Source organism: Protopterus annectens, chromosome 1.part1 (genome assembly GCF_019279795.1).
Source record: "Protopterus annectens isolate FY-2018-M chromosome 1.part1, PAN1.0, whole genome shotgun sequence".
In the NCBI taxonomy this organism is placed as follows: domain Eukaryota; kingdom Metazoa; phylum Chordata; order Ceratodontiformes; family Protopteridae; genus Protopterus; species Protopterus annectens.
In genome coordinates, this window is record NC_056726.1 from 1,929,535,298 (window position 1) to 1,929,607,386 (window position 72,089).

Below are 72,089 nucleotides of genomic sequence, written 5' to 3' on the forward strand. Positions count from 1 at the left end.
TGACTCCTTAGACAGGATGAATGACACACTAGATTGGGTAGTTTTTGTGATGGAATATCTGTTGGAGTAGGGAGTAGGAATGCCACACTTTCAGGTGTTATCACATGTGGTCATGCAAGATCCATCTCCCTTAGTGACATTACTTCCACTGTTGTGTCATTGATTCCAGTGTACACACCCAGTCATACACAGAAGGACACTGGGTCATGGTTCTGAACATAGTCTTAAGAAGAACTCATCCAGCAGACATTATTTCTATTTGGTAGTACCTCAACTTCTAGCCAGGACCATAGAAGCAGCAGTGAAACTCCTATCAGTGGTGGTTCTTGTGGCTGGAGGTGATGACACTGAACTGAATACTCTACCATGCATGGCTAACACCTGTCTGTAATGCCAGATTACAGTGCTAGCACAGTGCTTGATTGTGGTCATGCAGACACGCACACACATTCATTGAAAAAAAATAATAATTTGCCTATATTTAGTGCTATACATCTGTTTTTACTGGCCCTGAACACTGTATACTCTAATAGATACATGAGCTCCTTACTCACCCACACACTCACTTCTTTGGTGTCACCCTTCCCTCCTACCACCCCCCTCCCAACCTTTTGCAAATGATGATGATTGTGCCCTGCTCTTTGAACATGCCTTTGTTACTTAGGGTTGCATATATGTCTAATGCACAAAGTGGATAGCTAATGCTTCCTTACTCACAAGCTTTCATTTACCAATATATATTGCAGAGAACATTTTTAACTGGTTGTTTGTACTTATTTGTGAAAGATTGCTTATATAATTGTTGAACCTCATTGTATTTCAGTTATTTTTGCAAGTAAAGCAGTGGAAGCAATAGGTATTTTTGCTTCTTGGTATAGTTGTGCAAATGCTAACGGACCCGTTCCATGTTTTATAGATGGGTGGTCAATTGAAATGATGGATGCACAGTATTGGTTCTAAAATGTAACTGTATATTGCAAAAACCTGACATAGGAGATATTGCTGATGTATCTGTACACCTCAGACAAATGCTCTGCTTAGGGGCATATACATATTTTCATATGAGAGCAATCATTTATAAAATATTTTTTTCTTTAAAGTTTCCACACTTACTCATTTATTACTGCAGGTAACAACTGTGTCCTTCAGGGCTGCCCCTGTCTGATCCTCTCAAAAGACAGCCATTACATGGTTAAGTAAAGGTTGTGGAGCTTGACAGTCATCAATTTTCCTATTTGTATGTGCATGGGATCTTAGGCTTTGACCTAGGTAGTGATTGTGTGTGTGTTATCCTTTGCCTGTTAACAGGATCCAGGGCATACTGTGTATACCTCCATCTGCCAGCACCATCTGCAGCTGGTGGTTCTCCCTCAGACTCCTTACCTGTATCTGCTGCGAGTCTGGTCTGGTCAGTGTTCTTTGAAACTGTGATCCTGCCCTTTGCTGTCCTTGTTGAAGCTGTTTCTTGTGAATTATACCTTGTAATGTGGCACAGACTGCACATATTTTGGCACAGTTGCCTGGCTTATACTGCTGTGCACCTCCTGATGTATCTAGGCACCAGAACCTCAATTTAAGCAATTCAAGCACACATTCTACGATATTCCAAGTTTGACTGTAGGCCTCATTGCATCCTTGCTCAGAGGGGTTGTTTGGGTTTCTCATGGGTTTCATGATCTAGGGCTCATGTTCGTAACTTGCATCCCTTACTAGATGCCCTTGAGGAATGTCACCCCTAACAAACCTGATGTACAACTCATCCAGACTCTGCCACAACTTGCGAGAGAAAGGTTATTTTATTTTTGCTTTCTTGTATTTTGTGTTGGTATATTGCCTTCTTCTATTTTGTATATTGTGATTCATTTTCTTTACACTGTGTTTTACCTGTATTCTGCTCTTAATTGCATATTTAAATTAGGAAGGAGACCACAGCTGTGTCTCTTGCGAGTCATGCAGAAACTAGGTTTTCCCCCACACCCCCACCCTGGCTGGCACTGTTGTGTTTTTTTAAACTCAGCTGTGTTTCTAGCTACATGCCCCTTATGCTATTTTGACCACATATCTCCTTCTCTCTCCTCTTTCATTGGCTATTGCGAGTAAGCACAAAATGATCATTATCATTTTGTGAAATCACTCATCTTGAACTATTTAAATGTACTTGCTATCCCATTGTATTCCATTGAACCAAAACACAAAGTGCCTACTCCTTCCAATCTATCTTGCTCTTTAAAAATTACTGTCTCTCCACTTATATAGCTAAATCTTAAGTTACCCCCACATATCTAATTGCTTAGTACACTCTGTTGCTCTTAGGATATTAACTCAATTCAACATCTACTCCAAGGTCACCAACGATTGGAGAGTCCAAATTCTGCTTCTCAGTAGTCATTTTAAAATTAGTGCTTCTGTTTTGCTCCTGGTGAGAGAAGGAGTAGAGTGCATATATTCCTGACTCTTTTTTGGTTGGGTAGGAAGTGTCTGTGCTTAATCTTCCTGACTGGTCTGGTTGCTATTCAAGGCATCTACCAGGAAAAGGCTAGAAGCCTACAGACCCTTGCATCATCTGGGGCAAGACTATGGATCACCAAACAGGCTGTGACCTGTTTCTCATCTTGGGGTTGGTGCTACTGTACAAACAAAAGACTTGAACCAGAATAAAGCCAAAGTGCAGTTTTAGCGTATCAAAAACATAACTCTTTCGTCCTCAAACTTCTTCAGAATGCAAAAAAATAACTCACAGTTTTCTTAAATAGGTAATTATAACCAATTAAACATAAACCAAATCAATTATGTAAATCAATAATAAAACACTAACTTTAAAACAGTTATTTGTTTACATACAGCCTATGATTCTTTAAAAAAACACTTAATATTTACTACATCATCCAAACTTGTTTTTTTTATCAGAATTAAATTTTATTTGCCATAAAGCCACTCTCTGCTCTAAATAATTCCTAAAATCCCCACCCTTCAAATCTACAATGCCTTGTCCTACCACTGAAAAAAGAAACTTTTTATAACCTTGGTACTGTAAATAATGCATTTCTATTGTCTTTCTTTTTAATGCTGTATAAATACTCTCTTACTCTTTCATTCAAAGCCCTTGTTTTCATGCCTGCATAGAAGGCTGCGCAGCCAGTGCACACTCCTATGTAAACCACCCCTCTACTTTTACAGCAAACATTTCCTTGGACTCTAATGGTATAAGATAACTGACAAATAAATATATGGTCCTTCCAAAATAAATTTACTTATATTGCAGCATCCACACATATATATGCCACTAGGTTTATTAGTATAAAGGAAATCATACATATAACTAGTGCTATCTTTCTTAAACAAGGTTTTCGTGTTATAATTATTTTTATATACAAAATGGGGTTGGGGTTCTACGATCTTATATAATTTCTGATTACCCTCCAATATTTTCCAGTTATTCCTTCCTAGAAACTCTCTTCACCCTACAGAATGCTGATGTCTGTATGGTCATTTAGACATGGTTTAAAGCCACAGAGAGCACACCAGCAGTGCAAGGTTATAATACACCAGCTACTACACATACAGGGATAAAGGTGAAGGTACATACATGCATACATACACACATACATACAATGTATGTAGAGTGATGTCCTTTCTGGTGAGTTCAGACCACAAAATGGTCTGTTTGAAGTAAAAATAAAACCTGGAACTCCAGCTTACCCTGCAATGTTCAGGAACTCTAAATTCCTACTATTAAGTGTTGACCTGACAAAATTTCAAGCCTCCATAGACCCCGAGAACACTGCTGCCTATGATGAACTGTTCACACATACCTTATACAAGCATGTTAATAGCTGCATAGAGGTAAGTGTATCCACCAGAAAAAAATTTACAAAAGTAACTCCAAAAACAAGCCATATTGTGGAATCACAACATCAATAGGCTGTATAACAGAAGGAAGAAAATCATGGCAAAAAGTATGAGATGCAGCACCCAGCAGGATAAAAGCACTCTCATCAAACTAAACAAACAACTCAGAGAGCAAATAAAGTCTACCAAAGCAAATTTTGAGGAAATTTAGTCTTCCAGGCCAACGACAACCACAAGGCATTATTTAGCTATTGTCTGCAACCTCAAAGGCAATATACAATTGTGTGCAGAGCTCATTGTAAAAGGAACCACCTATGCTGAGCCAGAAGAAATAGCCAACCTAGTGGCCATCAAATTACACATTTTTCCACATTCTCTTGCCTCAGGAAATACCATCAAATATAACTCCCCCCTGCTATCACTAGGGAACATGTCCTTAATCCTCTCTCAGGACAAGAACACTGCATTAATGGGCCCAGAAATACTCCAGGATGCCTTCTAAATAGCATGAAACATGATCTGCCAGGCCTTCTTGAATTGCTATTTTGCTGTGGCCACCAAGCAAGCTATGTGCCTCATGGATGGAAAACAGCAATAGTCATCCCTCTGCACAAAGGTAAGCCATCTACAGATCCTGGAAACTACAGACCCATAAGTCTCACTAGTCTCATTGCAAAGCCAGGGAAAGAATTATCATGCAAATGATCGATAATGGCATAGAAACTATTCAGACACTGGACCTGACCCAACTTGGTTTCCTCAAGGGCAAATCATGCCTACTCAACCTAGTGGACATCTTTAAGAAAGTCACCAAAGCAAAAGGAGAAGGAAAAATGGTTCATACTGCCTACTCTGACCTGGCAAAGGCATTTCACACAATCTCTCACTCAGGCATTACTGATGAACTTAAGAGGTTAGGTACAAACCCTTATGTCATCTGGTGTATAGCCAGCTGGCTAACAAACAGGACCCAGAAGTTTGAATCGGGGAATCCACCTCTACAAAGAGGCCAGTCACAAGTGGATACCCTCAGGGATTGGTCCTGAGACAGCTCTTTTTGGCATTTAATTCTCTAAAATCAAGGCCGATGTCAATGGCCTCTACCTGACTAAATTTGCATGTGATTGCAAATTTGGAGCTATCAATGAATCACCCACTGACACAAATGTTCTTCAGGAAGGGCTGACAGAGACAAACTACTGGTGATAGAGACATGGACTACAACTTAATGCCAAGAAATGCATAATAGTATCCTATAGGAAGTCATCTTCCCCTGGTAACCATCATATTGACAACAGACCCTTATGAGTTGACCCAGTAGTCAGGGAATTGGGGACACACTTAGACAGTAATCTAGCTTTTGACCATCATGTATCTACAGTAGTGAGGAAATAATTCTATGTTGTGCAACTTATAAACAAAGGTATGGCATCTATGTCCAAGGAAGTCATTGTTCCACCTTAATCATCATTCATCAGACCTGTAATTTAGTACAATGCCCCCTTTGGCATGTACCTAATCAGGCATATCCAACAAGTGGAACATCCACAGAGGATTGCTTAGCAGTTTTCCTTGTCATAATGTGCATTTCATCAGCTCCTTACAATTTGTTTTCTGCAGACTGTTTTCTTTCATATATGTTATGACAAAGGGAGATACTGCCAGCACAGCCATCTGGAATTTTGTAAATAATTACATGTCATTTGTGAATATCAACACGATGTATATAAGATGCTTGTGTTACAAATGTATTGAACTGCATGTCATCATCATCATCATCATCATCTTTCAGCTGTTCCTGTTAGAGGTCACCACAGCAGATCATCTGTTTCCATTTATTCCTGTCCTCCGCATCTTGCTCTGTCACACCAATCACCTGCATGTCTTCTCTCACCACATCCATAAACCTTATCTTAGGCCTTCCTCTTTTCCTGTTACCTCGTAGCTTCATCCTTAGCATCCTTTTCCCAATATACTCAGCATCCCTCCTCAGCACATGTCCAAACCAACATAATCTTGCCTCTCTGGCTTTGTCTCCAAACCTTCCAACCTGTGGTGACCCTCTAATATACTTTATTTATTTATTTATTGCAGTTGGTTTACCTGGATAGTCCATTGGGCCATTGAAGAACCCGTTTTCAATGGAGTCCTGGGGAGAAAAGCTCCAAAAAGAAAAATAAATGTACATTACAGTAAATATATAGGCACATGCAATGAAGGAGCATGAGCTCCAAAAAGAAAAATGTACATTACAGTAAATATAAAGGTACATACTATAAAAGAACAAAACATAAATGTAATTAACATTTGACAGTGACCATCTTGGTACAGGCAATGAGGGAATAAAAGCAAAAAACATAAATGCATTTTAATGAACAGACATAGTAGATAATTAGAGTAGAGTGCTAGTACAGGGAAGGTAGAGTTGGTTATGTGGGGTGGGTACAAGAGCATTCCCATTGAGATGCTAGGTGAAAGAAAAGTGACTTCTTGAAGGCAGAGTGGTTGGAAGTAGTGCGGATGTTTGGTGGTAGGGAGTTCCAGAGGCGAGCAAGGCTGAAGGAAAGGAGGTTTTGCCTGGGGATGATTTGGTTTGTGAACCTCTAGTAGATTTTGATTATTAGACCTTAGAGCTCTATTTGGATGGTGCATTTTAAAGGCAGAGGAGAGGGAGGGACAGTTAGAGGGGTTTAGAAAAAGCTTGTGGGCTAGATTTAGTTGAGTATAAGCAAGATAGTTGGGAAGTTCTAACCATTTTAGTTTATGGAGGGAGAGACAGTGGTGAGTGGAAGACTTATGGGTGGTAGCAAATCTAGCAATTTTGTTATAACAAGAGGTGAGCTGTTTTTTTAAGGAGCACTGAAGATTAGTAAGTAGTGGGGCACCATATAGGAGGGAGGGAATGAGGAAGGAAGAAGTTAGGGTGATTTTAGTAGTAGGTGTGAGGTAGGCATTTTGTCTATATAGCATGCCAAGTTTTTGATGTGTTTTTTTGATGTTCTTTTGTAGGTGGGAATTAAATTTGAGTTGGTTGTCAATAAGGACCCCAAGAAGTTTGGTCTCTGACACTATTTCAAGGGGAGAGTTGTTTTGACTGGTAACTAAGAGTGAGTTTATGTTGGGGGGAGGGAGTTTGGAGGGAGTAAATAACATTAATTTGGTCTTGGTGGCATTGAGAGCTAGATGATTACATAGCATCCATTGCTCTGTGGCAGAGAAGGCATCTTGAGTGAGTTTTTGTAGGGTAGAGATAGAAGAGGCAGAGCAGATGATAGTAGAATCATCTGCATATTGGATAATGCTGGAGAAGGGGATAGATTTGTGGAAGTCATTGATAAAGATGTTAAAGAGAAGAGGGCCCAATATGGAGCCTTGTGGGACTCTGGTAGGGGTGTTTAGGAAGGAGGAAGTTGTTTTTTTCCATTTTACAGCTTGTTTTCTGTTGGAGAGATAGCTGGAGAACCAGTTCAGAGAGGAGGAGGATAGGTAGAGTTTTGAGAGTTTAGTTAGGAGCAGGTTGTGGGAGATAGTATCGAAGGCTTTGGAAAGATCGAGGAGTAAGGTGGAAACAATTTGTCCAGAGTCTCGGGCTTTATTTACTATTTCCAGGAAAGAGAGAATGGCAGTCATGGTGCTGTGATTAGGTCTGAAGCCATGCTGTGTGGGGTTTATAAGGTTGTTGTCTAGGAGATGAGGGAGGAGTTGGATTTGCACACATTTTTCAAGGATCTTTGAAATGCGGGAAAGGAAGGCTATGGGTCTGAAATTGGTTGTGGTATTATTGTTACCTCCTTTGTGTAATGGTATAATAAAGGCTTGTTTCCAAATTTGGGGAACAGTGCCTTCTAGTAGGGAGCGGTTAATCAGGATGCTAATTGGGTAGGCCAGACTTTCGGCAGCTATATTAAGAAAGTAAGAAGGGATATTATCAGGAGCATTGGTACATGGTTTCAATTTCTGGAGGAGTTTCTTAATAGTAGTAGTAGGGATGGGATTTAAAGTGAAGATAGTGCATTTGTGTGGTGTTGAATTTTGGGGTGGTATGGGTGAGGGTAGAATTTGTGTGGAAGAGGTATTAGTGGATTGGAAGTCGGGAGTTGATCGAGGGATTGTGGGGATGAGTGATGGGGTATTAGAAGATGGGGAGGAGGTGGAGAATGAAGAGGTTAGTTTTGAAATAGAGTCAATAAAGAAGGAATTAAATTGGGTGGCTAAGTCTAGTTCTGGAGCATTTGGATCTGGGGTGGGAGTATCTGGTTTGCTGGGGTGGAGGAGAGTGGAGATTCCTTTCCAGAATTTTTGAGGGTTGTTTTTGTTTTGGTTTTGGAGTGTAGAGAAATAGTTTTGTCGATCGAAAGAGATAAGTTTCTTAGCTTTATTGCGGAGCAGTTTATATTCGTTGAGGAGTGGGGTTGTCTTATGTTTTTGGTAGCGTGCCCATACTTTGTCTCTTTGTCTCATGAAGGATAGAGTAGTTTTAGATAGCCAGGGGGCTGATTTGGTTTTTATTCTCTTAGTCCGTAGGGGAGCTAGTGAGTCTAGTAATTTTAAGAATGTAGAGTTAAAGAATGAGACTACGTTGTCTAGAGGTAATGTTTTCAGACATGTCCAATTTACAGCATTTAGTGAGTTTGAAAAGGTTATTGGGTTGAAGTTTTTTTGGTTGCGGATAGTAATGATGTTGTGGGTCCGTTGAAGGATAGTTGGAAGTCGGTGGGTAAAGGTGGGTAAGTGGTCACCTAGTGGGTCGGGAAGGATGCCACTTTTGGTAAAGTAATGGGGATGGGAGACTAGGATCCAGTCCAGTATACTCCCATTAGAGGGGTTTTTGGCTGGGTGAGTTATTCCTTAGTAGTACTAATTCCTAATCCTGTGCACCCTTGTCACACCTAGTGCAAATCTTAACATCTTTAACTCTGCCACATCCAGCTCTGACTCCTAACTTTTTGTCAGTGCCACTGTCTCCAACCCATATAACATAGCTGGTCTCACTACCTTCTTGTAGACCTTCCCTTTCACTCTTACTGGTACTCGTCTGTCACAAATCACTCCTGATACTCTTCTCCACTCACTCCATCCTGCCTGTACTCTCTTCTTCACCTCTCTTCCACACTCAACATTACTCTGAACTATTGATCCCAAGTATTTAAACTCATCCACCTTTGCCACCTCTGCTCCTTGCATCCTCACAATTCCTCTATCCTCCCTCTCATTCTCACACATATATTCTGTCTTAGTCCTGCTGACCTTCATTCCTCTTCTCTCTAGAGCATATCTCCATCTCTCCAGGGTCTCCTTCACCTGTTCCCTACTCTCATTACAGATCACAATGTCATCTGCAAACATCATAGTCCATGGGGACTCCTGTCTGATCTCTTCTGTTAACCTGTCCATCACCATTGCAAATAAGAAAGGGCTCAAAGATGATCCTTGATGTAATCCCACCTCCACCTTAAATGTATCCATCACTCCCACCACAGACCTCACCACTGTCACGCTACCCTCGTACATATCCTGTACCACTCTTACATACTTCTCTGACACTCCCAACTTCCTCATACAATACCACAACTCCTCTCTAGGTACCTTGTGATATGCTTTCTTTAAGTCTATAAAAACCACAATGCAACTCCTTCTGACCTTCTCTGTACTTCTCCATCAACACTCTCAGAGCAAACATCGCATCTGTAGTGCTCTTTCCCAGAATGAAACCATACTGCTGATCACTAATCATCACGTCCCTTCTTAACCTAGTTTCCACTACTCTTTCTCATAACTTCATGCTGTGACTGTTCAGTTTAATCCCTCTGTAGTTACTACAGCTCTCCACATCACCCTTATTCTTAAAAATCAGTACCAAAACACTTTTTCTCCATTCCTCAGGCATCCTCTCACTTTCCAAAATTTTATTAAACAATCTGGTTAAAAACTCCACTGCCATTTCACCTAAATACCTCCATGCTTCCACAGGTATGTCATCTGGACCAACAGCCTATCCATTCTTCATTCTCTTCATAGCTATCCTTACTTCCTCCTTGCTAATCCATGCACTTCATGATTCACTATCCCAACATTATCCAACCTTCTCTCTCTTTCATTCTCTTCATTCATCAACCCCTCAAAGTACTCTTTCCATCTGCTCAACACACTCTCCTCGCATGTATGTGTCCCTCATTATCCTTTATCATCTTTACCTGCTGCACATCTTTCCTAGCTCGGTCCCTCTGTCTACCCAATCAGTACAGGTCCTTTTTTCCCTCCTTAATGTCCAACCTTTCATACAACTCTTCATATGCCTTATCCTTAGTCTTCGCCACCTCTCTCTTTGCCATGCACCTCATCTCCTTATACTCCTGTCTACTTTCTTCATCTGTCTGATAATCCCACTTCTTCTTTGCCAACCTCTTTCCCTGTATACTCTCCTGTACTTCCTCATTCCACCGCCATGTCTCCTTGTCATCCTTCCTCTGTCCAAATGTCATACCAAGCACCTTTCTAGCCATCTCCCTTACTAGCTCTGCTGTAGTTACCCAGCTATTTGGTAACTCTTCACTGCCACCCAGTGTCTGTCTTAACTCTTCCCTGAACTCCACCTCACAATTACCCTTTTTCAATTTCCACAATTTGATCCTTGGTGCTGCCCTCACACTCCTCCTCCTCTTCTTGATCACCAACGTCATCTAACAAACCACCATCCTATGCTGTCTAACTACACTTTCCCTGGTCACCACTTTACAGTCTCCAATCTCCTTCAAACTGGCCCTCCTACATAAGATATATTCTGTCATGTGTATATCAAACTTGGTTTGTATAGACACCTGTGTTTAAAAGATATTTTATAGTGCTTGTGCTTAAAATGCAACCACAGCATGCCCTACTGGAATAGAACAGACATCTACATGCACTATTGTAACTGTTTAAATGCATATATTTTAACAATGGAAACTGGAACACAGGTGGTTAACTTCAGTCCAGAAAAATTTCAGAATAATAGCTGAAATTAAATTACTTTATGGCTATGTAATAAAAGATGATACTTTTCAGTTTCAATGCAGCAAGGAGACACGGTGTCAAAAACAAAGGAACTTTCTGTATTGTCTTTAAAGTGAAATAATTACTAGTTTTGAAATGTGAAGTAATGCAATTGTTTTATGACTTCCCACATCTGCCAAAGATCTGAGGCCTATGTATTTTCACAGGTAGGTGCTAAATACTGCTAGCTTCCAGCAGTGGGAGTTTCACCTGGGATGATGACAAGAAATCATATCATTCTGTAAGCTGTCCCAGCTATAATATTTGAGATATTAATTTGAGAGGTCTCTGAGTGAGACACAGCATTCTTTATTCTGACTTGGATCTGAAAACAACAGAAGCCATTCACTACACATCTGCCTTGCTCTGTAAGTAAGTTTCTAGGGCATAGTAACTCTCCCGGATGTAGTCAGAAATATAGCAAAGCTTAGCATAGATATTTTTCTTTATTATTTGTGACTGTCCTGCAATGTTGTTTTAAATATTTCCTGTGATTGTGAGCTCTGATGTCACTGTGATTATACACTGAGTATTTCCTTTTTCTTTTATTTATTATTACATTTATTTAAACCTTTCACTGTAGCTGATCTGTCTAGAGATATTTAAGTTCTGAGAGTACTTGCATATTTATTTGGTGATACTGTATTGGCCACTCCTGATAGCCTTGCTCTTGGTCAAACTACCATATGTATTAATAGTGATATTACACAGTAATATTGGACATCCTTTGTTAAGAGCCATAAAGTAGCTGATAAGGAGATGGCTGGTGGCAGTGATAACTACTTTATAGTCTAGGCAAAATGGGGCATAGCTAGTAAACCTGTACCATCCTTTCCCAGGTGTGTGTATATAAATAAAACCTCAAATAGTGTGTGTGTCAACTACTTGGGCAGGGAAATGAAACAATGGTTGGACTGTGAGGGTGCTGAAGGTTTTGGCTTGGCCACTCAGCTGAGATCTCAACTGTATAGTCAGTGCCAGTGGAGAGTCTTATTGGGGATCTGGGGAAAGAGAGTGAAACCAGGCCCAGACTGACTGTGGTCTCTGTGTGCTCATAAGTGAAATTGCAATTGATGCAGAAAGCTACATCTAGAAATATTGTGTGTGTGTACCTTGTCATCCTCTCAGTGTACATCCCCACTGGTGCATGTGGTAAGGACTAAGGCTTCTTAAATACTGGTCCAGTGTTGGGTCATCACATATGTCATGCTTCATAAAATGTTTTCTGTCACAGTAAAGTAATGGATGATATCATTGCTGTATAATGACTAATGCAAATACTTATTTTTTTTTATTAAATATTTTTATTGAAGTAAGAAAATGATCATTTTAACAATAATATGAACATCATGGATACAATTTTCGAACATAAAAGAAGAATGAAAAAGACACACTACAATTATATACACTATTTACAGAGGCCCAAAATTGATAAAATTATAAAACAATAGCAAAAAGTTTGTATAATACAGATAAGATTATTCAGAACAAGTAGAGTCTTTACAAAAAAGATTCAATGAGAAAAGAAACTTTTATCCAAGGATTATTAACAAAATTTCTCGGCTTTATTCTCACTTCTTTTGTTTTGGTTTCTCTGGAAACCACTTCTTCAAGGACGTTTAAGGACAGTCAGAAAATTTATAGTTGGAGAGGTGGTTGACTTCCATTTTCTTATTATAGACTTTCTATCAATCACTAGTATTGTTCATAAGAGATAAGATATGGCATTACTCATTACAAAACCTTCATTTACATGAAAGAATATTATTGATTTAGTTAGAGAAAAATGATCTGTAAATAATGCTTAAAAAAAACTTCAATATTATCTCAAAATTGTTTCAAACAAGCACATTCATATATAGTGTGGATCCAATCTGCTTTACATGGGGGACAACATCTGCAACTAATAATGTTGTCAGTTTTATTACATTTTGCAAAATGCAAATACTTCTGTCGTTATTAAATCTAGGGTTGTGCTCAGGTTGAGTGGATGACTCTGTTTACCCAGTTAGTAAACAACCAAATGAATGAATGAATGAATAAATAAATAAATTAAGTAAAGTAATCAATGCTATACATATTAAAATGTTAATAATTCGAAGTAAAAATGCAATAATGAGTTGGTTTCCTCATGGTGTTCCAGTTCCTTCCACATTCCAAAGACTTGAAGTAGGTGAACACTCTTGTCATCCTGTGCCTTTCATCAGCTCCTTACAATTTGTTTTCTGCAGACTGTTTTCTTTCATATATGCCATGCTTCATAAAATGTTTTCTGTCACAATAAAGTAATGGATGTTATCACTGATGTATAATGAGTAATGCAAATACTTCTGTTGTGATTAAATCTAGGGTTGTACTCAGGCTGAGTGGAAGACTCAGTTAATAAACAACCAAATGAATGAATACATACATACATACATAAATAAATAAACTAAAGGAATCAATGCTATACATGCTAAAATGTTAATAATTCAAAGAAGAAAACCACTATAATGAGCTGGTTTCCTCTGGGTTTTCCAGTTTCCTCCCACAGTTCAAAGACATGCAGTAGGTGGATTGGACACGCTAAACTGGCCTTAGTTGTGAGTGTGTGTGTGTGTGTGTGTGTGTAAGTGTGTGGCATGGAAGAACAGCTGTGTCACAGCTAGTCACTTGGCAGTGTGAACCTTGGCTCTAGATAATTGTCACTGTTAAAGTGGCACTCTGACCCGAGGTGTAACAATGGGAAAAACGGGTTGTGGATGGATGTGTGATTTTAAATCAGTGAGTAGAAACCTCATCCACTTTTTTAGATAGTTATATATAATTGATGATTTCTTGACTAGGTTAGTCTTACTAGGTCAATTTCCCATTTTCAAAACAGAGCTGAGGAGGTATTCATTCTTACTAGGGGAAATTTGGCCAGGCACTGGGAAAAATCTCTTCTTTTTGATACTTGAGGGCACTGGAGGGTTGCAACTATCATAAAAGAAACATGATTGAAGAGGAAATACCTGAGATTAAGGAGCTAAAGTATTGTGGTAATACTAGTATGAGTTCTAGTCATTCAGATTTTTTACAGATAAAAATGACATCAGATGGTTATTCAGATGATACTATGCTTATTACCTTATTTGTTAATAAAGCTCTCAATGCAAATGCAGTACTCTCATGAAGTGATGCAGGTGAGACATATTAACAATTCTGTTGATGTGGATATTTTAGATCATATGTTTTCTGCACCACCCTTGCATATATCTATGCAGTTAGATGATGGAGGTATAACTCCAAGACATGAGGGTGTTGAACTGAGTGGATCAGAGGAAAGATGTGAAGATATGAACTCAGGTGAACATTAAAATACCTTCAAGAAAAGAAGTGGTGAAAGAAATTGCCTCCTATATAGTCAGCATAGTTTCTTAAATGAAAATGCAGCTGGATGTGAGGATAAAAGTAAAAAAAAATTATGAGAGTATTAATGGATATAACATTTTGGGTGAGCTTATTGCACCATTGGAATTGTAAGCCTCTAGATGTGTATTCCTTCCTCCATTTTGGGCAAGAGTGCATTTCTGAAGTTACATTCAACTTGTTTGGCATACTGTACACATGTCTGACTCTGTGTGAAAAAAGTAACATAAATAAATACATACAAAAACAATGCACCAAGAAAACAGAGCAATTTAGAACTGTTGGCTTTGAAGAATAACTTACATTGTTATTATTTTTTGTTTGTTTGTTTTGTTGTTTAGCTCCATGTGTCATTATATCAGAAAAGAGATGAACACTTTTTACTTGGAAATTTTTACATAGATCCTTTTATACACCTTTGATGATGAATAAAATAAATAATAAAGACAATCTATGTAAAAGGTGTAATGTAGAAATTAATGCTGATTGGGCACATATGTTTTATGACTGTATAAAATTGAAAGAATATTGGAAGTCAATCAATGATTTTTTGCAGGCTCTTTTTACAGATAATTTTATTATTTCTAAATCTCTTATATTATTCAACACTCCTGTACCTCACAGTGTTAAAAAAGTTAAGCTTCCATTGTTATGGTCTATTCTAGCAGTGGCTAGAAAAATAATAACCAGAAATTGGATTTCAGATACACCTCCTTCTTTTAATGAATTTAAAAATGTTATGACTGTAGTGTGCCATATGGAATTGATGACAATAAAATCAAGAACTACTAGAAAAACATCTTATTATGTTATATGGGATACCTTACAAAATTTGTTAAAAAAATCTTAACTTCAATAGCATGGTATTTTAGTTTAATTAATTGATTTGATTGTAGTGGATGTCTTTGTAAATACTTTGGTTGTTTTATTGAATGTTATAACCATTTCTATTTCAATTACTTGTATAAAATTGTTATGATATTTACTTGTATGTTAAAAATAATAAACTTGTTTTAAAAAAAGAAAAGAGATGAACAAAAGATATAAGCTAGAAATGTTGATCTTAAAACAGAAATAATAATAAGCTAGGACATATTATAATTGTCAGTATGGAAGGATGAAGGGAAAACTATATAATTTCAGAGACTGTTAAAAATGTTTATTTTGCAGGTCAGGCAGATATTTAGTTAAATGCTATAAATGGAATGCCTATAATGCAGGGAATGGGCACATTCAGCTAAACAGTATATGCTAAAATGTTGAAAATACCTGTCCAAAGGGTAATGCTACAAGGATGTGCATGATAATTAGCTTAATGTACATGATACAGATATAGCAGTCCAGGCATCTGAAAATAAACATATGGAGAAAGAATAGAAGGAGGAGGAGAAAGAAAATGAGGGCAACAAGGAAGGAGAAGAGCAAATAAGTAATGATGTAAGAAATGTAGAGATAACAGAAATGTGTACAGTGGGAGTAAAAAATAAATGTGAATTATACCTGATCCAAAGGAAGCACAGTAAGTGACAGAAAAGGAAAAAAGACCATGGAAATTAAAAAATGAATAGTTATAAGGGTAAAGAATAATGGGAAAATCCAAACTATTTATGTAAACAGTATTAAATGTGAAGAAATCTTAAAGTATTAAAATGGTGACAATCATTGTATCCTGGCATGACATGTTTATAATTGTGCAAGTCTTGACACATGTTAAGTAAGAACAGCTTGAATTGTTGATTATAAGTGTAAGATTATATGGTCAAATTGCATTGAAATGAGAGCAGTTGCCACCTACATTAACTAAAGTAAAGTTAAAACTGAAAAAATAGATTGTGTAATGCTGATAGATGTTTAATAATTTGTAGTCATAATAGGATCTTATTTAAGTGATGTAGGGAGTTGTATTAAAATTATAAAAACTAATTATGCTGTATTCACATATTAATGTTAAACAAATATGTCACTGTTGGAGAAGATATCAAATAAAAGAAAGAAGGGAACATAGTATAATATTAAAGTATGTGAGGAAATGATGGAATACCAGAATTTACAAACTAGATGTGAACTGGGTTTCCATTATTGCAGAGAACAGATTAAAACAGAAGTCAATTATATATTGTTGCCAGGGACAATGTTAGAATATGTAATATCACCCCATGTTATAAGTTGCTTTGTCATTATATTTCCATTTTGCAGTAGACAGAGGGCAGGATTCACGAAGGCTTGCACGGAGTGTAAGAGACGTGCAACACTCCATGCAAGCCTCGCGATCCAGGAACAGCCCTAAACTCCATGTAAGAGACCAGCTAAAATGTCTCTTACATGGACTGGGTGTGGACATGCTAAAAACCTCACTTGCAGCCGAAAGGTATGCAAATGAGGTATATTAGCGATCCACGAAGCAGAAACCAGTCTGTGTAAGAGACGTTTTAGCTGCAGAAATGTACTCAGTTGACAACTGAGTACATTTCTGCAAATTCCACAATGGAGCCATGTCAGCTCCAAAAAAAGGGTGCATATGTCTCAGGCAGCATGCCAATGGCCAAATATGTGGCCATTGGCAAGGTAACCCAATGCAAAAATATTAAAAATATATTTTTTTTTGTTTAAACCCAGCGCAGCCCTGCGCAAACGGGCTGCGCTGTATAAAACCATAAAAAAGAAGGTTATAAACCCACAAATGTGGGTTTCATGCAATACATGGAATGACAATGCAGGGAACAGCAGACCAAAAACAACATGGCCACCGTGTAATGGTTGCTAAGGGGGGAAGCTGAGTCTAAGACATGTAACTAAGCATTAGTAGGCAATCTCATGTAAATGAGGGTTAGGATACTGAATCTCACAGTCACATAGCAAATGAGCACAGTCTGAGTAGAGTAAGAGATACATAAGGGGGAGGAATAGAGTAGGAGATAGGTGACATCACAGGGGGGAATGGTAGAAAGAAATGCAGTTCATTGGAGGTCAGTGTAACATGACAGATGACAGACACAGATCATGGAAAGAGGTGTGCCACTAGATAAGTCAGGGAAAGTCAAGAAATGGAAGGTGTACACTGTTACTTACACCAAAGTTTCTTGCTGGGTGTGCATGCGCACGTGTGCATGCCATGAAGCGGGAGTAGGGCAGTGTGCACATGTGTAAGGCAGACTGAGCATGTGGGAGCGTGTTGGGCGATGTTTAACACTGCGCTGGTGTGCGCGCGTGTAGGGCAGGCTGAGTATATTGGAGGCTGTTGGCAGACGTGTAACAGTGTTTGCGTGGGTGTACGTGCGTTTTAACCCGAATAAGTAGATTCTGAACCGTGTAAGCACGTGAGCGCGCGTGTAAGCCACTGTGAGCGTGTTTCTGATGGTATGCACGTTGCTCCCCCCTGAGGAAACAGAAAGGAAAAGGGGAGCAACATAATTAATAGGAAGCTAGCAGGGATAACTGCTGAAGCTAGCAGGTGAAAACAATTAGAAGCAGGCAATTACACAGGCAGAATAGTAGCCCAGCCCAGCACTTAAAACTCTGCAAACAGTAGTGCAGGATGTTTCTCTTAAGAGACACTGCAAGACAGGAGTAAGCTAATAGAAGTGAAAACTGAAAAAGCTTCACTCAGAGCAGAAATGTTAGGGGCTGCCATAGCTGTCATAATGAGACATAGGCAACTTGCTGAGGGTGGTGACAATGCAGATGGTGCCAGACAACCCACAGTGAGGAGACGGAGAAGAGTGTACAAGCCCAGGGTCACCTACCACGGGTTACATGAGCTGGAGATAGTAGAGCACTATAGAGTGGATAGAGAGCTCCTGCAGCAAATTGTTGAGCTGTGCAGGCCATGCCTCACACAGAGAACCAACAGAGGGGAACCCATCTCAGTGGAAACCAAGGTATGTGTTGGCCTAAGAATACTAGCAACAGGTACCTTCCAGAGACCAACTGGCGATATGATGGGGATATCACAGGCATCAGCCTCCAGGGTACTGCACCAGTTCCTGGATGCCATGTCAGCACATGTCGTTGATCATGTATATTTCCCCAATGCCCGTGAGGTATTGGCCAGCAATATGCGTCTCTTCCAGCAAATAGCGGAATACCCTGAGGTAGTGGGTGCAATAGACTGCAAGCACATACGCATCAAAGCACCAGCTGGTGAGCAGGGTAGGGCCTACATTAACCACAAGAACTTACCCTCCATCAACTGCCAGGTCATGTGTGATGCCCAGGGCATAATAATGAATGTGTGTGCTGGCTGCCCTGGGAGTTACCACGATTCCCACATCTGGCATTTGACGCAGCTGTACCAGACATTTGCCAGTGGGGACATCCCACATGGACACCTAGTGGGGGATGCAGATTATGCACTGGAGCCGTGGCTGATGACACTCATCAGAAACGCACACACACCTGAACAGGAACGCCATAATGAGGCACACGCACAAACACGCAATGTAAGAGAGCGTGTGTTTGGGCTGCTCAAGTCACGGTTCCAGTGTCTGGACACATCTGGTGGAGCCTTGCAGTACACACCAACTACATGTACCCAAATTGTCATGGTATGTGCTATGCTACATAATATGATCTTGCGAAAACAGCTGCAGCAGGACCAGCATAGGGATGGGCCAAACAGCCCCCCACCATTGCCAAGGCCATCACAGGCAGAGCGTGACTCGGAGGAGGAACAACCTGAGCCTGCCCCAGTAGGCAGAAGGAGGCATGCCCAGTGTGCCCTGGCCTTGGCAAAGAGGCAACGCATAGCACATACAGTGGCTCAGTACGAACCCTGGGAATGATACACCCTCTGACTCACTCAAATAATAACATGGATGCCTAAAATGACATGACCTGCTCACAAACATGTACAGGGAAGTATAATATGTGCATCCGGCAGAGGCAGCCCTGCAGCACCACCTGAGGCATGAATGCCATGTGTTAAGTAATGTAACACCATGTACTATATGCACACCTGAGCACCCTGACTAACATCCACCCTCACCAAGCATGAAGCCCCAAAATGATGATGGGATGATCAAGTGCAATAACTGGCTGAAGTAATGCAGTTAGTCAAAGGGGAGCCAATGTGTTTCAGGCTGGGAAGACATGCAGAGCATGACATGATGCACCACCTGCTAGGGGTGGCGTGCACCTATCATGCCATACCCCATGGATACTGGCAAAGGCTGTCAGTACCCACAGCATGCCCTGAATAGGTAAGTCTCAAAACACAAACCCACCTTCATAGGTTCCACAAGGGATAGGAACCTAGATGTAATGTTACCCAATGCCAGAAGTCTAAACAGCAAAATGTGTGCAGTGTAAATGCACACAGTATGGAGAATGTAGATACCAGTCCTGTAATAGAGAACTGGGTCAAGGCTCACATCAGCACCCTAACACTACCAGGTCACACCTCATACTGTGCTGTACAGCCGCAAAACATGGAACAAGCTACAAAAGGAGAGTGACTAGCAATAAATGTCAAGGATAACCACACCCCCATTTTGGTACCACAACAAGAAGCAGCATGGATTAGCCATGGTCAAATACCAATGGCTAAAACCGCCTCCCAGTATATAGCCTGCTGCAGACTACTGTCCTAATACCAGGAACTGCACCTGGCCTATGTTGGAATACATGAATATATCAAGCCCTCCAAACCACATTATATTGCTTGACTGAAAATACCCAGACATACACCGGGAGCATTATACTAGCACCAACACAGTAGGAGAAAAGTTCCCAGAATCCATAAACCAAAATGCCCAGGAACAATGTACCACTCCCACAAGAGGGGTAAGCATACTGGATGTAATAATCAGCAACATGTGTACTGGATGGCAAGATGAGAAGTGTACCCCTCACCGGTAAGACCAGACCATAGAGTAATCACACTGGATATACACATCCTGATCCCAGTCCCTGACCAGAATACCACAGTGAAAAACATGTGTAAAGCATAGGTTGCAGCCCTCCAAGCTGATGTTGAATCCACGAAAGGCCCTGTGCAAGTGCAGAATATGGGACACACCACAGAACATGTTATACAGGCATTCCATGAACACAGCCAGGAATGCTTGGAGTATGCAATCACAAATAACAACAACACACAATGCCATACACGCAGGCATCTGGCATGCTGGACTCCAGCCATTACCAAACCATGCAAGAGAATGGGGAAGCTACCACATGATACAGCAAACATAAAAAGGGAAGTAATCACTGACCAGTAGTATGGCAATAACATATGTCCACACATACAATCCACTAAGTCCAGCCACAACAAGTAGAATCTGTGAATCCAGAGGCAATGTGACACCAGTCCCAAGTACACAGACAACCACAACACCTCCCAATAAATACAAATATATGTGATAGATGCAACCATGTATCCAAACCAGAGGTTGAGCTCCACCAACTCAGTACTGTCAAAACTAGTCAGGAGGAGAAGGTAACCACATACACCACAAACCCAGTCCCACATAGACCTACCACAACTGTAAACCAAACACATAAACACAGACAAATATTCCCGGAGGCCTTAATTACAAACACACCACACCAACAGAAGCCTCCAAAGCAGATCACAAGCAACCACAACCTTCAAACATAGCACATGCAACGAATAGTATGCAAAGCTGGTGTGCCAAACAGTCACAGGCCAGAAGGAGAAACAACATGCCTGATACAGTTGTAATAGGTGTCTGTATAGGCAGACACACTGCTGTCCCACTTACCAGACTGAACAAGGGAAAGGGTAGAGTAAGCTGCCTGTAGGCTGCCACAAAATGCCACATAACAGAAGTACACAGGTCACCCCAAAGCAAGCAGAAATATGATGCACTCAATGTCCATGCTGGTGTGAATGACCTGAGATGTACCTCCCTGGTCAACATGAAAAGAGACATGGATGATCCCTCTGAGTATGTACCCCAGGCTGGTATGACACTGGCTGTGTGCAGCATCCAACCCTCACCAAGAATGATGCCACAGTACGAACACAGAATGCTCATGTTTAACAGCTGGCACAGTTACAGCTGTCAGTCCAAGAGGGTCTAATGTCTGTCTGCTTGAGATGTCAAGCATGACAAGCCATGCTGCTGTTCCAGGGATGGCTTGCACCTGTTACCCCTGTGCATCTGGATACTGGATAAGGCCTTTGCCGCCTCCATAGAGCCGTATGTAGGCAAGGCCAAAAAGACTACCCACCACCCTAGAAAACATAAGTGGTAAGAAACATAAGGGTAATGCTGACCAATGCCAGATGTGTAAACTGCAATATGCATGCCCCTGAGGCACTTCCCATTATGGAGAACATCGATGTCTGTGCAGTGACAGAAGCCTGCTGCAAGCCTAGTGATTGCACACCAGCACTACTAGGTTATACCACATATCATGTGTTATGGCCCCAACACCTGCACCAAAACATCAAAGGAGGGGGAGTATCTATATGCAGCACAGACACCCATATGGCCAGGTAACTGACAATGCACAAAGCAGCGGAGACCACCCATGTGCACCTAAGTGTAGTCCAAACTGCTGTACAGTCTGTAGCATGCGACAGACCACAGTATCACACACAAGAACTCCATCCAGACATCCTGAAGACACTGGACAGTATGAATGTCCCACCAAATACCAGACAAGGTACACACAAATTACCACATAGGTGGCAAACCATTATGTATGCAAGGAGTAATCAGGGACCTAGGGACACAGGTCGACAGTAATCTGTCATGTGACACTCACAATGCCAATGTGGCTAGGAAGATTGTCGATATTGGACACCGTATCATGAAAGGATTCACATCTACATCAACAGAGGTCACTGTGCCGCTGTACTGTTCCCTTATCAGACCCATAATCTAGTACAATGACTCATATGGGATGTACCGACGTGACACCTGCAGCGGTTCGGAAGACCTCATAGTTACCCCACCGACAGGATAAAGGGTGTGAAATATATGTCATATGCTGCCTGGCTGTAGACACCCCAGCTGAATGCAGTCACAGACTGCCTACACAGAGGCATTGTATGTCTGTTGTACAAGGCCATGTCCAACACAGGAGTAATGGACATGCTCCACCACAGGAAATCAAAGCCATTGGAGCTGTGAGAGTGACAGATGTCAGCCTCAACACATAATGAAATAAGATGTGCTGGAGGGACAGATACATAACCCAGAGGCTCCCCACACCCAGAAACAGGATCCCAATCCATGTTAGGCAGAGCCCTTCACTGATACCCCTCAACAGGAATATTGCCAAGTGGATAGATGATCGTACATGTATACTGGGGGTCCTACCTGTGTCACGACCAGACAGAGGCACAGTGAAGAAATTCATAAATGGCCATAATAGAACATAGCAAGGGGTGGCGAAAGACACACACACTCTGGCTAGGCTTACTAATGGCCTAGGGTGTATAGTCTAGTATGAACCCATGAGCCTATGAAGATACGAAATGTACAGGACACTAAGGATAATCACAAGGCTTACCCAACTGATAGTAGGAACCATGTTGGGCATCCACAGATATGCTCCAAATCACACAGATATTACAAACAACATACCAAACACACATACATATTGCTAACATACAACCTGTCAGGTGCAGTGCAACCCCCCCCCCCCAGAGTGCAAAATACCTATCCCAGCAGACTGATGGTTCCCTGACATTGCAGATGCTGAGGTAACAGCCATCATCTGCAAAGCAGAACACACAGCAGCAAAGGTATGTGATGGTGTCCTGGGCTGAGGCCAACATGGACTCCAAGAATAATGGAATGCCAAATCACACTACTGCCCAATGTGAGCCTTACCACATGATATGTACCCAAAGAGCAGTGTACAACAACAGTGGTCCATCACAACAAAGTACAAAGATGTTGCCTGAATGGATACTGCAAACTACCACCCCAGGATCCTGACAAGCTTGTTCTGCACAGCTATGGAAAGGATCAGTATGTACTGCAGACAGAAGGCTATTGTGGACCTACTGATACTGGACCCTACACAGTGTGGCTGTCGTAACTGCAGATCCTGCCTCCTAAACATGTTTGACCCATTTGAAGCAGTCATTAAGGTCATTGATGAGGGCAATGTGGTCCACACAGTGTAGCTGGACCGTGCACATGCTTCTAGACAATACCGTATGAGTTCAGCATGGATATGTTCACCAGCTTAAATATATACCCCTATGTCAGTAGAGGGGTTGCAAACCAGACCAAGGACAGAACTGACATGGTCAGACATGCCGCATCCATTTCAAACTACAAAGCAGATATGAGTGGCATCCCACAAGGCCTGGTCTTGCCCCCCCCCATTCTGTATATATGTCCCATAGGTGTAGGCCAACATGGAAGGACTGTGACTGAACATGTATGCAGAGGAGTACAAACAGCCCACCATAACCGACCCCCAGCTGACACAAGCAACCCACAAAAGGGCCACCTACAAACAGACAACTGGAGCCATAGCCATGTCAGCAAGCTAATTGCAGAACTGTGTATAGACAACCACCGTGGATATACAGTAAGTGCCCACAAATTACCACACAGGTGTTAACCCATGACGTACCTAACATGTAATGTGAGACCTGGGTACAAAAGGTGATAGATATCCTGCACTGGACAAATGTGTGGCTGTAGTGTTCACAGAAACATATACTATATACCCACCCAAACATGAAGGTTGGCAGATTTAGATAAGGGGAACTCACTGTGGCTCTGCAGTCATCCTCCATCAGCGTCACAATTGACTACAATAGTCCCTGTGGGATATACCACAGCAGACACCTCCATCAACTGTAAAGTCCACAGCAGTACCTCACCAGGAGTAGCAAAGAGCATGAACAGATGCCATGTGTTGCCTGAGTAAACAAACTGCAGCCCCACACACCGCCATACTGCCCAGCTACAGGCAAGCTGTGCCTGATGTATGAAGCCATGTCAAACCTGGAATCAATGAACATGCTGCACCTTGTATAATCTGAATGGCAGTGAGCTATGCACATGAGAGACCTGAACCCCAGCACTGACATAAAATAGGACAAGCTGTACTGAATGAGTCCTAACACCGAAGGCACCCCCAGTCTTCAGTAAACTCCTGGTACAGGTCAGCCAGAGAGTCACATATCGACACCCCTCAAGAGGAATCCTGATGAGTGGATGGGAGATGGTAGGCTAACCCTGGGTATCACTGCTAAGTCAGAGGTAGACGGAGGCACAGTATACTAACCATGACATATGTCATGGCAAACTCCAGTTACAATGTGTGTCGAAGGACAAACACATCCTGTGACTAGCATCAGAAATGGCCTAGTGAACATCGCTAGTGTTTGCCAATGTCCACCCATGTTGTGGAATACACTAGCAATGTTGGACGAGCCTGGTGTAGGTAGTCCATATCTGAACATAATGCAACATGGTCATATGTGCACAACTGGCCCCTACACAGTCTGTTGTGCTCACTATGAAGATGTCAAGCAGTCATAGGACTAAAGCCCAGGATACTGTCCACCACAGTGAAAGTACTGAACCAGTACACTATACGGTACTACAGTGTTAGGTCATTATGAAAGTATGTTGAGAACTGTCTGCAAAGTATCCCATGCAATCCCTGCAGGCACAGTATAATCCCTGTTGTGGCAGACACGAAGCAGTTGGCCAGTTAGTACACAACATGACACCCAACACACAACCATAAACGTGAGATATTGTTGAAGTTCACACACACCCAAATATGTGGTGGACTTCAGAGTGCAACATATGGAAAGCTCACACTGGGCATGCTCGCACACTTTGATAAATGAGGCATATGTCAGACAACATGCCATGGAAAGGCTGAACTGGGCATGCTCACACACTTAGGCCATATCTCCTTTTAGCAGTTGGCCACACATATCTGGTATGTGTACGTGTCAGTCCAGGAACCAACCACAACACAGCAATCTGCCCAGTGCACACAGTAAATGACTACAGAGACATAAGTGATATAGTGGATCACCGTCATATGCAAACATCTTCCACAGATACACAAGTTGGTCATAGGAACAGGGAATTCTATGGCACTAAAGACCTGCAAACAGTAGAACAGCACAACAAATATTGTGCATCCGACAGTTGAACATATGGGTGTAGAGGTCAATACTAGGCTTGTTGCCCTAGGGAATGACAGCTCAGCCAGAGTGTGCTTGGCATCTGCATCCCCAGGACAGTAGGCTACTGTGCCACTGTAAAGTAGGTCACAGAAGGCAACATGTGAGGCTAGTGAGCTGTGCCTCTGTCAAGCAGGGACACCGTGGTGGTACCAGGGATTGAATGTGCTAAGCCACAGCCATGTTGTCGGTGTGTGCTGGGAGAGGGTTGCTGAGGATCTCTGACAGTAGGTGTCCATCAATAACAGACTGAGGGGAGCCCTATCTGCATTCTCTGGACGATTCCACTGTCAACACTGTGTTGTAATGATTATGTGTGAATGAAGTGCCGTGCCGGAACTGTTCACAGATGTCCTCCCTCTGTGGGCTACAGCTCTGCAATGTATTAGCTCACTCTGTCTGCTGTATGGCACATATATGGCTGGTGTACAGCTGACAGGTGTCTTGTTGTGGAGCAGTCATGGGTATATGTGGGATAGCATGATCAATGCAAACCATACACATGCTCATAGAATGCAATTGTCAAGGATTATGCTGAGTGGCCAGTATAGTCCCCCAGCATGGGTCCTCTGAAGTCGTCCATCCCAGTCTTCACAAGTGTAGAGTCTGCTTGTGCTAAATACAGTTTGTGTGCAATGACAACCTTACCTGGGGGTGGAGATGGGATATGAATGTCCAGGGAAAGGTGGGTATGGTCAGATATCAACAATGGTGGTCTACCTCTGGTGTGGAACAGTGAGTACCCATGTTGCAGATGGACAGGTGCAATATGTATTCCCCCATGTGGCTGTGGTGTGTGGTTCTGCCATAGCACATGGACCCACAAATTGTAGTGGCTGTAGGGTAAAGTGGTAGAGGCCTGATTAGTTCTCACACACAATATGCCTGTACCTGATGTTAACAACTGGAATGGTGTATGTGAACACCTGCATATCCTGGCACTGTTCCCAGGGAAGCTAAGTGTGTGTCCTGGATGTGAGTGTGGTGTTCTGGACTGGTTGTGCTGTGTGTTACAGGTCCTGTGGTCACAAAGCATGGTATAGAACATAACCTGCCAGTGCGATGTGCATATCTGACCCTGACGTAGGTGGCTGCAAATGCATATATATGCTATCCCCCACCTGACAGGTAGTACTACATGTACATACCTCTGTTGAAATAAAGATGTCAGCACCCTATAAATACTGCAGGTGCAGAACAGATGCCCAGTAATTCGGATAGTGTGCTCTGCTAATGCGTCTCCCTCAAGTATCATAATATAGTTAGGTAGGGGGTTGAATCCTGCAAATGTTCTGTGTGTGTGAGTGGGGTTTGTGTGTGTGAGAGGGAAATGTCCCTTTTGGCAACTGGGAAAACACACTACAGGATGCACATTCCCCTTTCTAAACACTGATGATGTCAGCACCCTATAAGTACAGCAGGAGAAGAGAAGCTTTCCAGTAATGCGAATAGCACGCTCTGCTAATACATCCGTCTCGAGTGTCATAACATAGCTAGGTAGGGTTTTGAATCCTGTACATGCTCAGTGTGTGTGGAGGGGGTTAGTGTGTGTTCAAGACTGTATGAAAGAAGTATCCCTTTTGCCAACTAGGAGAATACACTACAGGATGCACATTCCCCTTTCTAAACACTGATGATGTCAGCACCCTATAAGTGCAGCAGGAGAAGGGAATCCTCCCAGTAATGCGAATAGCGCGCTCTGCTAATGCGTCCGTCTCAAGTGTTATAACATAGTTAGATAGGGGATTGAATCTTGTACATGCTCAGTGTGTGTGGAGGGGGTTAGTGTGCGTTCAGGACTATATGAAAAAAGTATCCCTTTTGCCAACTAGGAGAACACACTACAGGATGCACACTCCCCTTTCTAAACACTGATGATGTCAGCACCCTATAAGTACAGCAGGAGAAGGGAAGCCTTCCAGTAATGCGAATAGCACACTCTGCTAATGCATCCAACTTAAGTGTCATAACATAGTTAGGTAGCGGTTTGAATCCTGCAAATGACAAGTGTGTGTGTATGGATGAGGGGGGTTAGTGTGTGTGCAATTTTGTGTGAGGGAAATGTCCCTTTTGGCAACTGGGAGAACACACTACAGGATGCACATTCCCCTTTCTAAACACAGATGATGCCAGCACCCTATAAGTACAGCAGGAGAAGGGAAGCCTACCAGTAATGCAAATAGCGCACTCTGATAATGTGTCCGTCTCGAGTGTCAGAACATAGTTAGGTAGTGGTTTGAATCCTGCAAATGCTCAGTGTGTGTGGAGGGAGCTAGTGTGTGTGCAAGCCTGTATTAAGGAAATATCCCTTTTGGCAACTAGGAGAACACACAACAGGATGCACATTCCCCTTTCTAAACACTGATGATGTCAGCACCCTATAAGTACTGCAGGAGAAAGGAAACCTCCCAGTAATTTGAATAGTGCACTCTGCTAATGTATCTCTCCCGAGTGTCATAATATAGTTAGGTAGGAGTTTGAAACTTGTAAACGGCATGTGTGTGTGTGTTTTGATGTGGGGACTCTGTGTGTGTGTGCAATTCTGTATGAAAAACATGTGCTTTTTTGAAATCAGGAGATCACACTACATGATGCACATTACCCTTGCCAAACAGTGATGATGACAGCACCCTATACATACAGCTGGAGAAAAGACATCTGCCAGTACTCAGAATAGCGCAACCTGCTACAGCATCACTCTTAAGTGCCATAACATATTTAGGTAGGGGTTTGAAACCTGCAAGTGTGTGTTTGGATGTGGGGAGTTTGTGTGTGTGCATTTCCATATGAAAAACAGGATAGTTTTGGCAATCAGGAGATCACACTACCTGATGCACATTACCCTTTCAAAATACTGATGATGTCAGCACCCTATAAGTACAGCAAGAGAAGAGGAATTATCTAGTAATCCAAATAGTGCGCTTTGCTAATGCGTCTCTCTCACGTGTCGTGACTTAGTCAGGTAGGGGTATGAATCCTGCAAATGGCGTGTGTGGGGGTGGGTAGTAGGGTGTGTGTAAATGCAAGTGTGAGAGAACAGATCCTTTTGGCAAATACTACAATACACCAGATGCTGCATATTCCCCCAGTAAACACAGGGGATGTCACCACACTATCAGCACAGCCAAACAGAGCTAGTTGGCCAGTAATGCCAATAGTGCACTCTGCTACTGTGTCTATTACCACTGTCAGAGTACAGATAGGTATGTTGTGGTAACCCACAACTGCCACGTGTGGTTGTGTCACACATTATGACCTTGTGTGGGTCTTTGTACATAACAATGCATGCCATTGCCTAAACCAGCAATGGCATTGCACACATGATGTATGTGTGTGACACATACACATAAATACCTGTGACCTGCAGTAGTTACCATGTCTAACACATGCCTCGAGTGGATAAATGGTATTTGCAATGTATACCAATATGACTGTGTCTTACTGTGCAGGGGCCGCATGCAGTATGTGTCTATACAGTGTGGGTGTATATGGTACAATACCTACAGCAGGGGATACACATCTGGTCTGGGCCATATAGTCTACATGTAGTCGATGTACAGGTGCAGCATGTTCTCACCTGTTGTGGTAGTGGTAACATGTCATTCCACTGCAATTCAGTGACCACATGCTGTGAACCCTTCAACTAGTGTGTTGTAGCTACAGTAATGCTCACACACAATGATTGGCTGGATGCAGTCCAGCCATATAAAGACAGTTCTTGAGACTGTCATATTGCCAGTGTTGTTATGGAGGATAGGTGGTCTTCCTGTGTATGGGAGGGCTGTGTGTGCCAGGCTATGAACCAGATGGCAGTCCAACACATAGACCATATTTAGTTCTTATATGCTTTCCCACTGACTGCTAACTGTAGCTGGGCTATGGGCACGCCCGCGCAAACGAGCGCACTCACGGTTAAACATCTTTACAATTTAAAAAAAAATTATGAGATGTTCATTTGTACATTTTATGTTCGTAGTCTGTGGGGGCATGTGTTGTGTTGTGTTTATTCACATTTCCATGGACTCTGTCGTGGGTGTTTACTTTGGGCACTTTTACTCTTCTGGGGGCATGTCCGCTTACATGGCTCGGCCTACGGACACGCCCCCTACTGTCTTACACGGACCGTGTTAGCCTTGGGTGTGATTCAGCATGCTCTCATGAATAAGCAGAGCATGCTGACATCACTCCGTTTAACTGTAGCCTCCGTGTATGAGTTATAACTCTTACACGGAGGCTTCATGAATCCTGCCCAGAGTTTATGCAGGAAACACAGGTTTATTTAAAAGGCAAGAGAGATGTAAGAGATGCAGTGGCTGTATTTCCAATAATTTGTAATAAAGTTATTGAGTTTGATTTTGTGAACATATATAAGAGCCCTCCCCTTGCTTTGCTCCAAACAATAGCATACCATCTAAATGTAATCAGCACAGAATAATTACTGGGAACTTAAAATGCAGAATGAAACTTACTGTAAGGACATTTCCTTATATTTTTCAATGTCACTTATGTCCAAGTACAGCAATTAACTGTGAACCTTTGCGTCTTTGGCAGATGAAGCAAGTATACTATCAGGATCTTACAGACAAAAGTAATAATTCAGTATTTAGGCAGACTAGGGAGGCAAAAGTGGATGAGCTGGCTTAATACTCCTTGTATTATGTGGGTGACACAGAAGGTTTTCCTACTACTTCAGCAAATAGCTGGTCAAAGAAGAAATTGCTGTGTATAATTGTATGCAGGTCCAGAAAAACAATATCCAGTTTAAGTAATTCTCCATTGATATAATAGGTTGCATAAATTATTATCTTGCATGAAGAAGCTATGCTAAAGTTGTTCATACCGAAAGGCCATTGTTTTTACTTAAGGAGTAGATGGCATGTGAGTAGATTAGTAATGCACTCACAGAGTGAAACAACTATGTACTGTTTGCATTCATACTCAAATTCAGAGATCCAAATGTTGCAGGTGTCAATCTACACATCTCAGTAGAATATGATAAAGAGAAAAGGCCTATATCAGACCTTGCAAGAGCCCAAAGGTGACTTTTGCTTCTCTGTATAATTAAGCAGGTACTGTTACCATTTAGGATCTTCGTGATGTCTGGTGAATGATAAAGGTGTTTACACCTTGCTTGCTGCATTTGTTCACAATCCCTGAGTGTGAGATGATATCAGATGCTTTGGCGAGACGCATTGGATGTACTGATAAGCCCTCATCCAGTGCATGACCAGGCATAAATCGCATGGATTACATTTTACAAAAACCCAAATTATTACAATGTTTAAAACATTCTTAGATGATATACAAATGGTATTTGGTTTTGATAAATGTGCAAAAGCATCATTTAAAACAAGAAAGCTGCAGCACCAACAATATAACAATATATCAACCTGGGACAGAAATGCAATTTATATGAACTTGAGCAGGAGGGAGTATTTAAATATTTGGGAATAGCTGAAGTATCAACAATAAAACATGAACAAATGTGAATAAAACTCAGTCAAGAATACTTCAGATGACTAACAGTGATATTAACAACGGCCTTGACATCTAGGAATAAAGTGCAAGCTATAAATCAATTTGTTCTCCCTGTTCTAAAGTTTTGGAGGGGGTGATTGAATCGCCCCAAAATGCATTGAATCAATTGGCCACAAAAACAAGAAAAATGCTTCATGCTTATCAAATGATATATAAAAATCAGAGTATAACAAGATTATATATTCCTCACTAAGAAGTTGGCATGGACATCCTTAAAATTGATTACACATACAGATCTGCAACCATGGCACTGGATACATATCTAATGACTCATTGTATCCAAACAAACTGAAAGATTTAAAATATTAGGAGGAGAAGTGTAAAATGACATCTTCGCTTAGTTTAGAAGAAGCATTTTTCTCTCAAGCAAGAATGGAAATCAAACCTGAAGCACACAAAAGTCAGACAGCAGTTGAATGTTCCAAAAAAAAGAAAGAATATAAGGAAAAGGTTCATATGAAAAGGAAAGAAAATTGGAAAAGAAATAAATAAGGTGGCAAGTATACAGTTCTCCTTAAAATCATGTTGAACAAGAATAGACACAGGAGTGATTAAGGAGAGGTGAAATAAAACTAAAACATGCAAGGCTAATGATAGTGGACTATGTACTCATTGGTTTACAAAATCCATGCAGATTCTGTAATAAAAAACTGGAAAGAGTGGTACATCTTGTTGCTGGATGGGATATACTTATGGCAGAAGGCCTGTATACTGAAAGGCACAATGTGACAAAACTGTGGCTGTTTGGATTGTGCAAACACTTTACTATAGATGTAGGTGATAAGGATGTGACACATGAACCATAAAGCATTATAGAGAATGATGAAGTTTACATCACAAGGGATGACTCATTACCAATAGTTCAAAAAATAGATTCAAGAAAACCAGATATAGTAGTCCATAAAAAAGTAGCATTGACCATTGAAATTGCTACACCCAGTAATTACAGTGTTTTACATACAGACATGCAAAGTCATAAAATATTGGGATTTTATTCATCCTCTGTTGACTGGGTTAGACCTCCTAGGCTAGTAGCTTATTTCCAGGGGAGACTCAAGGTTGTATTTATACTACAAAGGGAAATTTGACTGGGGCAGTGGGAAACTTCCCCTACTCTTTTTGATAGGTGCCAAAGGAACTTCTACATCCACCTGAGCTACCAACAACTCAAGCAGATGGGGATTCAGCTTAACAACTCATCCAAAGGACTGCAAACTCAAGAGTTCAGCACTCCCCTTATGCTGCACTGTAGTGTCAGCAATCAATTCCGTCTGGTGTGGGAATAGATCCCATAGCCTTCTGCACCAAACGTGAGTGCGCTACCTCTTGTGTCACTGATTGAAGTGTGGAAGAAAGATAACCAGATAGTTTGAATAGTAATAGAAACAATGTGTCTAATAAAAAAATAATTTATAGTTGTGCTTAGATATGCTAGCAATACTTCATAAACCCATATGAATTACAGAAGGAGGTAATTCTAGGCTTATTGCAGATGCTGAGAAGAGCACTCTTTGCTAACATCAAATATGGAAACAATACTAATTTCATGAACTATAATCACACCCTGACTTAGATATGAGGTCATTTCTCATCATGGCACTGAAAACCCAAAAGACTTGGAGTAACTGATTATTGCCTACCAGTAGTAAACTTCAAATACCATTCTAAGCATGCCCCCATGAATATATTCTTGATATCACTGCAGTGAAAAAATTTCCTGGATCAGCTGAGGATCAACTGCCTTTTTTATAGGGACCACCACAGCCTGAAATTACATTTTTATGAAACATCTGTTTGCTTATTTGTATTTATTTATTTATTATTTATTTATTTATTGACATTTGTTGACTGGGAAAGTCCACTGGGCCAAAAACTCCCATTTTCAGTGAAGGCCTAAGGAGAAAAGCTCTACAAAATTACAGACAAATCTAAAATTCTGTTTATACAATACAAAGATGCAAAAAAGAATATAAAACCTTAATTTAAGATTAGACATTATTAATTGTAGCAGAGTCACAAATAAGGTTGAAGCACATCAAGTAGGAATTTTCAGTTAGTATACCATGGCCTTAGAAAATTATGATTTAGACATTACATGAAATATTTTGTTGATAGTAAAGGTTACAATAGATATAAATAGAGTGGACACAGAGGCATCAGACAGGAGTCCCTGTGGACTATGATGTTTGTAGATGACACTGTGATCTGTAGTGAGAGTAGGGAACAGGTGGAGGAGACCCTAGAGACATGGAGATATGCTCTAGAGAGAAGAGGAAAGAAGGTTAGCAGGATTAAGAATATATGTGTGTGAATGAGAGGGAGGCTAGAGGAATGGTGAGGATGCAGGGAGTAGAGTGGCAAAGGTGGATGAGTTTAAATACTTGGAATCAACAGTTCAGAGTAATGGTGAGTGTGGAAGAGAGGTGAAGAAGAGAGTACATGCAGGATGGAGTGGGTGGAGAAGAGTGTGAGGAATGATTTGTGACAGACAAGTACCAGTAAGAGTGAAAGGGAAGATCTACAAGAGGGTAGTGAGGCCAGCTATGCTATATGGGTTGGAGAAGATGGCACTGACAAAAAGGCAGGAGTCAGAGCTGGATGTGGCAGAGTTAAAGATGTTAAGATTTGCACTGGGTGTGACAAGGGTGGACAGCATTAGGAATAAGTATATTAGAGGGTCAGCCCAGGTTGGAAGGTTTGGAGACAAAGCCAGAGAGGCAAGATTACATTGCTTTGGACATGTGCTGAGTAGGGATGCAGAGTATATTGGGAAAAAGATGCTAAGGATGAAGCTGCCAGGTAATAGGAAAAGAGGAAGGCCTAAGATAAGGTTTATGGATGCAGGTGGTTGGTGTGATGCAAGATGCAGAGGACAGGAAGAAATGAAAACAGATGATCCACTGTGGTGACCCCTAATGGGAGCTGCTGAAAGAAGAAGACGAAGAAGAGTGGACACAGAGGCATAGAGAGGTGATAAGAATGAGGATTAAGTGGTAAAAATGAAAAGTTGTTATGGTAAATAGCAATAGATGATTTAAGGTGGTTTACTCATGATAGTACAAGAACAGACTTGGTTATTGAGGTATAATTCTTTCAGTGTTTTTTGAATGTTATTATTGTGTCTAGTTGAGTGATAGAGTGAGGGAGGGCATTCCATAGTTTAACAAGTACATGGGAATAAAGGCATTGTCTGACTCTTTTGTTGGGTTTTATTACAGTTTGGAGTTGTTTTGTGAATGACCTATGGTGACGATTTGGGGTATAAGCTTGTATTATTGTTTGAAGGGATGAACAGTAATTAGGGTTATACACCAATTTGTGGGAAAGACTTAGCTGGGTATATTGTAGGTAATGAGGGAAATCTAGCCAGTTTATATATTTTATGGCCAGGCAGTGATGAGTGCGAGTTTGCATATCGGAGACAAACTTGGCTGTCTTATAGTAGCATGACTGCAGTTTGTTCAAGAGAGATGTGTGTAGATTTGTGAAGACGGGGCTACCATACATAAGAGAAGGAAGAAGAAGACTATTTGCTAGTTTTAGTTCTGTGACTTTGTTGAAGTAGAGTCTGTGCCTATAGAGCTTACCAAGCTTAAAATGGGTCTTTTTGATTGTGCTGAGTATGAGATTTTCAAATGTAAGTTTGTCATCAATAGTGATGCCAAGTAGTTTAGTGTTCTTTACAATTCCAATTGCTGTATTGTTATGGGAGAAAATTTTAAAGTTTAGGAGGGGTTTGGATGAAAAGAGTTTGAGTTATTAATTTATATTTGTTGATTAGAGTAGAGTGCTGGTCATGGCAGGGATAGCCACCCAGTGGTGTGAATCTTGACAATAGATGATTGTCACCATTAAAGTGACACCCCAACCCCATGTGTAAAAATGATAAAAGAGGTTGTGGATGGATGGCTGGATGGATTAGAGTCGAGCGCTGATGCCTCTAGACCTTCTTCATTCTTATCTTAGGCATAGGAAAAATGACAAACCAGCCAATGAAGCAAAACATTTCATAGTAATATATGAGCATGTTGTATAAGGCTGTGCTCAAGTATCATCACCGAGTAGCTGGAACTTTTAAACAGAAAAAAATATCCATCACTTTTTGGCCCTTGTTCACATATAGGGATGAGTCTACCTTCCTGGAGATGCAGTGAGAACACTTTGTATAACATTTGTTAAAGTTACCTGTCAGAATTCAAAAGCCAATAGGTGTAATTTAATTTACATTTGATAAACAATATAAAAAAACCATTAATTTTATTACAGAAAGGTGTCGATCTTATGATGCGCATTGGCTATTAAATTGTCTTAGGTGATGACAGTAATAATGTGCAGTGATCTACCCTTCCCCATTACAGTCAGGGAATGGTGCTGGTGTACTTCTCCAACATTTCTTCACCTAATTTTTCCTGCAGTACCTCTACAAACTTGCAACTCTGTGGCATCTTATCTCTGTATATTCAGTGCAAGTGTCACGTATGTCATACAGCAAGAAGCCCTTTTCTGTGTTACAACCATCCTTTCTACAGCATTATTTTTTAGCTCAAAGCCTGAAAGTAATCATTATTATTGTGTTCAGTTCCAAAATAATGTTGATTCTTAGTATAATGACTCATTCATTATCTGCAAAAAACATTTCATGCTCTCCTCTACCTCTCATATGCCTTCTTCTTTCCATAAGCCTTGTACTTTCTCATCAGATAATTGTCTTTTAACTGTGACTGACTGTTGCACCATAATGGAATTTAGTCTTTGAATTCCCTGATTAGTCATTCATGTGATGTCCTACATTTTCCTACTGCTGCCACTGACGACTGCATTATTTAACTTTTTTTTCTTTTTTTATAGCTGCAAGAGATGATTATGAACTTTGAGAAGGGGCTTCCATCTTATTACACAACTGCTACTTACAATGAAATGAATATGATTATTGCAGGAATGATTGTGCATTACTTATTAATCTTACAGTGCATTGATAAACTAGAACTAATGTTAAATAAAATTCCTCTATTCTCTTAGATTAAGTGCCAAACTGATAATAAATTAAGCAGCATGAAAGAAACAAAAAGAAGCATAAGAACATGCTATGACCTAATTTTCAAGAGTAGGCTCACTCAACATTTTTTTAATAATTGGCAGTTGTATACAAATTGCTGATGAACAGTGAAGAATACATGGATAGTATGTAGTGTCAGATTTGCCTTGAGCATTATATAATAGCGGGTATTAACTATTTTGCTACTGACATTTGCTAATATAAAGGTAGACAGAAAGAGCTATAAAATTAAATGAAGAAAGTAGAATGCTATAGTTTAACTATAAAAAATATTTTTAAAAGTTGTGTGATATATACATACATAGCTGAAGACTAGACACAGCATTTTGCAGTTTGACAATGTGGATGGGTTCATAAATAGATTACATTTTGTTGTGTACATTTTATATGTTATGCAGGAAGTTTGAAGATTTATGTCTACATTAAGTAGGGTAAAGTGTGAGATTGTGAGTATTTGTGTGGAAGGGTTGGAGTTATGGCTAAGTAAGGGGGATACATTTAGTGACATATGTGTGAGTGTTTGCTGGTTAGGGTTAGAATAAGACCTAGGTAAGGAGATATGTGCGTGTGAGTGCGTGTGCGCGCGCGAGTGTGTGTGTGTGTGTGTGTGTGTGTGTGTGTGTGTGTGTGTGTGTGTGTGTGCGTGTGTGTGTGTGTGTGTGTGTGTGTGTGTGTGTGTGTGTGTGTGTTTGTGTGTGTGTGTGTGTGTGTGTGTGTGTGTGTGTGTGTGTGTGTGTGTGTGTGTGTGTGTGTGTGTGTGTGTGTGTGTGCTTTCTGATTAGGTTCAGAATAAGGGTTAGGTTTTGGAATATATGTAGTGTTGTGCATGTTCAATGTTGCATTTCTGTATCCACTTGTCTTTTTCAGTGGTTCGACTGGGGAAAGGGGTTATTGTTTAGGATTAGGGAGAGTGCCCGAAGTATGGTTAGCACACATTAGTAAGGTTAGGTGGGGGGCAAGTCCAGTCCTACACATTAAATTAAGAAAACTCCTTTCACTAACAGTATGTATCAATGTTAAATGCACTGTGACATGCATAACTATGATGATATATAAGATGTAAGAAATTAAATACACTGAATGTAAAAAAAAAAATCTAAGCAAAATCTGTACATATCTTGTTAGGGGGAAAAATATGCCAACAGTGAAAGTTACAGACAGTTGACAGAATTGATGATTTAAATGAAAAGCTTAAACTTTCGAAATTCTTAATGAAAAGTGTCTGTAAAACTTTGGGCAATTTCAGTTTTAGTTCTATAAATATAGGTTTTATTCTTGCAAATCAGCAACATATAATTCTAAAAATAATGTCACTAATGTTCCTGCTAATTTTATAAGGTGATATACTTTATACATACTGATCTGTGCACACACTATTAATGTGAGGTTTTGTGGGGGGGGGGTTGCATTTTCACAAATATGACTATTTCGACCCTTTAAACTTGGCTTTAATTCAGACACATTATAATAATTTAGATTTCTTAGAAGGAAGAACTGATTTGTTTTAATTTGTATTTTAAATAGACGCTATTTATAACTTTATTCTTTTTGCTTGAGACTAATAATTTAAAATGTATGCCACGAAACTGATATAGTTTAGCAAATTAATTAGATTTATTAAAAACAAACAAATATAGATTAAAATGCTAATTAATGTTTTCCTGACTAGAAGCTAAGAAATTAAGCATTCTAAATTGATCATGTACTGGAAGGTGATTGGAAGTTGTGGTTTGATGGCATCACATATATTAAGACATTTCATGCTTTGATCATGTTTTGTGTTTGTTCACATCAGATTGTAAATAATGGGACGCCAAGAGGTGATACATGCATACAGAGTGTGTGTAGAATAATTTAATCTTAGTTCAATAACAATGTCTTGGCAATGATTAGTCCCAAAAGCACTTTACATTTTTTATTCTAATTGTATTAATTAAAATGCCATGGAAAACTTATCTTGTAGTGTGATATCAAAATCAAACATAAATCTTTTAATTACTTTCTTTTACAGTAGGCTTCAATAACATCACACATTTAAATTGGTTGTTATTTTAATGTTCTTTTTTCAAAGTTGTCATGATGGCTGAGAAATAACATGGAAACGTGGGTAATGCTCACATTTCAAAAACTTTATCTGGCACTGAAATGATCCAAAACATCATGATATGTATCCCCTTCGGTTTATATTAGTTTATCGAATTACCATTTCATCGAACTTGTGAATGTGGAGATAAGAATATCAAAACTTAAAAACATTGCAAGATGTAAGTATCGCAATCCACATCATTGAAGGGAAGACAGGCAGCCTGTCTTCCCTTCAGTGATGTAGATTGCAATAGTTAGGTCTTATGACATGTTTAAGTTTCAGTGTTCTTGTCTCAGTGTTCCCGGGTTTGATGATATGGTAATTTGATAAACTAATATATACCCATTCCTTTAACATTATATCCCTTTAAAGATATAGTAACACTTATATTCTAATAAAAAAGATGTACTACTGCATATATTGATACATATACTATGCTGTTCCAGAAGGTCTTCTACTACATTCTGTCATACTAATATGATATTTGTGTTTCAGAACAATCATTAAGAACATTTCAAAAAACATTTTGCGACTTTCATTGATAATGCTGTAGTGTGTAGATGTGCTTCTGGATCACTCTGAGGAAAAATCCAGAAATATGGTATTGAAGTATAAATATTTTGAATTTTGAATAGATAAGGAGTTGGATAATTATATTTTATTACTTAATTTATCAGAGAATTGTACACAGTGTGAATAAGCAGTCTGAACAGCAACACCTATTAACTGCTGTGGAGTTCAGTATGACAACTAATAAAAACGCATCAGAGACCTGTGAAATTAACTTAGAAAAAGATCAAGTCAGGATAATTTTGGAAAAGTTCTGGTCTGCTTTCAAGCATTGTTCTCATTGTAAGAGAAATAAAGAAAGGACATATCTTGCTAACTATATAGTAAAAGCTACTAGATGATCTGGCAGTAAGAAAACAGGAGTGAGCTTTTTATGAGCAGGGTAAAGGGTTTGATAACTTCTGCCTCTAGTTTTCTACTTTATGACTCTCAGTAAATTATTTAACAAGACGTTGCTCCCAAGATGCCTCTGAAAAGAGACAATTCTCTTCAATGGGCTTACTTGGTCAACACAGTAAAAAAAACTGAGGTAAAGATGATGGAAACAATTCACATCGAGATACTACCAAAGAAGAAAATGCTGACTTGAAACAGAAATATAAATTTTGCCAAACGAGTTGGAAATATTAAAATGGATGAAAAGTAGTAAGGAAGGCAAGACACAGAAATTATTGTAACACCAGAAAAAGATGGAGGCTTAGACCAAGTCTGATTAAGGTATGTGCAAGAAGTAATGGTACACTGGATTGGTTTATATGTTAGATAAATATTATTACATAGGCTCATATACTATTTATACAGAACACCAAGATGAATGAAATTACACTTATAAACCTAAACACCAGTATCTGTTATTAATATGGAAACAAAGAAAACTATAAAACTGGCAGCAAATTATTTTTTCATAATGATTATTGACTGTATTAGAGGAAAGAAAGAGATCAGTTTATGTTTGCAATGAGGGTTTTTGGAGCAAGACTGTAGTTCACAATGGGATTTGCATTTTCCTGCTATCCAAATGTAATATATTTACACACCAGTTTGTATGAAAGCTATCAAATTATGATCCAGAAATTAAAGAAATGAGTAAAATATAGAAAATAGCAGAGAGTGCTGAAGAATCTAAGAAAGCAAAGTGAAGTTTGGATTTACAACACTATAGTAATCTAAAAAGTAGATGATCTGTATAAAATTAACACCTGGGAGCTTTCAAAGCATAGAAGCATAAAAACAAAAAAGCTGTGAGCAGTATGAACATAAGTGCCAGATGACAAAAGAATAAAAAACTTGGTATTTTAAAAGGGATGTTGAATTTATTTCTCCTGAAGAGTAAATCATAGTTATATAGATAAATGTAATACTGTATTTAATTATTTACTATTTAACTGAGAATGTTTGCATTTAAGGACTGAAAATGTGTTTAAGTATCCCATTATCTCAGTAGGTTGTACATCTTGCCTCTCAGGAGATGTGCTGAATTTATAATAAGTAGAAATGACCAATTTTGAGGTACAGTAGTAAGGTTTCTTTCACAATGTCTTGTAGTTTGGTTGGCAACTATTAATGTAAATTAGCAAAAAGAGACTGTAAAACATGTTGCATAGTGACAGTTCAGATGGCAAGTATACATTTGGATGAATGTTTGTCAACTGTTAGGAGGCTGGAGTTATTAAGACACCCAATAAGTCTGAAGATGCTAAAGGTAAACTACAGGGATGTTGGCATAATGGTTAAGGTGTTTACCTTGCAAACACAAGGTGCATGGTTTGATTCTCACATGGGTTAATTAGCTAGGCTGAAAATGGCCCATAAGGGAAGTTAGCTTAGTACTAATCTATGAATCTACAGAGGCAGATGTCTATGGCTGCAGTATATATATATATATATATATATATATATATATATATATATATATATAAAATTATGTAAAATAATAAATAAATATATATATATATATATATATATATATATATATATATATATGTATATATAAATGGGTCTAGGACTAATGCGCGAATGGCCGAATCTGAAATGGCCGGGCATACTTACGCAAAAGTGCATTTCACTGAAGAAGTACTTTTGCGGAAGTATGCCTGGAGGTAGAGGGAGTTGTGGGGTAGTGACGTTTGTGGAGATCGTACTATGGTGTGGTTAAGGGAAGTTTTTCCTTTTCCCCACTGTAGTGCGATCTCGGAGTGAGAATAATAAACTGGGGGGGTGTGGGGGGCCTTGCTTGCGCTTGCTCCCCTGCATAAACATTCATTTACTGTTTTTTTCTTTTTTTTTAACACACTTTTTTGATGAAAAGCGCTTTCGCTAAAGTGAGTTCGGTGATAATGGATTCGGACTTTTGATCTTTCGATCAAATGTCCTAGCTCCATATATATATATATATATATATATATATATATATATATATATACATATGGGTCTACTGCAAATGGTCAAATTCCCACAATCTCAAACTTTATGTGGCCGACCCCATATGATTGAGTTTGTGAAAGCTCGACCAGACTGCATGGAGATCTGCATACAGCATGAAGCAGGAATATTTCCCATTACTGCACTGTAGTGCGATCTCGAAGTTGGTATATTTAAGTAGGGGGGTCTGGGGGGCTTTGTGCAGGTGGGCTTGCCCCCCTGCAAAATACTGATTTTATCAGTATTTCTTTTGTTTTTGCCGGTTCGGAAAACCGGCTTTCATGATAATGCACTCTTGCGGTAGTGCAATTTCGCTCTTATGGGTGTCGATGTTGCTTGCTCAAGATTTTCGCGCAAGCAACATAGACCCATATATATATATATATATATATATATATACACACACACACACACACACACACACACACACACACACATATATATATATATATATATATATATATATATATTTTTTTATATATACAAGCAACAATCAAGCCAATAGCCACTGAAATGCCTCCAAGTCAGTCCATTCCTTTCCCAGGATAAATAAAAACTAGACTCTGTCCTAGGTCATATAAGAGATCTACATTCCATTTAGTCTTAGATGAGGACTGAGCCCACTTGGCACACCTATTCCCCTTGAGTGAGGGTTGGAAAGCTGGTAACAGCTTAGTGTGGGAGTTGCAATGGGCTCCTCTCATTCATCTCCAAATTTCAGCTTCACAGCAGCCAGTGGTTACATTGTTCTAATGTCCGTATGAGAACATCCCTCCATATATTAGCCTACTGAGTCCACATGTGGCATGCAGACAGTGTGCTCCCAAGGGCTGTGTTCTGCTGTAGTACCCTGACTTGCCAGCTGGCATCAAAAGTACAACAGGTTAGACTATCAACCTCCCCAGGATGGGTGAGATTGCATTGCCCATTCACTGCCATGCTTCTCACCAAATCCTTCTAGTTTCTCAAGCTGCTAATCAAAACTCAGATCATCTGATGCATGGCTTTATCCCTCTGTGCCATAGGGCTGGACAAAGATAATGTCTGTGTTCACATTACAGTTCCTTAATAAAAAGTTTTTAAATGCCATTGTAAATAATGATATGAATAGGTTAGGAATTATGCTGAATTGGATGAATTCCATGCTTTGTGCTTAATTAGTTAATGTGTGTTAAAGAAACATTAAGCTCCAGTTAAGAGACACAAGCCAGTTTATACTCTGTGTGAAAAAAGTAGCATCCACCACATGGATAGTTACAGATATGCATCTATGATGATTTTTCTTACTTAGAATGTGAATGGTTTAACTAATCCAGTTAAAAAATAGAATATTTAGTCATGTAACAAAAAGCAGCTTTGCAATAGCAACAGATGGAAGAAGAATGCAGTTCATTACTGAGAGTATGCTGGTCATGGAAAACAGCTTCCTCATTTCAAGAAGTAGGAAGAGGAGGGTTATATTACTGACATCAAGGTACTGCCCTTTACACTTTTGATTTTTAACAGATGCCTATGGCTGTTATGTAGGGACAGATGGCTATTTGGCTGCAACTTGATAACATCATATAGTGTTTCTATCCCTCCTGGTGTACACAAAGAGAAAGTGCAGCAATGTTGATAAGTATGGTAGCATCCCATGAGGGAGAGCAGAATGTTGTAACTGGTGTGGTAAGGGTTGTTTGAGGATTTAGAATGTAATCTGTTCTCTTGATGATAAAACATGTAAAAGTATATGAGTCTCACCTCAATTGCTGGCATTAGGTCCAACAGAGTGTACATATTCTCAAACAGGCATAGAACAAAAGCACAAATAGACCAGAACCACATATTTCTAAAACAGATATAGAGCAAGATTACAAATAGACCAGAAGTGCTCATAACAGTGGTTTCAGTTCAAGCTTTGCTAGAATACAATCACGGCTGGCCTTACAGCATTGGACTGATTGGGTATAATAGGAACCTGTGGCTAAGGGGAGACACTCACTTGTCACTGCATTCACCATACTTCTCAAATGCTCTGTATGTATTGGAGTATTGCAACTTCAACTTTTCAAAGCATAACCACTCCACTTTTCTTATTTGAGGTAATACCGTTTCACTTTTATCTCTTTCATTTGCTCACCCGTAGAGCTAATGAGTGTAAGATTTCTTGTAGGGTATACCTACAAAAAATGACTAACGTGAGAATATGTCTTAGGGATTAGCAGTAAAAGCAGTACTATCTTTTTTTCTTTTCAGTTGCATCTTCTTTAAAATTTGAAGCTGATGAAAAGTCATTCATTTCATAGTGCCTATGGACTGGAAGAATCTAATGCACCACATAAACTGCTGAAATGAAAAAGTGTATCATGAAAGCTAAATTACGTTAGCCTCTGTCTTGGTATTACCATACAGCTACAGATGATCTATGTATTTAAAATAGAAAAAAGGCATAAAAAATATGCCACCAAAAATCGTGTGGTACAGACTACACCTGCTCTAATTTGGAAGTATATTCTGAACCATACCTTTCTTAACTGTCCTTGATTTTATAGAATGTCCCTGACTTTGCCTGATATTTTTGTGATGTTCCTCATATTATTTTTTTTTTATTTTCTCTCAAAATGCTGAGGAATACAATCCATCAATTACAGTCTTATACTTCTGATTTATGAAAAAAAGAAATGTTAGTGCAAAATCAGTCTTTTGATAAAGTTTTTAAAGAAACTTGTGCTTAATTTTGGGCAGATATCACAGAAGAATGATGTGCAGTTTTCTCCTATTTCCTGTTGGGATGGCATAGTTTCACACCCTATTACTTTTGTGTAACCATTATTGATTTTCAGATGTAAGTGAAAATGTGTTATGATTAAAGAAATACTGACATCCCTTTTACTCATGATTTTTGTAAAAATGCACATTTTTTTCTTTTTTGCTGTTGTGCAGGTTAGAGGAAGAGCAATTATTTTGCTGCACGTGTCTGCGCGCACGCGCGTGTGTGTGTGTGTGTGTGTGCGTGCGTCATGTGCGTGTGTGCATGCATGTGTATGTATCTATCTATCTGGGTTTACATCAAAACAATCTTCTTCTTCTGGCTTTTTCCCGGTTAGGGGTCGCCACAGCGGATCGCCTTGTCCGCACATTGAATGGCAGAGGAGTTTTACGGTGTCGAGTTGCCAGCCCGGCGCCCAACCTTCCACAGAAGGCACACTCACACGCACACCTAGGGCCAATTTAGAGTGTCCAATCCACCTGCAGCATGTCTTTGGGATGTGGGAGGAAACCGGAGCACCCGGAGGAAACCCACGCGACCACAGGGAGGACATGCAGACTCCGCACAGAAGGCACCCCAGCCAAGGATCGAACCGGGGAACCTCTTGCTGTGAGGCGGCAATGCTAACCACTGCACCACCGTGGCCGCCCTGTTTACATCAAAACAATGAATTACTATAATGTTGAACCATAAAACACTGAGGTTATAACATCAAAAGTTCAGAACACTGAAAAGTTAGAACATCGAAATTACATAACAATGAAAATTTAAATCATTGAGTCTTATATCATCATAAGTGTCACATGGTTATGGTTTAAAGTGTTAATTTTATGGTATCACTTTAAGAAGTTGTAGTTTGTAGTAAACAATCATGGCGGATGGTATGTTTTGCGGTTTAAGAGAAGTTCTCAGGCTGTATATCAAAAGTTTATCAGATAACGGTTAAGCATTGTTATGTCTGAATGATGACTGTATTAGTTTAAAAGAAATCAGGTTAGTGTTGTGGAAAGTGATGAGATAAGTGAGTAGGGGAGTTAGTTTTTATTTTGGCTGTATGTATGTGTTGTCAAGAAAATAGAGGTACATGTCTGAGATATTATTTGTGTATTCTGTATGGATATTGCAATACAGTGGAGAATGGGGAATTTACCTTGTCTCCAATGTAGTGCAATCTTGGAGTTGGTATATTTTATTTGCAGGGGGGGTACATGCAGGCTTGCACCCTTGCAGAAATGAAAGAAGTGTGTTTGTCGGTTTAATTATGTTTGAGGTAGAGGGAGTATTACTAATGTGTGTATTGTAACATTCGATATTATGGGATGCAATGATTTCAATTTGCAGTGTTATGTAGTTTCATTGTTTTAACTTTTCAGTGATCTGAACATTCGATGTTATGGTCTCAATGTTTTGTGGTTCAGCGTTATAGTAATTCAGTGTTTTGAAGTAGACCGCTGCGTCTTTAGGCAGTAGGCGTAACTCTGGTTCTTAATTATTCCTTACTTTGCAGAATGTTCCTTAATTTTTCCTCATATTTTTGCTATATGCCTCTTAACTTTTTTCTTTTTCCTCGTAAATCACAGAGGATTGCAATTATTCAATAATTCCATGGGTTGAGATGGGGAATAAGAGAGGTGTGGCTTTAGGACCTTTGAATGTCAAACATTGGTCCCCACAGATCCTTTAAGTTTAGAGAAGCACTGGAGAGTTCAGTCACTATATTTGAAGTCCAAAGCATTTATTAACTAGTGTAAGGATATATTGCATATCAAATGAGGAATGCTGGTAACAGATAAACAGAAGTCATTGACAGAATGGGATCAATTTAAAATGTTTATAATGAATCAAAAGTGGTATGCACCCTATTTGATATAAGAGACACAAGATAGATTGACTAAGAAAAAATTAAAGGAAAAAACACAACAATTGAAAGATTTTACAGCATGAGGATGTAGTGATAGATAAAATAGATAAAGTAAAGTAGGAGCTAGAAGGTTTATTAGACAAAAATATTGGTGATTGAATAAATTATGCGAGTATAAGTATTTTTTCATAATTACCCAGATTACCAAAACACATGGGCAGTAATATTCAGTCAAGAAAAGGCTTCAAAGATTGTTGCAGGAACAAAAAAGTGAAGGCTTATGATTTACTATGTATCCTAGGAAGATGAAAGTGAGGTTTTAGTGATATTATATACAATTATAAATGCTACAAACTAAAAAGTCTTTCGGCTTTTCCCGGTTACGGGTCACCACAGTGGAACTCCGGTCTGCTTATGATTGGCAGTGGATTTTACGGTGCCAAGTTGCCAGCCTGATGCCCAACCTTCAACAAAGGCATGCCCATTCATGCTCGCACCTACCTGCATGTCTTTAACGTCACTCAACCATGGGGAGGACATGCAGACTCCACACAGAAGGTGCTCCAGCCGAGAATCAAATGGGAGAACCTCTTGCTGTGAGGCGACAACGCTAACCGCTGCACCACCGCGGCTGCTACAAACTAAAAAAGTGAAATGGAACATGAAATAAGAGACTTTCTTGCAGACTCTGTAACTGCCAGGATTTTACAAGGAAGAAGCTAGAACAACATCCAAACTAGTCACTTTAGAGAAACTAAAAGCTGCCAGGAAGTGAGAGATTTCCAAGTGAATTTTGGAATGCTCATCCATTAAGTGTACTGTCTTGATTAGCTCCACTCTGTGCTATAAATAGAAATTAAAATATTGATATATCATGGCAGGAGGATGTAACAGAGGTACCAAAAAGTTAAATATCCCTCTGTATATGATCCTCATACAGACCTATACCAGTTTTAAATCCAGAGTATGAGCTATTTATGGCTATTTAAGCAACAGAGGTATATAGAGCAATTTCATAGTAGCTGGATAGTGACCACTGTCAGTTTGTTAGCAGAAGACAAATGTCTGTTAACATTTTAGAAACTGCCATGTTGACAAAGGCAGCATAAAAGGCACATAAATTGCTGGTTAGGGTCTGTGTTAGTCGAATAGAGTTTGACAGAATTAACTAGAATTACCTGATTTCTGTCTATCTGACTAGCTATCTATTTTTACAATTTAGATTTCCACTATAGTTTTCAGGTGATAAAGGTTATTTATTCAGACCCAATGACATGGTTGAATTACAAGTAGATATATCTATAAATATGAGAATAACAGAGGCACCAAGAAAATGTATCTGTTGTCACCTCTTATCTTTGTATTAATTAGCAAATCTGTGCTCAAGAGCTATAAAATAAATGCTGAAGAGTTTAAAATCTCACTGTTTGTGGATTTTTTTTTTGGTGTATCTGACAGATCCAAATAAGTGTAAAGCAATAATTAAGGACGTCAATGCATCTGTAGATGAACTAGAACACAGGAAAAGCTGAACAACAAAGAAAACCTCATGACAAAAGAATACATTAACTTGATTATCTTGCAAAGTTAGCTGAGGAAAAATTAGGACTGATGAGGTCTTATTAGGGCGGAATACTGGCTGGTAAATCGTTTTGAGTAGTAAAGTGCTTTTTTATTTATATCTTAGTATTGGAAGTATAAGTGACTCTTTGCTACAATAAAAATCTAGAAAGATTGTTAGGAGTTTATGAAAAGACCAAGAATGTAAAGACTAAATGCTGATAGATGCAGCAAATAGTTTGTTTGAAAATGTTCATGCAATCCTACTGCACAGGTTTTCATAGAACAGGAATGCTAGTGCCAACACTTCAAACCATAATTCTGTCAACCATGCCTATGCTTAGATACTGGAGTCCTGCAGGTCGATTTTTGCACCTTCTATATTTTAAGATTGTTCAATTCCATTTTGATGGCATTCATGGAAAGTTAATGCAATCACCCAGCCACTGTTTGACTGGGTTCTGTTGCAGTTCTGGAGTGAAAGTGGATGGTGCCCATTTAGCTGTTCAAGCAGACCCTTATGAAGACCTGACCATTGGAAAAACTGCAGCACCAGTAAATACTTAATAATGTTAATAAATTACTATAATACAGTACAATCAGGCTAGAAGATTATATGAAAATGTAAGTGTCTGGGAAAGATCAGGGAGCAGTGAAACAATATAGTGAAATGGTTCCTGTAACTGTGAAATGACAGTATTTTCATGCTGAAGTACCTAGTACAAGCAGCAGGATAACAAGGAATAATTGGTCAGTGAGATGTGCAAATGCATATGTGCTAGGATGGAATTTGTTTACTACTCTTGAACAAAATGAGTGAAACTGTTCCTTGATATAGGGGTTGATCCCTGATCTCCCTTCATATAATCCAGTTTTGGAACATTATGGAAACTGACATACCTTGCACGCAAAGCAAGTGCCACTTTGCGGTCACTCAGTAATACCAGCTCAAAGTCAATGATGTTCTTAATTCATATAGAAATGATTTCATCATCTGCATCTTACAACTGTCTGGGTCTCCTTTCCTTTTATCTTCACTTTTCTGTACATGTCATATAGGTCTCACCTCTAACGGCACTATTAATGATCTTCTGTACAGCCAAAAGACTAGCCAACATTACTACACCTTACACTGCAGACCCTTTTGCTTATCAACTCCCATTTGCCATGAAAACAAAAATTACTTACAGGTGCTTTTGGATGCCGCCCTATGATTTCATAATTGCATTGATAACTCGGTTGTCAAAGTAGCTCATCAGCTCATGGTGGCCTACAATATTCCAGTTATGTTTCCATGGAAGCTAGATACACAATTACACTCAATGTTTTAATCCATGTACTAGAATGTGCCTTACCTATCACAGCCTGTCTTCTAGATTACAAGACAATGCAAGTATAAACCATAGAAAATAAAATTATTCATTTTTATTAATTAAGTTAATTCTACGGAACATCACTGAACCAGAGATATTTAGAAGATAAATTGGCTTCCAGTTTGTCTCAATACTTTAATGTCTAAACTACTACTCAAACGTAGAACCTGCATTCCAGTGTATACTAAACTCTCTGTAGATGAATCCTCCATTGCTATAAGAGGCAATGCCAAATTTTATCTAGTGGAGTATAAAGAATCCTTCCTGAAGTGTGCCCTACCTCATGGACTATGAAACCTAGTGACAGAACTGCTATGGATAATATTTCACTCATTAAGAAAAAGTTAAAGCTACACCTTGAACAGGGATACTAGTGTAATTGCTTCTAAAATTAAATTACGTTTCTGTGTTTAACGTATTAAATCTATGTTAATATATTCAGCTTGTATAAGCCAGTAAATTAAGTATCATTTTTTATGTGTTCATCTTATATGTTAATAATTTTATGTAAGTGCATCGTTGATGTAATTTGCATTATTTGTACTCTTCTTTGGATGCTGTTTGTTTTAATATAGTTGGACTCTGCAGTGTATTATAAAATATCTTCAGTATTATTTTTTCTGCTTTTATGACTACCTCATATGGCATGGGTAGTGGCTGAAATGGGTCTTCTAAGAGACCACCCACCTAGTTAACAAACGTTAAATAAATACATACATATGTACATAAATCCAAGCTATCATGCTGTAAAATTGCCAGACAGCTCATCTTGCTACGCTGCTTGAGGAAAAGATGTTCGAATAAACATTTCTTCTTGTTTCTTACTGAATAAGTATTAGTGCTGCACTCTCCAAAAGTAATTCCATACTTTTTATTTCAAATAGTTAAAAATAACTCTGAAGGACTGACAAAATTCTAACAATTTATGTAATGTACTAGTATCTCTGGTAGAATAATATCTTATATTGTGCTTGTACAGCCCAGAAGGTAACCATTGTTTTTGAAATCCATCTGTACAATTGTTCATTCCTCCTGATATCAGGGACGCTAAATCCTATTATTCAGTGGAGCTTTATTTTCTGCTGGTTTTGTATATTCCTTATAAAAATGCTGTTCAAGACAGTAAGTGTCAGAAAACAAGATTCCACAGATGAATTGCATTATCTGCAGAATATTATCACTTCAAAATTATAACAGGTCAGTTTGTCTCTATCAGTTCATTCTTCACACCTCCTAATGTTTCCCTGCGGCCTGTTTTCTTTCCATCATTCCACCTTGCTCATAGCCTGTCTCTGTTTTATGCTATCTTTTTCATTTTAACTTCTGCTTCTGTGACCTAGTTGCTGATTATAAGCATTTGCTTGTTTAGGTACAGTGGTCCTAGATGTCAGCAATATTTCATTTTGGAATGCTCATTTATGACTGTACAGTAGCACACATTTTCTCTTTTTGAAACTGAGAAAATTTTCTCAGACAACAGCTTTCAGAGAACTTCATTTTTATATAATACATTTAATTTATTTACCATCTTTCAAATCAGCATTTGTTTAAAAATGAGTGTTGATAATAAAATTGGTCTTCTCAAAATTATTATCCAAAAATATAATGTAATAATAATATGTTACATATTTGCTGCATTCCTGCCTACAGTTCTCACAATAACAGAGAAAATGCAAGTGCTACAAAACCTTTTAAAATAATAACATGTAATTTTATAATCAGAATATGCTTAAGCCTGCATTTTCATCTTTGAAACATATAAGGTTACATCCTGAGTGCTTTGCTTTTTATACAAGAAGTAATGCACCATATTTTACTTCAACGTTAAACTGAAAGATGATGCATTTACACATTTCACTCAAATTATGGTTGAGTATACAATGTAATATGCAAGCTTTAAAACACAAGAGCACAAATATATTAATACAGGAAGACAGAGACCATTTAATTAACCATGCACCCATCTAGAGCTTGAGGGGAGACATGCAATTTTAATGGTAGTGTTATTCTTTTGTTTGGTGGGACTTCAGCAGGGTTCAGTATTATTTTACACAGTTGTTTAATTATTATGAATAAGACAAAAATGACTGTGTGCAGAATCTGGGTTTCATTACAATGGTAATTATTCTTACCGCTATCTTTTATTCATCCATTGATATTACCTGGCTTCAAACTTATTTGCAATCCATCCCCTGGCAGACACATGAGAAATATCAATCTGCTGTAAGCTTCAGGTATCTCTTTTCTCTGTTGGATTCAATTAATTACTTACTGTAAAATATATTTTTCTCTCATGCTCCTATTTTTGACTTTTGTTTCTCTTTTGTAATATTACTTTCATTCTCTCCTTTCTGCTCTTCTCTTTTTCTATCAATTTATCTCTTTCAGTTTCTTCTCTATGCATTATTTCTACGAGTCATTCAGTTCATCATTGGTCTTATGACTAGTCTTCTTATAATGTTATTTATTTTTTACTTATTTAATTTTACTGGAGTAGTGCATATATCAGATTTGACCATTTGCAGGTCAGCCTAGGCCATACTTCTCAACCTCTCAGAGCATGAAATCTGGACAAAGCCAGACAGAATTGGGGGGGGGGGGCAAAGGTTTAAAAATAGGGTCATATTTTAAATATTGCTCTTACAAACTTAGAAAGTTGCTATGGTAAGAGGGTTTGTTTTAGCATACATTTTCTGAAAGATTTGGAGTCTGAAACTCAAATGTATGTCATTATTTAGTGACTTCAATTGTCAGATCATCCCAATGATTTTCCAGAAAAACACAAATTTTATGAAGAACAGACCAAAAATAGCCAAAAATGTGGACATTCTGCAAAAATCTGGACAGTTGTGAGATATGGCCTGGGGTAGATACATAATAATAACAGTAAAATAAAATTAAAGTTATAACTAAATCAGAGAGTATATAGTGACAAAACATTACCGAGATATAATATATATTCACATACATATATTTACACGATGGTTTAAAGGGAAGTAGGATCAGGACTGCACAGTGCATGATACAGGTGTTATAGGTGAGATAAATGTGGTCCAACCAAAAGAATGGAAACAGTATATACAAGTATAGATGGAAATTTTACCAGAGGAGAGAGTGAAACAATTATAGAATACTAAAATCTACGACAGTAGAGATAATAACAGGAGAACTGGATATTGTATACATGGCAGGGAATAATTATGGCACATGGGGAAGCATTGGGTATGAGTTCATATGATGGAGAGGTTAGGAGATTAATCAGCCAAGGTTTTCTGGGAAGGATGTAATAGTGGAGCCATGCAAATTAGGTGACATGGCCTCTGATCTGACGTATTCAATTATAGTAAAGTTATTGCTGTTTTATATGCATATTTTTATGCTATTTTCCTGCAGTTATTGCTCATTATCTCATTTCTTTTTCATTTTTATTTCCCTGGGCTACACCTGAAATTGTGCCTTTTTGTATCAGTGCTCTACTTCAATTAACAAATCAAAATAAATAAATTAATTAATATAAATCTTCTAAAAGTCTAATACGATACATGTAATTTTGCATGTCAAACAAAGAAGAAACCATTTTAAGGGTAAATATCATCATCTCATTTCACTGAACTTTTAATATCTCAAAATGCATTTTTTTTTAAACCAGCCTAACAACTGTTTCATTTGTATTGACTTATGACTACTGTAGTTTTCACTTCCATAGTATTTTCTCAAATTTAGAAATACATGCCTCATATAATTTGTCAGTGATTTGACAGGTTTTATAACTCTATTTAATGAAAGAGTTTCAGATAGTTTGATAATTAACTCTTCTGCAGACACTAGAAATAAAATTGTATAGTAAGTGTTGACAGCTTCAGTACTAATTGTCAAATTACAACACAGCAAGAAACCAACTCAACAAGTACAAGTTTAGAGATTTCAACTCCATGATCACTATTTCCCAAAATAAGTCACTGCTAGTAAAGTTTTTAAGTGTGCATTGGCAGTAAGTCCTTTCAGAGATCAACCCTTTTTCTTATTTGTATGACTATGGAGATGGAATAGTTAAGTATAGGGTTACAGAGGATTCTCCACATGGGTCAAGCAGGAAGACTTATAAAGGCTTACGACCTGCAAAATGTTTGCATTTAATTTTTTAATTGGGTTAATTTCTTGAGCATTGCAACTCAGTGACTCATAATTGAAGCAACAATGAATTCCAAAACTGAGATGGGGAGAATTGAGAATCAGCCATCCTGTTAACTTTTATTCATTAGTGGACATAGACTAATCTGCATTGTTGTCCCCATATGTTATTTGGCAGAGGTTTTACACCGGATACCCTTCCTGGTGTAACCCTCCCCATATATCTGGGCTTGGGATCGGCATGGGGCAATTCTCTGGCTTGTGCATCCCTGGTGATGGACAGGTTGACAGATGAGATCAGACAGGTGGCCCATGGACTATGATGTTTGCAGATGACATTGTGATCTGTAGTGAGAGTAGGGACCAGGTTGGGGAGACCCTGGAGAGTTGGAGATATGGTCTAGAGAGGAGAGGAATGAAGGTCATTAAGCCTAAGATAGAATATATGCGTGTAAATGAGAGGGAGGATATAGGAATGGTGAGGATGTAGGGAGTAGAGTTGGTGAAGGTGGATGAGTTTAAGTACTTGGGATCAACAGTTCAGAGTAATGGTGAGTGTGAAAAAGAGGTGAAGAAGAGAGTACAGGCAGGGTGGAATGGGTGGAGAAGAGTGTCAGGAGTGATTTGTGACAGACGGGTACCAGTAAGAGTGAAAGGAAGGTCTACAAGAGGGTAGTGAGACAAACTATGTTGTATGGGTTGGAGACGGTGGCATTGACAAAAAGGCAGGAGTCTGATCTGGAAGTGGCACAGTTAAAAATATTAAGATTTGCACTGGGTGTGACAATGATGGACAGGATTAGGAATCTGTATATTAGAGGCTCAGCTCAGGTTGGACGGTTTGGAGACAAAGTCAGAGAGGAGAGATGGCATTGGTTTGGACATGTGCTGATGAGGAATGATGGGTATTTGGAGAAAGATGCTAAGGATGGAGCTGCCAGGTTAAGGGAAAAGAGGAAGGCCTAAGATAAGGTTTATGTATCTGGTGAGAGAGGACATGCAGGTGGTTGGTGTGACAGAGCAAGATGCAGAAGACAGGAAGAAATGGAAATAGATGATCCACTGTGTCGATCCCTAATGGGAACAGCCAAAAGAGAAGAAGGTCATAACAGACTAAAATAAAGAACCACCAACAATGTGAATGTAGAATGCAACTAGCTTTACATGAATGACAAAGACCTATGAATCCATGGTTCACAATTGCTTCTATTGCCTTGTAACCTTTCCTTTTATACCATTCTGTTTTGAGTTTATGTTTAAAAGGTTCAGTGCAACTTTAGTAATACCTCTAACCAGATGGGATAGTTGCTGTTCTACTTATTGCCCTATAAAAGATGTCATTAACGGATAAAGCAACAGTTGCTGTCAGCCATATCCTACTGTGTTATCCTATATAATTTATTTTCTAAATATTGCATTTTTTGGCATTTTTATATAATATTCTTATAGTTCTTTATTCAGATTACTGTATAGTTATGGTGACCTCCAATAAAAAAACGTTTTTGTTTTGCCTGTAATATGGGCATCCTGAGACAGTGTAACAACTGTCTCATGTACATGGACAACCATATACTACTGCCACCTAGGAACACAATTTGTGAGAGATGCAATTACATTAAGAACCTAGAGTCTATGGTCTCTCCTTCACAAGACAGTATATGTGGCACTAAGAAGGTTGTCAACACAATCTCTACACCGCAAGCACTATCCACAATTATACAACACAAATCCACATATGCAGAGGTTCTCAACAAAAACAAACCCAAACAAAGGAGCCTCAGAGGCAAAAACACACATGAACTCCACAACCCTCCACACCACATACCGCACATAGCCCATACACCTGTGTCTCACAACCACTAAGGCCTAACCATAAACCCAACATTTTAGTCATAGGAGACTCCATGGTGAGACACACAGCTGTTCTTCTTACCAGACTGGATAAGGAGAACGTCACAGTTAGTACTTTGTCAGGTGCCAGAATGCACCATATCACACACACACACACACACACACACACACACGCACACACACACACACACACACACACACACACACACACACACACACACACACACACACACACACACTCAAAGCTATCAAAAACAAGTACTGTTATGACTCTGTGATAGTCCACGTTGGCATGAATGACTTAAGACGTACCTCCTTGGACTATATGAAGAGAGACATGATTGAGATCACTGAATATGTGTCCCAGGCAGGTATGTCCCTAGCCTTAAACAGTATTCTACCATCACCCAGAATGATGCCTCAAGACAAACAGAAAATGATTGATTTTAACAATTGGCTTAGTTTCTGGTGTCATTCCAGGAGGATCCATACCTGACAGCTTGGGAAGAGATGATTGACTGACGAGGATGCTTTGCTAGAGATAGCCTGCATGTGTATCACTTGGGCTTCAGGCTTCTGGCAAATACCCTTGCCTCCCCATAGTGTCTTTTTTAGGAAATGTCATGAGGACGATACTACTAACATAAACATTTCATCAAAATGCAAATTAAAGGTCATGCTGCTAAACGCTAAGACTCTAAACATGAAACTGCAAGCATTCTTAATCCTGGAAGATGCTAACATTTGTGCAGTCTCAAATCCCTGGTTCAAAGCTGCAGAGAGGACAATACTACTAACATAAACATTTTACCAAAATACAAATTAAAGGTCATGCTGCTAAACGCTAAGAGTCTAAACATGAAACTGCACTCATTGCAAGCATTCTTACCTCTGGAAGATGTTAACATTTGTGCAGTCACAGAAACTTGGTTCAAAGCTACAGAGAGCACCCCAGCCTTACATGGTTACTCATCCTATCAAACATTCAGACCCCAAACTGTGGGCAGCAAAGCCAAAGGAGTTGGAGTTTCAATATATATTAAAGATACACACACCACCAGGCTGGTCAAACAGTATGATGCACAGGAGACACTTCAAGTGCAGCTAACTGTTGACAAGACCCCTATTCAAATCATAGCTAGCTACAGGCCCCCAAATTTGACTCAAGATGCCCAGGCCACCTATCTAGACCTCTTGGAATATATCAAGATTTAATGTTTTACCTTGATCCTGGGTGACTTTATCTATCCAACCATAGACTGGAAAAAATACTCATGCCAGAACACAAATGCCCAGAGATTCCTCAATTTTATCAGTGAAAATACTTGGATCAGCTAGTTGATATCCCCATAAGAGGTGATAATATTTTGGGCTTGGTATTAACCAACATGAGTAACCACTGCAGCACCCCTACAGTATCATTCTCCCTGATGAGATCCGACCATAAAGCAGTCACTTTCAAAGTCACCATCTCCGCTGACCCACCCCCTCTAGTTAGGGTCCAACAAAAAACTTCTCCAAAGCTGATTACAACCTCCTGAGGGATGGTATAAACAGCTTCACAGCCCCCTCCCCATCTGTAGGAGCTGGTACCTATGTCCAAATCTACAACAAAGTACTATATGAGTACTTATATAGATGCATGGAATCAGGAATACCTGACAGGACAAAATCATCCTCCGCAAGGAAGAGTAAACCTGTCTGGTGGACATCTGCAATAAATAAACTATATAACAAAAGGAAAAAAATTGCAGTCCAGGACCAGGAAAGAGCAGGTGCACAATAGCCTAAATAAGCAAATAAGAGCACTAGTGAAATCCTCTAATGTCAACTTCGAGTCTAAATTGGCCACATCTACTAGAGACAATTATAAGGCCTTCTTCACATATGTCCACAGTCTCAAAGGAGGCACACAGATCTGTTCAGAACTGGTGATCATGGACACCATATACACAAATGTAGTAGATATAGCCAACCTACTGGCTGAGAGATTCAGTGAAAACTTCACCCCTCTGTCCCCATCAGTAAATCAGGACATCCCCAGAACCTTCCCCCTCCCCTTAGCTATAGGGAACAGGTCATCACTGCCTTCTCAAAAGGAATAAATACAGCCTCCATGGGAGCCGATAGCATCTCAGGCTGCATCCTACATGAACTCGGGCATGAACTTGTAGCACCATTAGGCACCCTTTTCAACCAAAGCCTGAGTACTGGCTTTGTCCCAGCGAAGTGGAAGACAGTCATTGTCATCCCTTTACACAAAGGTGGAGTGTCCACCGATCCAGGAAATTATAGACCCATAAGCCTAACTAGCCTAATCTGGAAGGCCATGGAATGGATTATCATGGACCTCATTAACAGAGACATTGGCAACCTCCAAACACTTGACTCCGCACAGTTTGGCTTTGTCAGGGGAGGTCATGTTTGTTAAATCTAGTTGATTTCTTTGAAAGTCACCAAAGCCATCAACGAGGGGAAGATGGTGCATACCTCCTACCTTGACCTGCCCAAAGCCTTTGACACTATTCCCCACTTGGGCATAATAGATAAACTCTCTCAACTAGGCATCAATCCATATGTTACCAGATGGGAAGCAAACTGTCACACTGATAGAACCCACCTAATCAAAGTAGGGAAAGCTACCTCAACCACTAGACCCATAACGAGTGGCATACCCAAGGGTTCTGTCTTGGGGCCTCTGTTATTTGGGATATACTTCTTTGAGGTGGAGGCCAAAACCAGTGGGCTATGGCAGACCAAGTTTGCAGATGACTGCAAGCTGGGTGCGGTCATCAATTCCCCAAGTGATGTGGACATTCTCCAAGAGGGTCTCATCCAAACAAATGATTAGTGCCAGAAACATGGCCTCCAGCTGAATGTCAAAAACTTCATCATCATCATCATCATCCTCTTTAGGGAGTGTGATGTCCCCACATATTATTACATTAATAACAATGTCCTAATCACACAATCAGTTATGAGGGATTTGGGCACCCAGGTTAAAAGCAATCTGACTTTTGACCAACATGTTGCTTCCATTGTACAGAAAGCTTTCTACATGGCCCACCTCATAAGTAAGGGTATCTCATCCAGGGATAAGGAGGTCATAACATTCCTGTATTCTTCCCTTATTATTGAGTACAAAACCTCATTCAGCATGTACCACAGACGATCCTCACCAGGATAATCCAGGGCCTCGCCCTGTCCCTCTATTCAGTTTCATACAGACTCTTCAGAGGTGACCTCTGTCTGGCATACAAAGCAATCTCAGACATGATAAGACTGCTGCATATCCACAAGTCAAGCTCCACTCGAGTAATCCACATGCATGACTTCAACCTGGTCTGTGACATCAATAGGACTTGTTGGCAAGACAGATTTGTATCCCAGAGACTCCCCCATCTGTGGAATAGACTCCATCTCCATGTTAAGCAGAGTACCTCAATATCTGTTTTGAAGCACAACCTGGATAACTGGATGGGAAACAGAAAATACACCCCTGTGATTCCACCTGCGCCCCTGCTGAACAGGGACTATGGGTGCTGATTTGTCTAAACATGGGCTAAACTCTTGGCTAGGCTTATAAGTGCCTCAGGGCCAATAGCCTAGTAACTTCTATGATCCTATGAATAGATCAGCTGTCTTTAGAATATCATATTTTGGCCACATGATTGTTTTCTAATTGAGATATCATGCATGCTGCATAAAGCCTTCCATTTATCTCCTTGCTCACTATGTAACCAGTTTGCAGGATGCAGGTTATTTTTGAAAATATCTACAAGTGACATATTGTATTTCTGATTTACAAGTAACTCTGTTTAATGATGGTGAATACATATTCTTATCTGTCTCAGATAGCACAGAATATGACAATGACGAAATGGGTTATTTGCCTTTGAAAAGCATAATGCTAGTTGATTGCATTCATTTGTTTTTAAGCTTATAGCCAAATATCCATGGTAAGAAATTGTTTTTTTTTTCTCTTGTACTACACTATAGTATGAAAAAGTCAGACCATTATAGAGCAGAATATGAACATTGGTGTAATATTGGATCTGTAAGAAAGGTCCTTAGTAGGCTAAATTGTATGCCCAAACTGATATCAGCCTGGCAGGTTAATGCTAGGTTTTAGGTAGCTTATAAAAGGCAACAGTTTAGTGAAAATGTAAATCATGACATCATATATATATATATATATATAGATATATATATATATATATATATATATATATATATATATTTTTTTTTTTTTTTTTTTTTTGCTAAACTGTTATTTTAACAGGTTGGCAATTAAATAATTGTTTCACAAGCATTTACTTATGCTAATTTGCTCTAAATATACTGTCCCCCAAAGTGATGTACAACCCTTCTCCCACCATATTGCTAACTATAAATGCTGTAAATGTGGCATGACTAGCTTATACTTCCATGACTGGAAGTTTTTTTAAATGTTAATTTACCAGAAAAGTGGTTTGGAAGTTTCATTTTTACATAAAAGAGGGTTTGTACACACAGGGATGCATTCAAACATTTTTTAGTAAAAATAAAATTTTGTTTCATCGCTTTAGAAACGATTGTTAAGAACTATGAACAAATCGAAAAAATAGTGAGGAGGGGATCAAAATCAGGGACATTTTTTAATTGCTCTAATTCACATTAAAGGTTAAGAGAACAATAGGTTTTGTGCTAATGTGTATTTTCTGAATAATAAGAAGTATGAAATACTAATGTCTGGTATTACTGCCTGAATCTAATCATCAGTGATTTACCAGAAATCTCAACAATTTTACAGGGGGCAGGGCAAAAATATAAAGCAAGATCACTGACATTCTGCAAAATCAGGGACAGTTCAGAAGTTAAAATGTTCCTCTTTATAAATAATGACTTTGAAAGCTGTTAGACACTTCATTTTGCAATGCTTTCTATTGGGACGTGTGGCAAAATTAAGCTGTAAAATTCTTACTTTCTAGTGTGTGACTCAGTTTTAACACTGCTTAGTTGTCCTTAACAAACTCTTGTTGAGCACCCCACAACTACTTTGAAGATCAGGTGTCATACTAGGGAAATGCTTAACAAGTTAATTTTTTCCCGATTCCAGACCATAATCGCAGAGTTTCATACAATACTAATAAATTATCATCCCCAAAACAGAAAAGCTCCTGTTGTACATGGAGTTTGCCCTGCTACACCCTTGATCCCAGCACTGGACTGTACACTGATCCCAGTTTTCCTAAAGAACTTCCTGTAACTCTAAGTCACTGGCTACGGTCACCCTTAAGCTACTGCACTTAGATTCAGGTTTTTATGGCTGACTGTACAATTATCATTCCTGTTTTGTAACCTCATTTTCTAATTAATAAAACCAAAACTTTTCTTTTCTTACACATATTTGGTCCAATCAGTATTAAAGTATCATTTGTTGCCACATCTGGTGGTTATAGATGGATAAAGCCTTGACTACAATGCACAAAACATGGGTTTGATTAGTGACATAAGTGACTGACAGAGCTGTCAGAGGGAACACGAGGAATTAATGATGGAGAGGTGCTTCATCACCTCTCTCATGCCATGAGAAAAGGCTGGAAGGATGAATGCTCGACATCACGTGCAGAGAGAACAACTTTGCAGTACAGTCCAGGAAAGCTGCTTGTCGTGTCTTTGTGAATGGGTCAGAACTGTCCTGCCAATTTTCAGAAATGAGGGACAGCCCAATGCTGACACCTATTGTATGTCCACTTACAGGAAGTCTAGCAAAACATGAGTTTGAAATGAGGGGGTATAGGGGAAAATTGCTCAAATGGACCTGACACTGGACCATTCCCTACTAGCCGACTCTTACCAAAGGGAGAGAAATGGGATAATAATGATCCTTGGGGAGAAATTAATGGATCATAGGGCTCTTTTTGCCTACTACAAGGATACCTAGGTTTTGCCCCTGATGGGAGGAATGTGCCAATTAGGTGTAATTAGAGGAGGCATCAGACAAGTTCAGAAGATATTAAAAAAGACCATTTGTTGAGCACCTAGACTAAAATTACTGAGCTGCTTTAGAAATGAAGTGCAACTTATTCAAACATTTAACCTGCACATATTCAGAGGGAAAAGAGATTGAGAAGATAATTAACATCTGCTAATCCTTGGCTGAAGCTATGCCTGACCTACACATGCAAGGTGTTAAGCCTAAAGAAGCAGGAATGGAATAATCATCATCTTGAGAAAAGAACAGTTGCAAACCTGAAGCAAATTATTCTTCTTGGTAGCACAGGAGGTTAAAACAAGTGCTCTCAGATTCTGGAGCAGTGTTCTTATTAAAAGACTCATAAATGACATGTTTTGTATTTCTTTGAGTCTTTGCATTTTTCTATTTAGCAATATGTTATTCACCTGTTTCAGAATTCATGCCATTAAATACGGCAGCACTTCCAACTATCTCCCATGGGTAGGAAAAGACTATGAGAGGCAGCATCATTCTTGCCTCAGTGACTGTACAAGAGTGACTGATGCACTGATCGTACTGCTGTCCCACACAAGAGTTTGTGTAGAAAGGCTTCATGATGATTTCTCTACATATCATATAACCACAATTATCTATCATTTGTCTTATAGTTGCTGAGACGTATTACTATAAGAAAATAGAATATAGGTGTTGGCCAAAATGGTGAGCAATTAATAGCACTGTATTTTTGCTCTGCTTCAATTTAACATCTCCGACATGATTTTTACAGAAAATTTCAAAGAATATGTTTCAAAACTTGATGGCTGTATAATTAAACTACTTCTGAATAAACTACTACAAGAAAATATAACTTTGAAACCTTTTTCATTGTTTTTCCCTGTCAATAAATGAATTCCCTCAGAATGAGTTACTCTGTATACAGGACATTACAATGAAGAGCGACATTCAGTCTATACTCAGCAACATCAACAAACTTTCTATAAAGATGGATAAATCGGAAAGCAAAATAACATTAAGGAGGAATGTGAAAAACAGGTAGAAGTGCTGAGTGAAGCTCTTAAACAACAACTTTCACAAATTTCAGACATAGATGAGGCAATGACTAGGATGGAAGAATGACTGAGAGTGAGAATAATACTAAATTTCTCTTGAAAAAAAAGTATTTCAGGAAAAAAAGATCTAGAAATCAGACCCAGAAGGAACAACATTAGGATTTATGACATCCCAGAGAAAGAAGAAGGAGACAGTATGATTCAATGTCTAAATACCTGTCTCCCTAAGACATTGAACCTGCCTGAAGCTCTTTCTTTTGGTACTGAAAGGGCACACAGACCACTTTTTAATCCATCAATAAAGAAAACTCCACCTATACCAAGGTCAGTGATGTCTAGATTTTTTTTCCAGCCAAGATAAAGATCTTGTTTTAAAAACAGCATAGACTAATTATCCAGTTAAAATAAAAGAAAATATTATAACATTTGACAATGGACTTAAAAAAAAACAATATTAAAGCACAATTTTTTTTCCAGCAAAAATAAAGACTCATCTCACAGAAAGAAAGAGGACTTTTAACACTTTGGAGTTTATACAGAGTAATAACATTTTAGAAAAACTGAATGAAATGGACTGGAGTTTATGTACATCTCTCAAAATAAATGCAACAAGTAATGTATGGTCAGTTAAAGACAAACCCCAGGATTTAATAAAATCCATGTAGGCACAGTATAGAGCCTACAAAGAATGTATCTGTGTACATGGTCATAGTTCCCCCTTGGCAGCATGTCATGCATATTAATGATGGTGCACTGCCAAGGGAGAGCCGAGGAACATGGATATTGAATTAGAGTAGGGAGAGGTATAGTGGCTACCCATGGCTGCAGATGAGTGTTAGGCTACCAGTAATGATCCCCACCATTGTTGTAATGTTGTGAAATGTGTCAAATGTACAATATGTCATTTTTATGATGTGTTATATTTTTAATTACTAATTGTATTTTTTTTTTAAATGCATGTTTGCAAGACGTGGTACTGAGCGCAGCAATACCAAGCTGTGCTCATATATAGACAGCTGACACCTGGCAAACATCTAAAAATAGAAACCAGATGTAATTAATTGTCATAATTAATTTTTTCTTTTTTTCTTTTTTTTTAATTTTCATTTGTGCAGCACAGCACTGAGTGCAGCAGAGCTGAGTGGAGTTTATTCATACGTGGCCGACACCTGCCAGACATCTAAAAATAGAAACTGGAAGTATTGCGTGGTGTGGCATGGTGCTCAGCAGCACTAACAGGTAGCCTGGTTGTATACGTGAAGGCTTACTAGTTTTTATAACATCCAACTAGCTACATGGCTAGAGTTATGGTCTTATGTGTAGTAGGTCCTGGGTTAAATATATAACAGGCAGAATATGTCTGTAAATTAATGTAATGTTTTTGTTTAATTTTATGAAACTGTTGTGACTTTTGGCACTGCTCTGCTAAGCACTGCTCATTCATGCTAAGCAGTGCATAAACATGCTGATGGCTACAAATGTTTCTGAGGTACTAAGCCTTACTAAAACCACAGTTCTGCAAGTTTTCATACTGCTTGGTGCACAGGATAGTCCACTGTGGTTATGACTGCCACCTGTACTGGATTGAGGACATGCTGGCCAACCTGGTGGGGCAGCCTCACCCCAGTACCCAGCCTCCAGCACTGTCACCCCTGCGGCAGTGAAGAAGAAGTGCCAACAGTCCCATGGGTGGGGATGTGAATCATGCTGCTTGCCTTCTGGAGGTTCATGGGACTTGAATTCCACAACACCCTAGTTATCCAATGTGTTCACCCCCTCATGTGTTACATACCACCCCAGTCTGCTGTCTTGTCTGTCTTGTCTGTTTGCAAATGATTATCACCTTTCCAACTTACATCCCCCACTCATACCTATGTCCTTCCCCAACATTCCACTCTCACCTTAAAAAATAAAATGTGCACCTGTCCCCAAAAAAATGTCTCATACATAGCTCTCCATTTTGCACACATGTCCACTAGACACATGTAATCTGTTCCATTTGGGTTGACAACACAGTTATGTTCTCCTCATCCCTCTCTCTGGGGTTTGAGAATCCAAGCTCATCTACATATTCTGTCAAAGTGCACAGTTGTTGCTGTACAAGAAATGGACAACTATGGTTCTTTCCTACACCCTTCCTGCACATCCCTCCCTGCCTTTCACTATATTTTTTTCCCTGTTTGCCCCCATTTCACCACTTTCCTATCTCCTCTTTTCTCTTTATATGTTTTTGTGCTATGCTGTATGACACAACACATCATGCAACTTTGCTAAGCTCAGCTAAATACAGCTATAATGACTATATGTGTTTATAACATTGTAAGACACAAATACAAAATAAACACCACTGCCATGTTTCAAACCCAAGCCCATCACACCTGCAGCACACTGCATTAACCCACCATGCTATCCATTTCTTAATTATAACAGCTGGTTGAAACAAAATATAGTAATTGCCAAGTACAGTCATTATGAATGTTTCAGTATGGCTGCATGCTGAGCTGCACTGCACAAACTGGGAAAAAAGTAATGGAAAAATGGGAATGTACTTGGACTTTGGTGCAGTAGTACACCACTAGACAGCCAAAGACATGATAATGTATGTAACTGAGGCATGTGATAGCAGGTAAATCTGCCCTTTTATCAACCACATGTAGAAAGCCACCTGAGAAGGCATTCATGGCAAAATACACATTCAGCTGGGTCTCTGGTGCACTTACTGATGGATGTAGAAAATGCTTGTCACAGTTTGTATATGTGCACATATATCTTGAAAATACAGCACTTGTAGCAGTGATTCAGTAGGTCAGTCTGTTAAATGCCTTGCATACAGTACATTTTGTCACACACAGTCCTGGATTCAAATCCAGTGTTGTGTTGCATTTCAATTACATTATTGCGAAGAAAGCAATTAATGAATTATTCATGCACTCATTATCCATAACAAAGCATTGCAAATTAAATAACTGCTTTTCAGTGCTGGAAGTCACAGGCCTGCATGTACAGACACACTTCACATATCTGTATAATATTACTATATGTCGCCTAGTACTCGGTTATTGATACAGTTGTCTAATATATGTACCTTAAACACATGCCATAATTGGAGTGGAAAGGGTACCCTCACCCTGGCTCGGCCTTTTCACCAAGGCTGACACAGCTGACATATACACATACAGCTTGTTGTCCTACAAAGTGTTCACACTATCTGCCTGTGTCTAATCCCTACAGCAGCAGCTGTAGCCTGTGGTACACATAGCTCTACGTAAAGGTTTCAGCTATAGACCTATCCTCTGTGATGATGTAGTCACCTCACCGCAGTAATGCCCATCTCAACAGCTAAGAAAAGGGCCCTGTTCTACATGAAGGTCTTATATATTGCACAGTGGTTGCATGGCATTGGCAAATGATAGTGCAGTTCAGCTGCTTTGGCTGCAATTAGCATATCAGAGCTACAGACTGGTTCAGAGACAATCACCTGCTAATGAAAATCATGTTAAAATGCAAACAACTGGCTATGGGGAAATATTCTATTTGAGACTTTCCTCACACAGAGCACACTTTTGCAGAACATTACTAGTAGCACATTTCAACAGAGGAGTATTGCACTCCACCATCTACCTGTTTTTTGTGTATAACAGGATGCAGATGGGAGGATAGAGATATAGGGAATAGGGATTACAGCAGTAAGCCTGTCTTAGACATGCGGTAATGACATGTCATTGATACCCTTTTGTCTTCCACATACAGGGGGCGTACAATATATTAGAGTTGCATTCTCTTTTGTCATTGTGGCACACTAGGGTTGTTGGACTGTCCCTATATAGTGGTTGCAATAGCACACTGCTATTTGACTGGCACTGGTCTTATGACATATTATTGGGTGGCTGGCCTTAGGGGACACACCACAGTGTCCGGAGTGTTGGGTATATGATCACAAAGCAGAATCTCTCATGGCACACAGGGAACTACCTCGGTAATGATACTATCTCGGTTGTATCCACACACATAGAATGTTGTCACACTGTGGGGTATGACATGTATGAACAAGCAGTGGATAGTGCCAGCCATTTTGTTCTTGCTGAATCTGTACATAGTGGACATCCATGCCCCCTTCTCAGATGCAGAGAATGAATTAATACTTCAAGGACTACAGCAGCATCATCACATCCTCTTATCCAAGTGGAGGAAAAAGGGAACAGCAGGCTGCATAGTGAGCAGACTTTGTCAGGGATGTGAATGACAGTATCCACCAGGACAGGATATATGAGCAGGTTCAACATCATGCTACAGACATGTTGAATGCTGCATGATGAAGAGAAGCTGATGTAGCCAGGGATCATGCCATAACTGGTGGAAGGCCTGCAATAGAACAACCATTCATGGCCACTGAGGAATAACTGGGGAGCCTAGGGACACATGAGAGCTCCCAGGCATCCATCACACCATACCTTGTGGAGGTGGATGCCACAGTGTCCACAGCAGAAGAGCATGCAGGTAAGTTTACTGAGATCACCATTGTAATACTGTAGCGATCATTCTGTCAGGCTATACATACCTTTGCATTGGTGTGAGGTCTATGTATGGTTGGGGGGGGGGGGGTTAGCTCAGTTGTACACTCATACTCAGAATGTTACCAATACATCAAGTAACACAGTTACTACTGTATATGGGAGCTATATGCAGGTATTGCCTTGTTGTGCTGCAACACATGGTGATACTGAAATTACCTCACCCTCACCTTTTTACAGACCCATCAGGAGTTGTCCAAGGCTGTACTCCTGCTCCTGGTAAGCTTGATACTGTTTTGTTCTTCATCATCATCATCTTCTTTCAGCTGTTCCCATTAGGGGTCGCCACAGCGGATCTTCTGTTTCCATTTCTTCCTGTCCTCTGCATCATGCACTTTCACACCAACCGCCTGCATGTCCTCTCTCACCACATCCATAAATCTTATCTTAGGCCTTCCTCTTTCTTTTCCTGTTACCTGGCAGCTCCATCCTTAGCATCCTTTTCCCAATATACCCAGCATCCCTCCTCAGCACATGTCCAAACCAACGCAATCTCGCCTCTCTTGCTTTGTCTCCAAATTGTCTAACCTGAGCTGACCCTCTAATATACTGATTCCTAATCCTGTCCATCCTAGTCACACCCAGTTTAAATATTAACATATTTAACTCTGCCACATCCAGCTCTGACTCCTGCCTTTTCGTCAATGCCACCTTCTCCAACCCATATAACATAGCTGGTCTCACTGCCCTCTTGTAGACCTTCCCTTTCACTCTTACATGTACCTGTCTGTCACAAATCACTCCTGACACTCTTCTCCACCCATTCCACCCTACCTGTGCTCTCTTCTTCACCTCTCTTCCACACTCACCATTACTCTGAACTGTTGATCCCAAGTACTTAAACTCATCCACCTTTACCAGTTCTACTCCCTGCATCCTCACCATTCCTTTACCCTCCCTCACATTTACACACATATATTCTGTTTAGCCCTGCTGACCTTCATTCCTCTCCTCTCTAAAGCATATCTCCACCTCTCCAGGGTCTCATCAACCTGGTCCCTACTCTCACTACATATCACAATCTCATCTGCAAACATCATAGTCCATGGGGCCTCCTGTCTGATCTCATCTGTCAACCTGTTCATCACTACTGCAAATAAGAAAGGGCTCAGAGCTGATCCTTGATGAAATCCCACCTCCACCTTAAACGTATCTGTCACTCCCACCACAGTCCTCACCAATGTCACACTACCCTCGTACATATCCTGTACCACTCTTACATACTTCTCTGCCAGTCGCGACTTCCTCATACAATACCACAACCCCTCTCTAGGCACCCTGTCATATGCTTCCTCTAAGTCCACAAAGATACAATGCAACTCCTTCTGACCTTCTCTGTATTTCTCCAACAACACTCTCAGAGCAAATATTGCATCTGTAGTGCTCTTTCCTGGCATGAAACCATACTGCTGATCACTAATCATCACCTCCCTTCTTAACCTAGCTTCCACTACTCTTTCCCATAACTTCAAGCTGTGACTGATCAATTTTATCCCTCTTTATTTACTGCAGCTCTGCACATCACCCTTATTCTTAAAGATAGGTACCAAAACACTTTTTCTCCACTCCTCAGGCATCCTCTGACTTTCCAAAATTTCATTAAACAATCTGGTTAAAAATTCCACTGCCATTTCACCTAAGCACCTCCATGCATCCACTGGTATGTCATCTGGGCCAACAGCCTTTCCATTCTTCATCCTCTTCATAGCTGACCTTACTTCCTCCTTGCTAATCTGTTTCACTTCCTGATTCACTATCCCCACATCATCCAGCCTTCTTTCTCTCTCATTCTCTTCATTCATCAGCCCTTCAAGGTACTCTTTCCATCTACTCAACACACTCTCCTCACTTGTGAGTATGTTTCCCTCACTATCCTTTATCACCCTTACCTGCTGCACATCTTTCCCAGCTCTGTCCCTCTGTCTAGCCAATCAGTACAGGTCCTTTTCTCCCTCTTTAGTGTCCAAATTCTCATACAACTCTCCATATGCCTTATCTTTAGCCTTCGTCACATCTCTCTTTGCCATGCGTCTCATCTCCTTATACTCATGTCTTCTTTCTTCATCTCTTTGGCAATCCCACTTCTTCTTTGCCAGCCTCTTCCTCTGTATACTCTCCTGTACTTCCTCATTCCACCACCAGGTCTCCTTGTCCTCCTTCCTCTGTCCAGATGTCACACCAAGCACCTTTCTAGAAGTCTCCCTTACTAGCTCTGCTGTAGTTTCCCAGCTATTTGGTAACTCTTCACTGCCTCCCAGTGCCTGTCTTAACTCTTCCCTGAACTTCACCTCACAATCACCCTTTTTTAACTTCCACCATTTAATCCTTGGCGCTGCTTTCACACTTCTCCTCCTCTTCTTGATGACCAACGTCATCCTGCAGACCACCAATCTATGCTGCTTAACTATACTTTCCTCTGTCACCACTTTACAGTCTCCAATCTCCTTCAGACTGAACCTCCTACATAGGATATAATCCACCTGAGTGCATCTTCCTCCACTCTTGTACGTCACCCTATGCTCCTCCCTCTTCTTAAAATACGTATTCACCACAGTATATGCTGTTAAAGTTAAGGGACAGGAAAATTCACTATGTACACTTAATGTTGTATGTAACCAGACTAGAATGTTTGTGTGTTCCAGTCTGAAACATTTACTTAAGTTTACTAGAAGTGGTAATCACAGGAGTGTAGCTGAATGAGCAGAAACACTTTTGCAGTTATACTTCAGAGTGGATAAGCCTCCTGGTGTACATGAGGCAATCAATCCAACATGCCTTGTAAAAACCTAAAGGTTGATGGTACATACCTTAGGTATTGAAACTTGTATTTGTATATATTTGTTAAAGTAGGTTTACTGGGTTTTATATGTTGTTTTATCAGGTATAGTGTCATATTGCATACCTAAAAAGTACATTGTACTGGTCAAGTGTCATGTGATTTACCTGACGTACAGCAGACAGGCTAAAGAATAAAATAAGCCTAAACTAGATTTTCATTTATGTATACATTTTAGTGAAGCAGAAATAAAAGAATCTTTCACTGAATGTTGACCTTGCTGGCCAAGCATGAAAAACTGTTTATTAAAGAGAGAAAGATAAGCAGACAGTATGTTCTTTCTCAAGGAAAAGATCAGCTACAAAATGTTCTTTAAAAACACACAGACAAATCCTAAGACCAAGGTTAAAAACAGTAAATAAAGGAAATTTACAAGACTAAAAGAAATATAATATGCAGTGTTCAGGGCAGTTAAGGTTAGTTAGTTTGTTCGACCTGTTACTTCAGGGAAGATGGCTAATACTCAAGCTTAAGTACAGAAAACAGGACATCTAGAGACTAGGTCAGTTTAGGTTGTATAGAATAATCAGTATAAGGTGCAGCAACTTGAACTGTTTATCAGTACTGAGAATGGAAACAGTATTTGGATATTGGGAACATTTAATAAAACCTTATTAAATGAACTGCAGATTTGGAGAATTCATTCTGAATGCACAAGCCATGGTCCATAAGGAAGAGGCTGACACCTATTGAAGCAACTAAGACATTATTTTTTTAGTCTTATGGCATATAGTGTTTCCAGCTAACTATGATAAAGTACCTTCATATCAAATATTACAATGGCACCCAATGTGGACTGCTGTCTGGGGAGAGATATATACTTCTCATAACCCAGCAAAGCAGCTGAACCTTTTCACATCCATTTTCCAGTACAAGCATGTTTTCTTACATTCAGAGTGACTGTTTATAACAGCAGAAGTATGACAGCACTTTTAGTGAAAGTATTGTTCTTTTCCACAACTGGTTACACTACGTGTGTTCTACAGAAATCTACAAAATAGCAGTGTCGTTCAACTTCATGTGTTCTACAGACTATAAATAACACGGTTTTCATTAAAGTGCAGCACTCTGTGTTTCATTCAAACTTCAACAAAACAGCTGCAGTAAGTACTTTTTTTAAGTACAGTTTTATGGCAATAACTTCAAATTTTTATTAACAGTTTAAAGTGACAGCAGCTGTTTCATAACAGACTTTTCAAGCAGCATACCAGTGCTTTTTTCTATAAATAGAGCTGTAAACTCCATATAGAATAAGCTGAAAGTTATGGCATGACAATTTCTCATTAAGACAGTATTAATTTGCACAGCACTAGTCTTTCTTTCAGGAAATCTTCACACAACTTCAGCAGACCAGTTTTCTTCAAAACATAAAAGACATTCTCCACGGACTTTCATATTTCTAGACTAATGTCATAAATGTCTAAAAGCAACAAAAAGGTTTATAAGCAACAGGCAACTCACATTCCTTCCAAGCCACACAGTTGTAAGACTTTATACGCACCTTTTACTTAACAGTTCAAGAAAGTTTAAATTACTTAATTAAATTTATTTTTTTTTTTGTGTATAACCATGTCAAATAATGCTGGTACAGTTAAAATGTCAGTAAATTTCTGATTTAAGTTTAAGACTGTTCTCTTAAAGTTAAAGGTCATTAGTTCAAAATGTTACAGAAAAGGTTTACATCACACAAGCAGCCTAATGCCAGTTTACACATACATACTTCAACACATGCAATTCAACATAGTAACTTCAGCTGTAGTACAATTTCAAATACAAATGTCCAGAAGGTAATACATACCATTCAAAATACAGCAGTATGTTGCAGTATTCAACATACAAATGTCAATACAGTCAACATACATAACATACAAGCAATGTCTCCAGTTCACATTACTTCAATTAGTGCAATGATTGCACTGCTTTGAAATGAAAGGAATCAAAGTACATATTTAAATAAAGTATATTTCAGACAAACTGAAGAACAGACTTCAGTGCTAAGTAAGAAAATGCATTCCATAGCTATCTGTAAAGATCAGAGCATTAATCTGTCATTGTTTAAGGTTATTTCATTGTTTACAGACAAATCAAATTTAGCTGCACATATAAAAGATATAAGTGTGGTCTTAAGGTCAAAGATTATATCAGCTAACAGTTCAAAGTGTAAATGCTCTGTATATATTGGTTTAGATTTCATTGAAGAAATATGTGCAAATGTGCAGATTTTAAAGAATTGGTTAGAACAGAAACATGCAGATTTATGGGTTTAAGATAAAATAAATTCCAGTTCAGCTGGCACAGCTAAAATGCTCAAGAAGGCATATTGGGTGTGGGCACTCAAGGAGAAAGGGTAATCATATGCCTCTAAGGTATATCATAATTAACAGTCAAAGTAATTAGCAAAATAAAGGGTTTGCAGTTACAGGCAGCAAAGGAATTTTTTGGTTTTGTTTTGTATTATTATTTTGTTTAAGAGCTTTGTATTAAAGTGTTGCAATGCATAAACAACATCATAATATAGACAGAGACAAAGTACAAAATATAAAACTTAAAGCCAATGCTACATTGTGAAAGTGACATCACAGTTCAAATTCTATGCATAAAAGAGTACATTATGTAATCAGTTTGAGATTCTATATATTTTGTATGGAAATGGCAGTTTGCCAAGCATATCAGCTCAGATTACAACTAGTCTAGCAAGTTAAATTAAATACACTGCTATCCAGTTAATGCATTACAGTTTTACAATTTATTCAAAAATGTAAACAGTAACAGCATGTTCTTGTAACATTTAGTACTAATAAAAAGTTAAATGACGTCAGCTAAAGAAACAGTTATGGTGAGAGTGGGTGGAGTTTCATAGGTTCATAGGTTCATACTAGGCTATCTGCCCTGGGGCAATTATAAGCCTAGCTCTATTCTGTATGGCTTATGCCACACCTTGATTTGAGTATACTGTGCCCTGTTTAAGGTTTAGTTTACTGTGCCTCTGTCTAATAGTGACACGGGAGTAATCCCTGGGACAAACCTACGATCCCCCATCCACTTATCGAGATTCTTCTTG